The sequence below is a fragment of the Cupressus sempervirens genome, chromosome 10 (genome assembly GCF_028749045.1).
Source record: "Cupressus sempervirens isolate cs-2001-9-10 chromosome 10, ASM2874904v1, whole genome shotgun sequence".
Lineage (NCBI taxonomy): Eukaryota > Viridiplantae > Streptophyta > Pinopsida > Cupressales > Cupressaceae > Cupressus > Cupressus sempervirens.
Genome location: NC_143127.1, coordinates 69,178,999 through 69,251,087, shown reverse-complemented (window position 1 = coordinate 69,251,087; position 72,089 = coordinate 69,178,999). Strand labels below are relative to the sequence as shown.

The 72,089-nt window shown below is 36.5% G+C and overlaps 2 protein-coding genes across 2 annotated transcripts; both read right to left on the bottom strand.

The window, feature by feature from the left end:
* Window positions 1–47,597: 47,597 nt before the first annotated feature.
* Window positions 47,598–48,521, bottom strand: LOC149532618 (uncharacterized). Its single transcript, XM_089805742.1, has 3 exons — window positions 48,408–48,521; window positions 47,773–48,287; window positions 47,598–47,663 (listed from the first exon to the last, which is right to left on the bottom strand). The coding sequence occupies exons 1-3, from the start codon at window positions 48,457–48,459 to the stop codon at window positions 47,598–47,600; spliced, it is 633 nt and encodes a 210-aa protein (XP_089661868.1). The 5' UTR covers window positions 48,460–48,521.
* Window positions 48,522–56,621: 8,100 nt separating this feature from the next.
* Window positions 56,622–59,581, bottom strand: LOC149532617 (uncharacterized). Its single transcript, XM_089805102.1, has 4 exons — window positions 58,775–59,581; window positions 58,281–58,373; window positions 57,364–57,431; window positions 56,622–57,136 (listed from the first exon to the last, which is right to left on the bottom strand). The coding sequence occupies exons 1-4, from the start codon at window positions 59,393–59,395 to the stop codon at window positions 57,013–57,015; spliced, it is 906 nt and encodes a 301-aa protein (XP_089661228.1). The 5' UTR covers window positions 59,396–59,581; the 3' UTR covers window positions 56,622–57,012.
* Between the last annotated feature and the right edge of the window lie 12,508 nt (window positions 59,582–72,089).

Sequence of the window (72,089 nt, the reverse complement as noted above, 5' to 3'; positions counted from 1 at the left end):
CGATAAAACTGGTAGTAGCAAGTTACTCGGCTTGCCGCATCGACTCGCCTGGAGCAGTTTTTCAGAGATTGAATTTGATGGCAGTAATTCAGGTACCTATGGCTGTTGCCATATCTACAATGCAGTTGGGTGCAGGTGTCATTCTGACAGAGGCTTGAGTTTTGATAAAGTTGATGTTTCAGTTGGCTTGAGTTTCGCAGAATGGTTTCTTCTACTGACATCAACAGTTGGTTTTCAGATAATTTCATCAGAAGTGTCAGTTGTTTGGATGTTGAGTACAGTTTCTCAGCTACTGGTATTGGTGATTTCTCCACGGGAGTATGACGAGGATTGGGATGATACACAGATTTACATTTGGGATCCAGGAAGACTGATTGGTTCATGGTTCAGCCATTGCTTGGGGACAAGCAATTTCAGGAAGGGCGGACTGTCATGTCCCCAATTTTCTGGTGACAGTTCGATTTAATTAATTTAATTAATGGTTGTCCAAGGACGACTAATTAGTTATTTTAATTAAATAAATAATTATTAAATAAGTAACTTTATATTTAATAAAGTGACTTGGAGTATTTAATAAAGTCACTTAAGAGATAAGATCAAAAAAGTTCTAGAAGTCTCTGGAGAGGATGGAAAAAAAGAATAAATAGGCACCCCGGGGCTCCATTCGAATAAGGCAGTTGATTATTTCTCTTTGTGTTTTCAGATTGTGATTCAATCACAGGTGCATTGTGGAAACTTAGGGTTTCGGCAATTGTCACAATTGGCCATTGAGAACGATAACTCTCAATTGGTACGCGATTTTGAGGGTGTGAAATATCATCCGAATTATTGCAGATTGGAGGTGACATTTAGTCATTTCATCAGGAACGAAATTTGTGACCTAAGGTCAAATTTGTTGTCCGAAGAAGGAGGTTTACTATTGACAGATTTGGGGGTACTTGAGGCAAGAACGACCACGGTCCTGACTTAATACAGAACCGGTCAGCATCGTTGAAGAGATAACGTTTCATGTGAGCACCTCCAAGCTTGTTTGTGCAGGCACAGGAGCATCTACCAATAAAGGGCCATTCAATTCATTTATAGACAAATCCAACACCTGAAGTGACGGTGGGATTGAGATAATAATGAGAGGACCTTGTAGCTGATTGTTTGACAAGTTCAAACTCATCAGTTCTGATGAGAATTCTCACAGCCATGATGGAAGCTGATCTTCCATAAGATTGGCATCTGATAAGTCCGGACATTTGTCACATTCCACAGTAGGATCAGGCGAGTGCATATCACATGCATTGTTCAAGATCGCTGAAGGTGGATAGTTAGTGCGACCGGCAGAAGCATCAACGCCACCGGCAGAAGCATCAACGCCAATTCATTGGGAGTTATCTCGAACTCATTCCATCCACTGCAGTAGCCAAAGAGCAGATTAATTGTGAATCTGTTTGGGTCACGCGATCACATTGGGCGGAGGTGCATTTGGTCCTTCACACCAATCCGCGGGTTTGGTATCAAATCGCTGTCGAATCCCTAGGAGTATCGAGGACGCGGAATGCGATTAATCTTGCAAAGGGCCGGTAGATGGTTTTAATGGAAAAATCATCATTGGTGCACTTGTTTTCCTATCGGCTTCACCTGGCAACCGACGGTCCCATCTCCGACAGTTTACTTGGATCCAGAGTACTACATGACCCAACAGCTCAGTGAGGAAAGCGATGTGTACAGTTTCGGTATTGTTTTGCTGGAGTTGATTACAGCACGCCTCCCAATTGAAGGAGGGAAATACATAGTTCGACTGGTGAAGGAGGCCTTGGAAAGTGTGGGCAAGGAGCGATTTAATGATCATTGTTAGGTTACAAGCACAATACAAGAAATAAGGAAGCCGCGGCAGAGGAAGAAATGGTCCATTAACCAGCGGGACATGACCACGTATTCTGATCTTTCTTTGGCAGATTATATAGAGGAGAGACGGCACCACATCCTGTCCATTGGGTGATGACTCTGAATCGAATCCTGTTATCCGATTACCAGTGGTATCAGAGCTGAAGTATAAAGAGTTTTTTGGTGATGGAGAAAGCAATAATCTGTCAGGGTTATTTCAGTGGTATCAGAGCTGAAGTATAAAGAGTTTTTTGGTGCTGGAGAAAGCAATAATCTGTCAGGGTTATTTCAAGGACCCCTAGAACCCATGCTTGCAAATATTATCCCACGTAAGACACTTTATGGACCACCAACCACATGGAAAAATTACATTTGGACCAAGAAAAATTATTCCAAACTTGTTTCCACCATGACACCTTAGCATCTCCAAAAAATTATCTAATAATCTCATGGTACCCAAAAAAAAATAAAGTATTTACTGGAGAAGCTACCCCCCAAGCCAAAACATCTCATCCCTCCAACAAGAAATACTTTGGTGTAGGAGCACCTAGTCAAAGCCTCTCTTTCTCAGTTTGATTTCTAGTTGGATTTTTGGCTTGTAATGACTCTGGCCAAGTTAGAAGTGTGAGTGAGTTTGGACCTTTTCAAGCTCATCTCTTTGTTTGAGTTGTTCCAAGGTGAAGTTTCCCTCCTAGATGGTTTTAGTGTGTTTGTGAGTGTATCTTATGTTAGGAGTCATGGGTCTAGGACCATAAAAGCATGAGGAAGGTATGGTTTGTAAATAATCTTCTCCTCCATGATTTTTTTATATAATATTGCATGTATTGGGCATCCTACCATGCCATTTGAAGAATGAAAGGGAGAAGATGTCAAAAAGATGGCAACTGTGGAAAAGTTGTCAATAAGGAAAAAATGGAAAAGATCATGCAAATTGATGTCTTAGAGGCTAAATCATGCCTAGAAATAATTAATGGATCAAAGTAGATAGGTTTGGAAGTTCCCAATAAAAGGAAAGAAAAATTTCTCAAAGATGCAAAAAAGGTTGTCAAAGTTGTGGAAGTTTTGGGAAAGTTGCTTGACAACTTTTTGACAAAAAGTTGAAAAGTGCAAGAAAGAGGTTGGTGGTTAGTCCAACTTTCTGAAACCTCTTTGGGAGCTTATAAAACCTTGAATAAACACATCCCAAGGGTTGTAAAATATAATCAGCAATTTTTCACAAATAGATCCACGATTTCTATTTTAGTTTTAATAGTTTTTCAAATTTTTTTCTTGCTTGTACAGAATAATGGATGAAGATTTCACTCTAGTGTTGGATTTTTTTGTTCATGTTGTCATAGTAAATTTCCATTTAGGTTTTAATTTTGTAGGTATTCACTTAAGAAGGTTTTGAAATTCATTCATAAATTTCCAATGTGTTGATTCAGTTTTGACTCTATTTGCAATAATGGCTCCCCCATGATTTCCTAATGTGAGTTGTTCATGGATTTAGGGGAAATGGGAGTGGATCCTATGTACATAGTGTAAATATTTTTTGGGTCCTTCGAAATTTTGTTAAGAAATTTAAATGTGATGTCCTAGGAAAGTCTTTGATACTTGGTTAGGTGATCACAGTAGAGAAAGGAAGGATTCGAGGTTTAAATTTGGGGAATGCTTCAAAAAAAGTGTTGTAGAAGAAGGAGGGACGAGTGATGTCACTATATGCCAAAGCAGAAGGCTCCATGATAAGTTTTTTTGATGGGATGATCAGGCCCTAGTCATCCCTACCATACATGTTATGAAACCCTTAAATATAGGCATAAAAGTTTATTTTAGGTGTACGGATAGCTTGGAAACCCAAGACCCAAAAAATCCTTTAGTTTTGCCAAAAGGGTACTTGAAACCATATTTTATTTTCCACCTTATTCAAAGAAAATTAGGATTGAAGTCCAAAAACTCAAGTTGTAGGGTTAATTCTAGTAGACCTAGTTTTGGCAGTTTTGGAGTATGCGTAAGGAACTTGAAGGAAACTTGTGAAACTTGTGTTTAGAAGTATAGGAGAAGCCTAATATCACTTTTAAGATCCCCTCACTCTACAATTTTTAGAAAAAGGATCAAGAAAGACTAAGGAAGGAAGTAGTAAGTAGTTATAGGACAGGGTAGAGATCCTTTATAGATTATGGAATAAAAGGAACCCTAATAGGCTAAGATAAATCCTGAGCACTTCCTTGAGAAATTAGGGACTAAAGGAGCATCCTACCCTAGCATTATACCACACTCCCTAGAAGCCAAAATTCTAGAAAACCCCTGGAAATCCTCTATGGATCCCCAAGAGGCTAATGTAAAGAATTCTTCCATTTATAGCCAACAAAAAGACCCAAGTGATAAAAAGTCTTATAATGAGCCATCATATCTCATCCAACATTAAGAAAAAGAATCATAGAGGGTCTAAAGATGAGAGAACATGGATATGATAGGAGGGTTTGCATCCCAAGAATCAATCTAGAACAAAGCCTCCCTTACATATCTAGAAAAGGCCTCTCTTAACGAAATAAGCACCCTTCTTGAGAGTATGTCATACCATAGAGCCCCAACCTTCCAAAGGAAGTGAAAAAATAGAGGAAGTATTAGCACCACTAAAATACTTGTAAGTGATTATGCAGGCCCAAAGTTGATTTTGTCTAGAGAACCATCGCTAATAAAGCTTACTAGCCAAAACTTGGCTACTCAATATAGAAGAGCATGTTGGAATTTACAAGTGGGAAGATTTACTTATGAGAGGTGGGGGGTGTGGGTGGGATGTGAATTAGAAGTAAAAAATTTTAACCTCTAAAACTTTTAACTAAGATTATTCACATGCATCTAACTCATCTAATAAACATGAAAGTAAAGACATGCATGAAAATAGATAACACAAGATTTTGGTCACCCAGAAACTCTCCAAAATGAGAAAGTAAAACTAGAGTGGGGATGACATGTTAGTTTGTGGTGACTAATCAGGAAAGTACTATACATACTTAATAAATTCTTTGGGGTTTGAGGTAGTACCCCAAAAAAAAAAATTGGGTCTGACGTTGTGGCCAACATATGGCTGACATATGGCCGACATGTTGCAACCCTAAAGTGGCATAAAATTACTTGTATAAAAGGGCTTAGGCTTAGGTATTTTCATTATGTTGTGATGTGAAATTGGTTCTTGTGGTGGTATTGAGCTGTAAGGGATTATAGATTGTAATCAGGCTATAATTACTAGATCATAATAATATCAGACTTGATGTTTGGTGGACATAGCCCAGGAATTGATGAACCATGTTAAATCTTGGTGCCTTGTGTTCTTTTTTGTGTAATCTATTATTTTTTGTTATTAGTTATTTTGCATATAATTTTTATTTTCTATCTGTGGTTTAATCCTAACAAGTGGTATCTGAGCGAGGTTGTTTTTCAATCATGCTCTATAGGAAAGTCACACATGGGAGTCTCACGGTTGAGTGGGAGCAATGGAAGATAAGGGTAAGCTAAGGGTTGACAAGTTTAACAGGTAGAACTTTTAGTTATGGAAGATGCAAATGGAAGACTATTTATCAAAAGGATTTATGGAAGCTATTGGAAGGCAAAACCAAGAATCAGGGATCTATGTCAAATGATGAATGGGATCTTTTAGATAGAAAGGCACTCGAAAGTATTTGGTTATGCTCGGTACCATTAGTGGCATTTAATATTACAAAAGTGAAGACAACAGAAGAATTGATGCAAATCCTAGTGAAACTATATGAAAAGCCCTCCGCTTCAAACAAGGTATTTCTCATAAAGCATTTATTTAATATGAAAATGGTAGAAGGTGGATTAGTTGTAGATCATTTAAATGAGTTTAATACTATTACTAGTCAGTTATCTTCTACAAGTGTCAATTTTGATGAAGAAATCAGGGCTCTCTTGATTTTTTGTTCCTTTCTTGAAAGCTGGAATGACTTGGTAATGGCTATGAGTAATTTTGTTCCTCGATCCAGTACCCTAAAATATGATGATGTGATCGGTGTTGTTTTGAGAGAGGAAACTTGTAGGAAAACCTCAGGTGGATCTACATCAGGAAGTGCTTTGAATGCACAAAGAAGCGGTAGAATGACAAAGAGAGGAAGTAACTTTGGAAATTGTGGGATATCAAGAGGAAAGTCAAAGGGGAGGAGGTCTTAATCGAGAGGATCAAATAACTACTAGTACTGTGGGAAATTAGGGCACAAAAAGAAAGATTGTTGGAATTGAAAGAAGAATAAAGGAGATAAACCAGATGGAGACAAGGAGGCAAATGTGGTAAGTGACAAATCCAAAGAGGATACTTTGCTTCTATCTTTACAAAGTGTTAATGATTCATGGGTTTTAGACTCTAGTGCTTCATTTCATGCTATACCTCATAGAGGTTATTTCATTGATTATGTCTAAGGGGATTTTGGACTTGTTTATTTAGGGGATAATAAACCCAGTCAGATTTTTGGAAAGGGAAAAGTTAAGATTAAGTTGTAGAATGGGAATCATTGGCTACTACATGAGGTAACACATGCTCCAAGCCCGAGTACGAATTTAATTTCAGCAGGGCAACTCGATGATGAGGGTTGTGTAGTTACTTTTAATGATAAAAATTGGAAAGTTTCAAAAGCTTCCCTTGTAGTAAATAAAGGTGTGAAATTAGGCACCTTATATCTTTGTAAATGTCATATTGTTCCTTCTACTTTAATTGTTTCAAAGAAAAATGAATGTTCAAGAATAATTGTTGCAGTTGAGCAAGGAAAACAAATAGCTACTGTAAATTCTGATACAGCACTGTGGCACAATAGACTTCGGCACATGAGTGAGAAAGGTATGAAAGTACTTCATTCAAATAAAGTTTTACCAAGTCTAAATGTGTTAATATGGATTTCTGTGAAAGTTGTGTGTATGGAAAACAAAAGAGAGTGAGTTTTGTAAAGACTGGAAAGGAAAACAAAAAGGAGAAATTAGAGCTTGTGCATACCGATGTATGGGGACTGGCTCAGGTATCTTCCCTTGGTGGCTCTCATTATTATGTTACATTTATTGATGATGTAACTAGCAAAGTATGGGTTTATTTCATTAGACAAAAATCTGATGTATTTCAAACTTTTAAGAAATGGAAATGCTTGGTTGAAAATGAGACTGATAAGAAATTAAAATGTCTCAGATCTGATAATGGTGGTAAGTATTGTAGTCATAAATTTGAAGATTATTGATCCACTAATGGTATTCATAGATAGAAAATTGTTCAAAGGACTCCACAGGAAAATGGTGTGGTGGAATGTATGAATAGGACTATAATGGAGCATACAAGGAGCATGAGGTTGCATGCTAGGTTGCCCTTACACATGTGGGTAGAGGTTGTCAATACTATTGTATATTTGATTAATAGAGGTCCCTCTACTCCTTTGGGCTATGGTATTCCAGAGGAAGCATGGATTAGTAAGAAGGCGAGTTATTCTTTTCTCAAAACCTTCGATTGTGAAGCATTTTCTCACATAGATTTTGAAAATGAAACCAAGCTGGAAGCTAAGCCAAAGAAATGTGTATTTGTTGGATATGGCATTAATGAATTTGGTTATAGGCTTTGGGATTTTGCAAATCAAAAAATTATAAGAAGTAGAGATTTCATATTCCATGAGAAAGTGTTGTACAAAGATCTATTGCAGCAACATGAGAAGAAAGAAGATGATTATGTAGTGCTGGATGATACTCCAAAAGCTGATGTTCCAACCATTCCTCATGATGTGCAATAACTGCAACCACAAATACCACACACACCAATGCATGTTAGATGATCAACATAGCACATTAGATCTCCAAAAATATTTTCTCCCTCTTTGTATTTTATTTTATTAACAGATGCTAGTGAACCTGAATGTTATGATGAAGTTGTGCAAGTGGATACTAGGATTCAATGGGAGTTTGCAATGTAAGACGAAATGGACTCTTTGCTAAAGAATTAGACATGGGATTTATGTAAGTTGTTTACAGGTAAAAGAGCTTTACAGAATAAGTGGATTTATAGGTTGAAAGAAGAGGAAGAAGGTAAGAAAATATTTAAAGCCAACTTAGTTGTAAAAGGATTTGCATAGAAAAAGGAATCAATTTTGATGAGATATTTTCTCCTGTTGTTAAGATGACTTATATCTATATTGTTTTAAGTATTGTGGCTACTGAAGATTTGCATTTAGAGAAGCTTGATGTTAAAACAATCTTTTTTCATGGTGATTTGGATGAAGAGATATATATGGTTCAGCCAGAGAGATTTACGGTCAAAGGTAAGGTGAACTTCGTGTGCAAATTAAAGAAAAGTTTATATGGCTTGAAGCAAGCACCTCGGCAATGGTATCTAAATTTTGATAGTTCTATGCATGAGCATGGCTATAACAGGTTTCATTTAGATCATTATGTTTATTTTAAGAGGTTGGATGATGATAGCTACATTATTTTATGTTTATATGTTGAAGATATGCTTGTAGCTAGGTCTAACATGGATCATATTAAGGGGTTGAAATTCTAATTAGCACATGCATTTTCTATGAAGGATTTGAGGGCAAAAAAAAAAATCCTTGGTATGAAGATTTGTAGAGATAGGAAGAACAGAACATTGGCGCTATCTCAATTATGTGGAGAAGGTGTTGCAATGTTTCTCTATGGAGAATGCTAAAGCTATCAGCACACCTTTACCTAGTCATTTGAAGTTGACTAAGGAGATGTGTCCCAAGACGCAAGAAGAGGAGGATAATATGTCCAAGGTACCCTATGCTTCAGCTATAGGAAGCTTGATGTATGCTATGGTATGCACTAGGCTAGATATTGCACATGCAGTGGGAGTCGTTAGCCGGTATATGAGTCATACAGGAATTGAGCATTGGAATGCAGTCAAATGGATTCTCATATATCTAAGAGGAACATCCAATAAGTATTTACACTTTGGAGGTTGTAATATTGATGTAAAAGGCTATGTTGACTTAGATTTGGTAGGGGATATTGATACCAGGAAAAGTACTACAAGTTATGTCTTTACTATTGGTGGGGCAGTCATGAGCTAGGTTTTTATCCACTATAGAGGTAGAGTATGTTGCTCCTACCAAGGTAGCCAAGGAGATGATATGGCTTCAATTCTTCTTGGAAGAATTGGGACATCCTCAAAAGGATAATTATTTGTTCACAGATAGTCAGAGTGCCATTCATCTTGCAAAGAATTTAGCTCTACATTCAAAGACAAAACACATATAGTTGTGAGACCATTTCATTCAATTAGTTTTGGAGGATGGACAGTTAAAGCCAGACAAGATACATATAGATGACAATCTAGCAGATATGTTTACTAAGGTAGCAACAAGGGAGAAGCTTAACTCCTCTTTAGCTTCTTCTAGACTGAACATGAATAAAAGAATAGCAGAGTCCAAGGTGGTTTGATCTAGTGGGAGCCTCATGGCATAGCACCATAGCTACAGGATCATTCTCCAAGTGTGAGATTGTTGTTTAGTGTGGAGTGTAATCATTCCCCATGTGGGAGATTGTTAGTTTGTGGTGACTAATAAGGAAAGTACTGTATGTACTTCATAAATTCTTTGGGGTTCGGGGCATCACCCTAAAAAAATAAATTTTGGGTTGTGGTTGACATTGTGGCCAACATATGGTTGACATGTTGTAACCCTAAAGCAACATAAAATTACTTGTATAAAATGGCTTACAGTTAGGTCTTTTCATTATGTTGTGATGTGAAATTGGTTCTTGTGGTGATATTGAGCTATCAGGGATTATAGATTGTAATCAGGTTGTAATTACTAGATCGCAGTAATATCAGACTTGTTGTTTGGTGGACATAGCCCAGGGATTGGGTGAACCATGTTAAATCTTGGTGTCTTGTGTTCTTTTTTGTGTGATCTATTATATTCTGTTATTGGTTATATTTGCATGTAATTGTTATTTTCTATGTGTGGTTTAATCCTAACTAGACACCCACAAATTATCACTGTAGCAATGTGTAATTGATTAAGGTTACAAAGTTTGACCACTTCCAATGGTCTACCCTATGAAAGACCTACCCTATTAAAGGCTTTTCACCCTATTAAAAGTGACCTAGTTAGAGGATTTACAAACACTCACTTGGAATGTTACCCTATTAAAATTTATCACCTTGTTAAAGGTTTACAACATGGCTTCTAAACCAACGTATCTCCATAGGATTTTCATTCCTAATACAGTGGCTAGAAAGTATTAGAATGTGTTGACCTGATGACTTACAATCTTCAATTGTTGATTCTAGATCCTTGTTCTGCTCAATCGGATTTGATCCTTCCTAATCTAATATGTCTTTGCTCAAAATGTTGATGCTCTATTCTAAACAACTTGATCTTGCAATGTTGTTCTTCCTCTAAGTCTTTATACCCCTCTGAACTTCATTAGCATTCTCCCATACACTCTCTCACACACAAACAAATTATGGGGTATCGACCTCCTTATAAAGGCTTCAAAGACTTAGGGTTAGGTATGAATCTATGATCAATATTCATCCTTTTTTTCCCACTCAAATATTCACACTTTTCCTATTGGTTACATGCTTTCTCCATTTTTCTGATTAGTTGCATCCTAATTACATAGGGAATGTAAAAGATTCAATCTTATCTTTTAGATCCTTTGAGATTCATCTTAAGTCAACTCAAAAATAGTTTACATTTGAGTTTGTGAAGGCAAAAACTCATATGTTGATTTTGTGTTACTTAGCACTTACTGATTGCTGATGCTCGACACATATAGGAATTCTATCTCACTCAACTCCTATACTAACTTTGTCTCGCTTGACATCTATACTTTGCTTGGAACCTATAGTGACTTGGCATCTATAATGACTCAACACTTGAAACTTTCTTGGCACCTAAAATTTACTCAGCACCTATTGAATCTCTGGCTTGGCACATACTATAGCTTGGCATCTATATCATACTTAGCATCAACTTAGGAATTGGTTAAGTGTTTTGACACTCAATTGTCAAAACCAATCTAAGACCAATAGAGTGTAGACCAAGACCACCCTCCTTCTTAGGTCTACAAATAGTCTCCCAACTAATTAAGCTCCATTTTGAATCATGCAAACTACCACTCCATAGGAGTTATCGAGAAAGATTCTCAAGCTCCTTGAGAAAGTAGATAGGAGCTTCCTGAACCATGTTTCTATAAGTAGATAAAGCCTAAATAAAAGATTGAAGAAGAGTGACTAAAGTCACAGTAGAAAGCCATCTATAAGTGTAGAAGAATCATGGATACCTAGAAATAACTATAGGAATGACAAGATATGTCAAAGGGAGTGACCCAATCTGGAAATGCAAAATGTTAGTAATCCTCCATTAAATAGGTTTCAATGTGGTAAGAAAACATATTGTTGATTTATGTTCATTAACTTTTTGTCCTGATGACTCCAATTAGATATCAAGAATATGTAGAAAGGCCATGCCCTCTTGGACTCGAGCAATTCTTGCAAGTTTAGTGTCATCAAAAAATTGAAGATGAGAAAGAAAAAATAACCCATTATCCCAATGTCATCCATAAAATAATCTATAAGATGCCAAAAAATTGATGAATTTTCCCAAACCCTTGTTGAAGTTTATGAAAGATCAACCCCACAGCTCCCAAGAATAATGTACATGCAAACACCTGTCATAGAAAAAGAGAAGAAAAAGCTACAGAGGATGGGATTCCCAGATCCATAGATGAGACATACTTGATGAGAAACAAAATATATTGTTATTATCAAAATTGAAATAATAAATTACAAAGAGATCAATCCTTATAAAAGGAGATCAAAATCCTAACATGAAAACTAACCTAGGTTGCATGATAATAACTAATAAAAGAATTAATTTTATTATATGCCCAAAGTTTATCTTAAGTAAACTAGAGATAATAAGTGACTTAATATTTAAATCAATATGATTTGATTAATAAGAAAACACTTTATTACTCTAACACCCCCTTAAAATAAACTTAGGGAGTAGCTCAAAACCTAGAAACTACTACTGAAAGTAAATTTGGGTCCTGACAACAAAGCCTGGTGAGGTACCGGAGAACAACCAAATCTCTGAAAAGAGGAGAAATAGAGAAAAATACATGGGGAAAACCCTACTCCAAAAAGAGATGGAAAGAAAATGTTCCAGAAGATAGGAACAAAAGGATGATCATGAAGAACACCATTGAAGCAGGAAGCTACAAACACTTCTAAACTGTTGATCTAAAGAACCTCCACTTATAGAACATGACTAGGTAGAGAATACTAAGTTCAAAGATTTGATCAATCAAAGATGGAAGGTATCTTCATGGCCTCCAAAAATAAGAATAAAAGAATGTTTATGGTAAATCATCCATCACACTGAAATGCATAAGTATCCAGCCACTACAATCACCTAGTTCATAGTATCAAATACTGAATAGATAGCTCACTCCATCAAACCAAGAAAGCAATAGAAAAAACATAACCCCCCTCTAATGTTGAAAGGTAAGACATGAACACTAGAAGTAAATGAAATAGAGTGAAAAAGAAGTACAAACACCTATAATGGCATGTTTCATTGACACATCATGACACTAATATCATGGAAGGAACACTCACTTGAAAAAGGAAGATGGAAAATATGGCTAACATGAAACCCCCCAAGACACTTTATAATGTAGTGTGAGTACAACAAAACACAAAGACATGCAAGATCTCGAAATGCAATAAATTGGCACTTTATCTCAATGTATTTGCAAAAAATACTACAAAAGGATGTCAACAAAGATTAAAAGAGATATAAGGCTCATACAAGATATAGTACAACCCATGAAAAATCATCTAAAGTAGCAAAACAATCTTCAAACCTAAATCAACCAAGATATTCACTAGAATGCAAAAAAGCAAAAAATTGAATGGGATATGCCTAGAGCAAAATCTTGAAAATAGAATACCTCAAGATATGTCTCTCAGAGTGCAAAATAGAACCTCTAACATTGAATATGTAAAATGGAAACCAAATAAAATCAAAATTCCAAATAAACTACACCATCATGATGGTCTTGGAACCAACTTTCCAGCAATATTTTGCTTGCAAAAAATGGAGTCCCGATGAGCAAATGACGGCCAAAAAACCATAGGTAGGTCAAAAGAAGGGTTGGAATTGAAAAAAATCATTTCCTTGAGAAGTGTGCCCATTAGCACAAAAAATCATCTTAGGATTTGTGCCAAAAACTATAATTTTCACACCAAAATATCTCAACTTATGTGGAAAAATCTCAATTTGCATGCCAAAAATCTTGATTTGTGTGCAAAAAATCTCACTTTTTCAGCTAAAAAATCTCGATTTGCATGCTAAAAAATCTTGATTTTGAGCTAAAAAATCTCAATTTGTGTGCCAAAAATCAAAAAATCATCACCTCAAGAAAACATTTCCAATATCAATTTTCATGCCAAAAAATCTTGATTTGTGTGAAAAAATCTTGATTTTTGAGCCGAAAAATGTTGATTTACATGTAGAAACTCAAAAAATCATTGCCTCGAGAAATGTGTCCAATCTAGAGGCAATATTAGTTTGCTTCAAAATCTAACTATGCCCATGTTTGACAAATTTTATATGAAAATAGGGGTTTTGGGGCACTCTAAGCTCAACGGTGATGTTTGTTTGTGCTTTAAGTGCACCGAAAATCAATGACCCCTAGATTAATACAAAAATCCTTTGAAAAATGAAACCCTTTGAGAGAAAAAGAAAAAAAACACAGATCTGAAAGCCAAGCCAAATCTCTCATAAACAGAACAGGAGCATGAAGATTTGGAGTTGTGATACCATGTTGAAGTTGATGAAAGATCAACCCCACAACTCCCAAGAATCACTTACATGCAAACACCTGCCACAAAAAGAGAGAAGCAAAAGCTATGTAGGTCAAAATTCCTAGATCCATAGATGAGACATTTTTTATGAGCAAAAAACGAAACCACTATTATCAAAAGTGCATTGATAAATTACAAAGAGATCAATCCTTATAAAAGGAGATCAAAACCCTAATAGGAAACTAACCTAGGTTGCATGATAATAATTAATAAAAGAATTAATTATTATACGTCCAAATTTTAGCTTAAGTAAACTAGAGATAATAAGTGACTTAATAATTAAATCAATATGATTTAATTAATAAGAAAATATTTTATTACTCTAATAACCCTCATCCATAATAATAAAAAGATAGGGGGAGAGAAGATCACCCTGCTAGAGACCCCTAGAGGCCCCAAATAATTGGGAAGGTTGGCCATTAAGGAGAATAGAGACTAAAGTAGAAGTAACACATCTCATAGTCCAGGTCACCCATTCTAGGGTAAATCCAAAGGCAAGAAGAACATTCTAAAGGAAACTTTGTTTGACTCTATCATAGGCCTTTGCCATATCCAACTTAATAAACATAGATTTCTCCCTTAAAGTAGCCATAGAGTGGAGAGCCTCACTAGCAATAACCACCCAATCCAAAAAAAAAACTTCTTGCAACAAAGCCTCCTTGTTCTTCTAAGACAATAGTGGGGAGGCCTAGTTTAAGCCTCCAGGAGTAGTAATTAGCTTAGTAATAATTTTGTAGACTACATTACACAAAGCAATAGGCCTAAACAAATCTAGCTAATTAGCCCCATCTTTTTTTTTGAATAAACACCAAGAAAGTAGAGTTAAAGGCCCTAAGTATCTTCTTACTAGAGTATGATTCTTGAACAACCTCCAACAAATCCTGATTAATAATGTGCCAGAATTCTTGAAAGAATTCAATAGGAAATCCATCAAGGCCAGGAGCTTTTCCCTTACACATACCAAATACCACCTCCTCGTACTCTATTAAAGAAAGTGGTCACATGAGATAATCATTCATTGCCTTGGTGACAAGAGAAGGAATACAAGACAAAATAATGTTCTCTTCATTGTCAATTGGAGGAGAATCCTCATAAAATAGGGAGAAAAGTATCAAGTGGCCTCCTAGAACAAAGTTGGCAAGGAAGAAAGTTGCAGACCCTCTGAATTAATCAAAGAAGAAATATAACTTTGATTTCACAAAGATTGCATAACATTATGAAAAAAGTTATTGTTCTTATCACCTTCATGAAGCCAATCAACTCTATCCTTCTGCTTCCAGTTTATTTCATCTCTAAGTTCCCATTCTTCTAAATCTTTCAAAGCAATGCATTCATCATTTCCAAGAGCCTCGAAGAAGCCAAGATCCTGAATCTATCTAGTAATGGCATCAAGACACTCATGAGCTTATCCCTTCACATGGTGGAGGTTCTGAAAGCATTCTTTGTTCCATTTCTTGAGTTTCCTTTTGAAATATTAAATTTTTTTAGAAAAGGAAAACATAGCAATATTGTAGGTGGGGGCACCATCTCTCCAATAGCACACCATAAGATCAAGAAGATAAGAGTCCCAAAGCCACATCAACTAAAACTTGAATGGAGGATTTTTGGGAGTAAACACCTCAATAGCAGAAGATTTAACTGGCCAATGATCAAAACCCCTCTAGTCTAGAATTTCTGAAGAGAGGGTGAGGAGATCCACTAACTTAGAAGCAGAAAACCAAGAATCTATCCAAATGTTTAGAAATAGCTTCAACTCTAGACCTTCTATTATTCCAAGTAAAGATCCCATTAGCAAGATTAATATTAGACAAATGCAAAAGATCAATATTTTGGTGAAGAAGATCAAACAACAACCCCAACCAAGTCAACCCACCACTCTTCTCCTCAAAACTTAAAATTGAATTGAAATCTCCTACTACAATGCAAGGATGGAGAGGATGACAAATTCTTACATACTGGATGTGTGACCAAAGTCTCATCTTCACCACACAATCCACAAGTGAATATGTGCATTAGTAATCAAGACCATCTCCCTAGAAACCAAAGAAGAGGCCACCATAGTAAGGGTTGAACAAGAAGACACCCAACCAAGAGGAGAAATTTTTTGTGGATCCCAAAAAATAGCTAAATGAATGACACTTCCCATAGCCCCATCACACTAGTATTTTCTATGATGCCAAATACTAGAAGCACTCTAGACCATAGACTCCACTAAAAGCTTAGTCTCTTGGATATAAAAGATATCTAGAGAATTATCAAACACCATCTTGTGAATATATTTTTTTCTGGGGATGCTATTCAACCCCCTAATATTCTATGAGAGAATAATCATCATTGAGTAGAGTGGGAGAGATGACCATCCATGGTTTTTGCATCCCCAAGCTTTAACAACACATCTCCTAGCATTTTGATCTTCTCCTGGTCCTTCTTATGCCCACTCTTCAAAGGAGTAAATGAAGCCCTCTTCAAAGATCTTTGCAGTAAACCCAAAGGTAGGTGATTAGAATATGGTCCATGATGATCCAGAGAAGGCCAACAAAAAAAGAAATGAAAAAATACCAAAATCTATTTTTTTGATATTTTCTATGTTCTGGTACTTTGCATTTTCAAAGGCCTTCGGAGTATTTCTGGGTTTTGAAAAGGACTTTAGACACTAAATGTAGAACTTTAAAAGATATTTCCATAAACTTGATGGTTTGTGATTTCGAACTATGAGTAGAAAGTTATGATTTCTACAAGTAGACATAATTTTTAATGTGGATTTTTGTAGTTTTTTTATAGTTGTTAGAGTTTATTTTATAATTATTTATGTTGTGGACTCTTCATTTTCATTTCCAAGGGATAGTGATGACCCTTAGGATCCATCAAACTTGTATAAACTCTATTTTCAAATTGAATGGATCACTTTTGGCTTGCATACTTGGTTGTATTGAAATTGTGCTATTCAGATTAGAATTAACAATATCGTAGGTTTCACACTAGGTGTTGTAATTTGGAATCATAATTTGGATTAGTAGGGGAGACCCCTTTCCCTTGCCAAAAGCCAACACATCCTTCACCAAGTTTTCCAAAACTATGTCATTATCATGGAGCTCCCTAGGAGTCACCATAGCTCCATACTTAGAAGTAGTAGGACCCTCATTCTGTAGATAAACCACAACGTGGGTAGCCATTCATGATTCATGAGGTGGAGCACCCCCATTTGAGCTAACTAAATCAGAAGACAGGGTTAGCAGGAATACCCTCCTCTAAGGCCATACTATCCAACACCTCAAATTGGTTAAAACCAGAATCAGATTGTTGATCTTTAAAGGGCCTCTTTTGTCCTCGCCCCTTACCACGTGAGTGAGCAACAATAGTGCCATCTTTATCAAGGCCATCATCATCATGCAACTAGGCCTTTCCTTTTCTTGCATTTCCCACATGACTATTACCCTTAGTTGTATTATCCATTGTAGTTTTTCCTTTTCCTGTAGTATTTGTTTGGATACGACAGTTGCCAATAGTAGAATCATCATCCCCCTTAGAAGCTAAAGTCTAGGGGCATTGGCACTATAAATGTCGATAGTCATGACATATTTGGCATCGGAAAGGGAGAGATTCATAATCTAATTGTTGCACCCATGAGAAAGACCCAAGAAAAATTTCCAAAGAGTCTATTAACGGGTTATTCAAATCAATTTCAACACAAATTTGGAAAAAAGAGAGAACCTTTTTTTTTATCTAGGGATCGATGTGCAATCACAGTCGGCTTTCCAAGCAAAGAAACAATTTGACGAAGAATGAATTCTTGCCAAAATTCAAGAGGAAGACATGGCAGGCGAACCCACACCGGCACCCTCGAGGGGAGATCCTCTCTAGAATTAAATCCTGAGTGCCAAGGTTTTATGAATAACCCTACTTGGTTGTAAAAATAAGGGCCCCCTTCAAAAACACGATCTTGATCATACATGCAAGAGAAGACAACAAACAAATAACTATCCCCAGCCAGCATAATCTCCATATCTCCATCCACTTGCTGTGATTGACAAATCCATGCCAGTAAAGATATCCAGATTCCAAAAAATTTGCAAATCAAAGCATGCTTGGTCCAATACTCAATGTCCTCCATCACAACCTCTGGACGAATAACTAGAAGAGACTGATCCTAACTCTATGGAAAACGTCCACTAACTCTTTTTTGCTTGGAGCCATCCCCCAAATAAAATGATTCAGATCTCATTGTCATTTGTCTCTCTTGGGCTTCTAGAGGGTTTTAACAAACATGACAAGACTCATTGCACAAAAGATAGAAAGTTGCCTTTTTTGAGTAAAAGCATCCAATACATATTCTTTATTGCCTCGCTTTGAGCATCACAAAATTTACATAGATGATTCAATATGCATGAATGCCCCAATAATCATATGCTTTTGGTACCACTAAAGTTGTGAACTGGAGTAATTACTATTTTTTCCTCTCCAACATTATGTTCTAATTGATACATCATTTACACAATTATTTTTTTCTTAAATTATTATTATTATTTCTTAATTGACATATCTCATTTTTTTTCGTGTATCCATTGTACACTAAGGTGCAATTTCTAATAATTTGGTCCATTAAATTTTAACACATTAATTTGATTGGTTGGTTGACTAGTCTAATTAGAAAATATAAAACTTAAAAATGAGTGAGCACCTACCAACAAGTAGATAAAGTATTTTATTTATAGATCACCGTTGTGTCATGGTGACGGGCTTTTAAGTCACGCCGAATCCGCTATGACGAGCATCAAAGTTGTGGCTTTCCTGTTAAATCTTTCTGTCATAATCATTTGGATCTTAAGCAATAAAATATGGACTTTTGACGTGTATTATTGTTGTGACGCCATGTTCCTCCATATTGGAATTAATGATTTTTAATATTAATACATGTAAAAACGACCACGTCAATCTCCTCCTGTGCGTCGGTCATGGTTTTACACGATGCCCACTCCTCATAATGCCGGGTATTTTAAAACAGTTATCACCTTCGCCGAATCCCCTTCATCGTCTCTAAATTTCTTACTACTCATTGGGGTCCGTTGCACTCATTTATTTCTATCAGTACCCTGTTAATGTCCAGGAAAATTAAGTTGTTGTTCATTAAATTCAGTGGGGTTTTCAATCGAAGGAAGATGGCCACAGTCTCATTGGGCTGGTCCATTGGCTAGTAAGGATCTTATCATATGATTGACCAATGGATCTAGCATTTTGGGGCTGGGGATGAAAGGGTTGAAGAAATGAAAATGATCTGGATCGTTAATAGAATGTTTAACTTTGGAGTGCATGTGCCTCTTGGAGCTTCAAGATTTTGTCGAAACTACCACATATTAAAAGAATCTTTACAAATTCGTGAAAAAATAATGAGATTCATAACGTTATAGAAAATTGTAGTTGGTGTGAGTTTTATATAGTTATCGTTGTTGTCCAAGTTTACTATAGTTGTTGTTGTCCAAGTTTACTATAGTTGTTCATTTTAATTGTTTTTTTTTTCCAATTGGTGCTTCAAAATATATTTAAAAATCTAATATTGCTTTAAAAAAAGTCAATGATCTATTATCAAGAAGAAACAAGTGTCACGTGATCCATTGTGGGAAAGAAAAGAAGTGTTAGGTGATCTATCACTGAAAAGAAAAGAAGTGTAAAGTGATCCATTGTTGGAAAGAAAAAGATCTATTATCAAGAAGAAACAAGTGTCACGTGATCCATTGTGGGAAAGAAAAGAAGTGTTAGGTGATCTATCACTGAAAAGAAAAGAAGTGTAAAGTGATCCATTGTTGGAAAGAAAAAGATCTATTATCAAGAAGAAACAAGTGTCACATGATCCATTGTGGGAAAGAAAAGAAGTGTTAGGTGATCTATCACTGAAAAGAAAAGAAGTGTAAAGTGATCCATTGTCGGAAAGAAAAAGAGGTCTCAATGTTCCATCACTATAACAAAAGGGCAGGGTGGAAGGGAGGGGGAGGGGGAGCGAAAGTCAAGATCCATCATCATCAAAAATAAGTTAGACATTCATCGTCAAAAAGAGATCTATCAAGAGAGAGAGAGAGAAGTTGATTTAAAAATATATACAATCATGACTAAAACACTATACATCAAAAAGTTTAGTAATATATGATTTATCAAACATTGACAAAAATGCATATACAATCAAAACAAAAAGCAACCTTAGATTGTGCAACAATCTGATTTTTCTTTTGTTGAATTGTTAAAATACTAGTAGATAATTACAAGCTCTTATCTCCCATCATCTTTCCCATTATAATTTAATAAGAACAATGATTCAAATTCATGAACATTGATTTTTGTAGGTTTGATTCATTAACAAAAATTCACTAGAGTTTTCAACCAAATCAACATACCCATAATCTTCTATCACCACACACTTGATTATTTCTCCAAAATCCATGCAGATTTATCATTATAAAATTGTATACAATGTGCTTAATGACATTGACTTATATAAACCTTGTATGATTGAATATTAGAGAGAGATGATTTCGTATCAGGCTCAGTTTCTGGTTGGAATGATCTAATGCCTCTTTAGGAAATAGAGCAAAGATGGAAGAAAACATACTCTTAAGGATCTCATAACATGATTGACCAATGGATCTAGCATTATGAAGTCAGGGATGGATGAGTTAAAGGAAACAAAATGGTGTGGATCGATAATAGAATGATACCATTGGAGAGCATGTGCATCATGGAGCTTGAACATTTTTTCGTTCTTCCCCCAAATAATTTGAACTTCCTATAAGGATCACATGTCAAAAGAATCTTTACCAATTCATGAAAAAATAATGAAAATCATAAAGTTACAGAAATTTTTAGTTGGTGTGAGTTTTTAATACTTGTCATTATTGTCTATTGTAATTGTATGCTCTTCAATTGGTGCTTTAAAACACATTCAATTATCTATCATCATTTTTAAATAGTCAGTAATCCATCACTAAAAACAAAAGAAGTGTCAAGTAATTCATCAAGAGAAAGAAAAGAACTGTCTAAGTGATCCATCATTAGAAAGAAAAAGAAGTGTTAGTGATCCATCATTAAAAAGAAAAATAAGTGACATTGATCCATCACTAAAACAAGGGAGGGGAGAGTTGGAGATCCATTATCATTGAAAAGAGTGGGAGTGTTGGATACAATTGATTAATTGTGTGTTTTCTTTGATGTTACACAAATGTCATAATCATTATCAGTCAATATATGCCGAGCTCACTCAGGTAGTGAAGACAATTCTCAGTGTCTACCAAGTGTTCCTGTGTTTGCCTAGTTTAGAAGGCAATGTCTACCAAGTTCACTCAAGTGTCAAAGGAAAACTTGTAGAAAGCAAGTGTTAACTGAGCTCACTCGGGCAATGAAAAAAAGTTGGATGGAACCAGTGCTAATCGAGCTCACTCGATTGCTAAAGGATTTTCGTCAGTTTGTAGTGTTAACCAATCTTTTGTTGGTTAATGAAGGAAATCATTTCAAAGTTAGTTTTTATTGAGCAGGGTCGGCTAATGAAGGACTTTCTTATTATGTTGTATTAAGCTTAATTGACTTATCTATTGATTCTAGCTAACTAAGATGATGAATATTGATTATTGTAAGTTTTATTTGAGCCAACTTGACAAGTGGAATGTATAAGTATAAGGTCAAGTTGAGATTTCAAAGTGCGTGTGGAAAAGTACAAGTGAATGTGTGAACTGTGAAGATGTGATTGAAGATCTATTGATGAATAGAGGAAGCAAATTTGAAGGATAAGTAGAATATCCTTATGGTGCAACAAAGCCATATTCGATCAGGAAGGATCAAGTACAAGCCAAAACAGAGATCTAAAATTAGCAAATTTGTTGCAATCAAATTAGGTCATCTCATTGTTACTCTCTAACCATTGTAGCAGTGATCTAAATCTCCTAAAAGAGTTGGCTTAACAGCTATTTGCAAATCCTCTAACGAGGTGGAAATTCCATTGAATTGTCTCAAGATCTCTAAATAGGCCACTCCTAATAGGGTGATTAAATTCTTTAACAGGATCACACCTAACAATGTGTTTTGTAACCTTTGACAGGATTGGCTCCTAATAGGGCTCACTTTAAAAGAGTGAAAATCAGTAACTAGTTTCTAGTAGTGGCTTTTCCCAAATTGGGTTTTCACGTTAAATTATAGTGTCAAATGTGTTCATGATATTTTCTTTATATGTTTGAAACTAAGTTAAAGTAATGGTAATCATAGATAACATTTAAAGGTTTATATGTTAATCTTTTAGCGAGCTAATCCAATTATTACTAAGTTACAGCATTCTGTGTGTTTACCAAGCTTCAACAATATTTAGTTATTTGTTTACATTTTGTACTAACATCTAAAGGGTCTGAGATTTATTTTAGTAGTAACTGATTCACCCCTCCCCTCTTAGTTACTCTTATATTTCTAACAATTGGTATCAGAGCTTTTGGTGCTTACAAAGAAGGTTTGAAGGGTCCAAGCTAAAGATTAGGATGTCTTACAAAACAGAGATTCCCAAGCTAAACAGAGAATTTTGCAGCATGGAAAGGACTTATGAGATTACATCTAGCTACCATTAGTGATTTAGGTTGCAAGTACCTTGATGCTAAATATAAGACTCCCACTGGAACATTATCAATTGAAGACATTACTAAAAAGAAGAATCATAATATCATAACGATTGATATTGTATCTACTCTCAGTTATGCTAAATTTGATGAGATAAAAGATTGCAAAACTACTTTTGCAATGTGGAACAAACTGAAAGATATCTATGGAGGAGATGACAATATAAGAAGATCCAAAGCAGAAAGCCTTAGAGGACAATTTGATCAAATGAAAATGAGAGAAGATGAAAACATTGAAAAATATGTGGAAAGAATCAAGGCCAATGTAAGTGCAATCAAAGAATCTGGAGGAGACATCAAGGAGGAAACTGTTGTAAGTAAAGTGCTCAAAAATCTTCTTCCCATTTATGCAATTAGAGTATCTGCTATTCAAGAAATGAGATGTGATCTAAATAATAATATAGGTTTGGATGTTCTAGTCGAAAGATTAACAACTTTTGTAGAAAATTATGATAACTATATTCCCACTTCAAAGAATATTGAATTTGCATTCAAAGCTAAACTCTCACTCAAAGGAAAGGGTAAAAAGTCAAAATCTAATCAATCAAGAAGTGAAGAAGATGGCTCATCAGAAGAAATTTTAGACAATGATCTTGAAGTTGTTGAAGCCTTGCTTGTAAGGAAGTATTCCAAAGGAAGAGGAAAGTACAAAAGTAAGGTTCCTCTGATCTATTTTTCTTGTGAAGAAATTGGTCACATTGCTGCTAGGTGTCCAAACAAGGAAATTAAGGATGAGAAGAAAAGAAATAAGAACAAAGGCAAGAAGGACTCCAAGAACTACAAGAGCTTCAAGGACTAAGGTAAGAAATCTTGTTTCATAGCTAAAGATTCTGATAACAGTGAAGATGAAATAGTATATATTGTTGTGAAAGATGAATCTAATGATGAAGGAGATAAGATGGCACTTATCTCTCATGTTAGCAAAATAATATATGGATTATTGATAATGGTTGCTCACATCATATGACTAGTGACAAAACAAAATTTGAGCATATGAAATATTATGATGGAGGTAGTGTAAAATTTGGAAACAATGAACCTTGTAACATAAAAGGAAAAGGATGTATCTTGTTGACTAAAGAACTTGTGTGTGATAATGCTTATTGGGTTGAAGAACTAAAGCATAATCTACTGAGTGTGGCACAACTGAATAACATTGGATTCAAGGTAGAATTCATGAATGGGAAGGCCAAACTGCTGGATGGGAAAGAAAATTTGGTAGGTTCTAGCAAGAAAACAAAAGGTAATCTATTTTATCTTGATCTAAGTGATTGTTCATGTTTTATTGCTCAAGTAGAGGACAACTAGTTATGGCACAAAAGGCTATGAAATGTAAATTTTGATAATCTGGTTAAGATAAGCAAACATAAAAGAGTAGGAGGTATTCCTAGTTTGAAGAAACCTAACATGGGTCTATGCAAGAATTGCCAAATTGGTAACATGGGAAAGACAAGCTTCAAAAGAAAAGACTATCAGTCAAAAGAAGTCTTGGAAATTGTTCATACAGATTTATGTGGACCTATTGGAATAGAGAGTTATAGTGGAGAAAAAAAATTCATTCTCTTTGTTGATGACTACTCTAGAATGATGATAGTAATTTACCTAAAAGAAAAATTAGAAGTCTTTCAAAAATGTAAGTGGTATCTGACAAGAGTAGAAAAAGAAATTGGAAAGAAGTTGAAATGTCTAAGATCAAACAAAGGTGGTGAACTCATCTTCCATGAATTCAATAATTTCTACATTGAAAGAGGAATCAAAAGATAGGTATCTACCCCTGGTACACCACAACATAATGGTATAGGAAAACGAAGAAACAGATCTATTATGGACTGTGCAAAAACCCTGATGATTGAAAAGAATGTTGCTCTCAAATACTAGAAGGAAGCTATCAACACTACAATTCATACCTTGAACAAAGTTTAGTTTAAGAAAGATTCAAACAAGACACCTTATCAGCTATTGGTATGGCTACAAACCTAATTTAAGTTACTTGAAAATATTTGGTAGCAAATGTTACATATTGAAAGAATCTAGAAAAGAAAAATTTGATGTAAAAGGTGATGAAGACATATTTCTAGGATACTCCTATAGAAGTAAAGCATACAAATGTTTGAATTTTTCTACTCACAAAATTATAGAGAGTGCACATGTCAGAATTGATGAATATGCAAAAAAGAGTGAAGAAGAAAGTAACAAGGAACCTAAAGACTACAAACTATTTGTATACTACGAAACTAATATTTTGCCAAATCTATTTGAGAGAAAAGAAGCTTCAACTCTTGAGTCCCTAGAAACTCCAATAGTTATCGAGTTGCAAGCAATGCAACCCAAGCAGTAAGGACCTAAGTCACAATCAGAGGATATCGAGCTAGTTCAAATTGAGCCTAATGGACCTGAGTCATAGACAGAAGGACCTAAGCTTGAAACTGAAATTCAAGAAGAAGATGGTGGAACTCATTCGAAGATTAAGGAGCCAATGTTAGCAAGATATGTCAGAAGACATCATCTACCTGATCAAATCATTAGAGACAAATTTGATGGAACAATGACAAGAAGAAAATAAAAAGGTACATGTTTACTTGCTGAATTTGAACCTAGAAGTGTTAAAGATGCTCTAAAAAATTAAAGTCGAATTGAAGCAACGAATGAAGAGATAGAACAAATAGAAAAGAACAAAACTTGGAATCTTGTTCCTAAACCCAAGGATAAAAATGTAATTGGTACAAAATGGATATTTAGAAATAAGCTAAATGAAGATGGAAATGTATCAAGAAACAAAGCAAGATTGGTATGCAAAGGTTATTCTCAAGAAGAAGGTATTGACTATGGTGAGACTTTTGCTCCTATGGCAAGACTTGAAGGTGTTAGAACTTTACTAGACTATGTCGAACATAGAGGATTTAAAGTATATCAAATGGATGTTAAATCTATATTCTTAAATGGAATTCTTGATGAGAAAGTCAACATTGAACAACCAGAAGGTTTTGTAGATCCTAGCAAAGGAGACATGGTTTGCAAACTATACAAAGCATTATATGGTCTTAAGAAAGCTCCTAGAGCTTGGTATGAAAGATTCCATAATTACTTGGTACAAGTTGGTTTTCAAAGGACTAATGATAACAATAGTCTATATATAAAGGAAGGATTAGATAAGAAGATTACATTAGCAGAAATATTTGTTGATGATACTCTATTTACAGGAAATGATGATTTATGCAATGCATTCTCAAACGAAATGAGTAAAGAATTTGAGATGTCCATGTTTGATGAAATAAAATTCTTTGTTGGATTGCATATACAATAGAACAAGAATGGCATCTACATCACTCAATCTAAGTATATCAAGGAGATACTAAAGAAATTTGGAATGGAAGATTCAATACTAGTTGGAATACCTATGTCTACTAGACATAAGCATTCCAAAATGATGATTCCAAAGAAGTAGATAAGACCACTTATAGATCAATGATTGGAAAATTGCACTATGTAGTACACACGACACTTGATATTGCTCTAGCAGTTGGAATAGTGGAAAGATTCTCAGCAAATCCTAAAGAAAATCATATGATGGCAATCAAGAGAATCACAATATATCTGAAAGGTACTGAAGACTATGGTTTATGGTACAAACTTGGAGGCAATTTGGACTTAAAATTATTTACTGATGTTGATTGGGTAGGAAGTCTTGATGACAGAAAAAGCACTAGTGTTGGAGCATTCTTTCTTGTTAAAAGACTAGTATCTTGGACAAGCAAGAAGAAAAATTGTACATATCAATCCACAGTAGAGGCAGAATATGTAGCAACAGTAGTCAATTGCTCTAACATTGTTTGGTTCAAAAAACTATTGGAAAGAATGAAGGTAGAGATCAAAGATCTAATTTTCATATATTGTGATAACACTAGTACAATCAACATATCAAAGAATCCATTGATGCATTCCAAAATAAAGTATATTGCTATAAAATATCACTTCTTAAGAGAGTTGGTGCAAGATAAAGAAGTCAGATTGGAATATGTGAATACAAAGGAATGGATTGTAGACATATTCACCAAGCCATTACCTTAGGATGCATTTATGTATCTAAGAAGTAAGCTAGGGTTCATTCCCCTATCTAAAATTAAATAAATGAAGTTTAGTGAATGCATCAATCAAAACCTATTGAAGATCAATCAATTGGTACAGAATTGGCAAGGGCATACTATGGATGAATTAGTACTTAAGGTACATTGCTATTTACAGAGTTATTGTCTTTAGCATGTGTTGTCAAAGAGGGAGAATTTTACTGTCATATTGCTAAGAAATTTTTGGAACCAAAATAAAGTCAAAAACTAGAGAGGGAGAATTCTTCCAAAGAAGAAGTAAGCTGAAAGAGGGAGGATGTTTTGAATGAACTTCGTAACAGTTGTTGTTGGCAGAATTCAGTGAAAGGAAGAGCTCATACTGATAGAGGAAGTTCTCAAATCTAAAATTCAAAATTTCATTGTGCTATGACATGTTGTGTTTCCATCAATGCCAAAGAGGGAGATTGTTGGATGCAATTAATTAATTGTGTTGTCTTTGATGTTACACAAATGTCATAATCATTATCAATTTGTATATGTCGCTCTCACTTAGGTAGTGAAGACAAATCTCAATGTCTACCAAGCATTCCTATGTTTTCCTAGTTTAGAAGGCAGTGTCTACCAAGTTCACTTGGGTCTCGAAGGAAAAGTTGTAGAAAGCGAGTGTTAACCGAGCTCACTTGGACAGCGAAGGAAAGTTGGATGGAACCAATGCTAACTGAGCTCACTCAATTTCCAAAGGATTTTTGTAAGTTTGTAGTGTTAACCAAGCTTCTATTGGTTAACAAAGGAAATTATTTCAGAGTTAGTTTCTACCAAGCAGGGTCAGCTAATGAAGGACTTTCTTATTTTGTTGTATTAAGCTTTATTGACTTATCTATTGATCCCAACTGACTAAGGTGATGAATATTGATTATTGTAAGTTGAATTTGAGCCAACTTGGCAAGTTGAATGTATAAGTATAAGGTCAAGTTGAGATTTCAAAGTATGTGTGGAAAAGTGCAAGTGAATGTGTGAATTGTGAAGATGTGATTGAAGATCTATTGATGAATACAGGAAGCAAATTTGAAGGATAAGTAGAATATCCTTGTGGTGTAGCAAAGCCATATTCGATCAAGAATGATCAAGTACAAATCAGAATAGAGATCTCAAATCAAAAAATTAGTTGCAATCAAATCAGGTCATCTCATTGTTACTCTCTAACCATTGTAGCAGTGATCTAAATCTCTTAACAGAGTTGGCTTAACAGCTATTTGCAAATCCTCTAACAATGTGGTAATTCCATTGAATTGTTCTCAAGACCTCTAACCAGGCCACTCCTAATAGGGTGATTAAATCCTTTAACAAGGTCACACCTGACAGTGTTTTTTGTAACCTTTAACAAGGTTGGCTCCTAATAGGGCTCACTTCAAAAGAGTAAAAAGCAATAACTAATTCCTATTGATGGGTTTTCCCAAATTGGGTTTTCACATCCTAAGTCAAATGTGTTCATGCTATTTTCTTTATATGTTTGTAACTAAGTTAAAGTAATGGTAATCACAAATAACATCTAAAGGTTTATATGTTGATCTTTTACTGAGCTAATCTAGTTATTACAAAGTTACAACATTTTGTGTGTTTACCGAGCTTCAACACTATTAGTTATATGTGTTTACCGAGCTTTAGCACTATTCAGTTATCTACTTACATTTTGCACTGACATCTAAGGGATCTAGGATTTATTTTAGAAGTAATTGATTCACCCCCCCCCTCTTAGTTACGCCTCTTATATTTCCAATGGAGAGAGCCAATGATCCATCATCATCAAAAATAAGCTAGAGAGAGATCCATCATTAAAAAAAAGATATCTATCATCAGAGAGAGAGAGAGCACCAAAGAGATAGATATCCCTCACAAAAAAGAGAGATAAAAAAATTCATTTTAAAATATATAAAATTAGAACTAAACAACTATACATCACCCAACTATAATCACCCAAAAATGGTTATTTAGACTATAAGCTCACTTTCTAGAAATTTTTCATAATTTATCCATTGTTTATTCTTGATCAAATCATCACTTTGCTATTATTTGATTATAACCTATGGTTTGACCATTTTATCCTAAGTATTTTATTTAATTGAAGTGATTTTGTCCATTTTAATTTAATAAAGTCCCAAAAATACCACTTATCCTAAGTGAGTACATGAAAATCATTACTCCTATTTTAAAAATAAAAGAAAAATCTTTTTTGTCTCACATGAGGTGCACACTTTCCAAGGTGGGTGGAATCTTTATTCTCCTCAATACATCTTTTTCCTCTTAGACATGTCCATTGATCTTGCATACATGAGATTCTTGTCCATATGGATCACTCAAGATCATTCTCCACCCTTGATTTGGCCTCTTATTCTCTACCATTGATTTCTCTTTGAAAAGAATGCTCTATCCTTATCCTCTAATATTAGATCTCTTGCACACTTATGATATTATTATGTTGCATGTCTTCTTGGTGATTTTGGAGCACTCATCTTGCACTTTCACTCCGTCACTCATATTTAGCTTAGTTTTTCTTTTATGCATATCTTAGCCTACATAGCTTAACTAGGTGGTTCCTCTCACTCTTTGTTAGCTTGCATCTCATTATGTTTTAGCTTGCATTTTCATTACACTTTTCTCTTGATTCTTGGATATGGGTATTCTTGCCTCTACTCTTTGAATCTTTCATGCTATGGTGCACCTTGCAAGGGTTGCTTAATCTAGGCTCATTTGAGAGCTACAATCTCATAGCTCTTGTAAGTCATAGATAGGAAGCTATAATCCACTTCTTGAGACTACCTCTTCCTTGGGTTCTTTCAAGTGTAATGGCTTATAGAAGTGTACCCTATTTTTGGTATACAACAACTATTTGTAGGAAGCATTATTGTCACAAAAAATTTCACCCTTGCCTAAAGTTTTTATCTAAAGGCTACCTTGTGAAACATGCAAATAATCTCTAAGTTGTGGGACTTGAACAACAAGATTGAGTCTCTAGAGAAGGCCAAGTTCCTCACTATTAGGGTGCACCTAACTACTCTTGAGATTAAAAGGGAGAAAGAGTTTCATGGAAATCAAACTACCTAATCTAATCTAAAGGGGTGATACACCAAAATAGCTTGTTCAATCTTATCTCTTCTTGGAAACACATAGCTCATCAACACAACCTCAAAGTATATAGATTCAATCCTTGTTTATCTGAACAACTACATGGGTAAGTGCACCAAGTTGTGGTGCCAAAAGGGGGGTATAAGTGGACACCTTTTTCCTGAAATCAGCAAATTCTGGACTTCAACAAGAATTTGAAGATAGTTATGCTCAAAATTTTAAGATTTGACAAAAAAAAAAGTCGTAGTCCTTTGAATCTAGTTTCTAAACTACTAATTTTTTTTCAAAATGGTTTAGTTTTAGGTCCTCAAAAAAGGGGGCCACAAAAAGTGGTACTGTTTATTCCAAAAAAACATAACATAGTACAAAGTGTGGCCCCCCTAAAATTTTAACTTTTTTTTTGAAATTCTTTAATCGCTTTAGTCAAAAGTTACCTAACACTATGTAGTTTATCCCAGATTTTTCGGGTAATTTTATAATGTGTATTTTTTTTTAATGAATTTTTTAATTAGACCCATCCCAAAAACGTGAAATATCTGTGTGCTCCCCCTAGAAATGATTGAAAACTAATCTAAAATCAAAACTTCCTTTTTTCAAAGTGTGTAGAATGGAGTCTAGTTTCTAAAAAACTAAGTTGTTACAAAATTCGATGAATGAGCTAAAATCTACAGCCCAATTAGTACATGGTGGTTTTTGACAAAAAAAGAACATACATTCAAAAGAAATTATAGATGAAAGACTTAAAATCGTTCAAATTAAAAATAAATTATATGGTTAGATAGCTAACACAAAGACCTATAATGTTATGTAACCTGATCTTATCAATACCCAACCACGAGGAATCTTGAAGGGGAGCACACAAGAAAAATCAATCATTTTTTGTATGTTTGCTGGAAAACATGTCTCAGACCTGTTTATAAACTCCAAACCTTTGGGTTGGATCTCCAAGGCAAAACCAAGCCTTAGGCTTGGTTTTAATGCAAATCTTTTAATAGCGTGTGCGCCCTATAGCGCGCACGTGCTATTAAGATGCTTTTGAATTCGAAGTAGTGCACACGCGCTATAGTGCACACGCACTATTGAGACCTAAATTGCAAACCAAAACCAAGAGAGAGCTAGGGGGGGTGGGGCGAGGGAATGGCTATTTGTGTGTGTGAGAGAGATAGAGAGAAAGTAGGGGATGGGAGAAGGGAGAGAGGAAGTGAGAAAGAGTAGGGGTGGCAAAGAGAGTATAGGATGGGAGATAGAGGAAATGTGAGAGAGTAGGGGTGGCAAAGAGAATACAGGATGCAAGAGAGAGGAAGTGTGAGAGAGAGTACGGGATGGGGGAGAGAGATTGAAAGTAGGGGATGGGAGAGAGAGGAAGTGTGAGAGAGAGTACAAGTTGGGAGAGAGAGAGATTGAGAGTAGGGGATGGGGGAGAGAGAGAGTAGGTGGTGGGAGACGGAGTGGGAGAGGAAGAGCGAGAGAGAGGAGGATGGGAGTGCATGTGTGTGAAAGAGAGAGAGTAGGGAATGGGAGAGGGGGAAGATAGAGTAGCTTGAGAGAGAGTAGGGGATGGAAGAGAGAGTAGGCGATGGGAGAGGGAGTGGGAGAGGGACAGAGAGAGGGGGGATGGAAATGTGTGTAAGAGAGAAAGAGAGAGAGTGTGAAAATGTGAGAGAGGGTAGGGGGTAGCATAGAGAGAGTAGAGAGGGAGAGAGTGAGAGTGAGAGAGAGAGTGAGAGTAGGCAGTGGGAGAGGGAGAGTGAGTGAGAGAAAAAGTAGAGGATGGGAGAGGAGAGAGGGGGGATGGGTGTGTGTGAAAGAGAGAGAGTAGGGAATGAGAGAGGGGAGAGAGAGATAGAGAGAGTAGGGGATGGGATAGAAAGAGAGTAGGCAATGGCAGAGGGAGTGGGAGAGGGAGAGAGAGGGTGGATGGAAGAGAAAGAGATTAGGCAATGGCAGAGGGAGTGGGAGAGGGAGAGAGAGGGGGGATGGAAGTGTGTGTAAGAGAGAAAGTAGGGGATGGGAGAGAGTGTGAGAGTGTGAGAGAGAGTAGGGGTGGTAGAGAGAGAGGGTGAGAGTAGGGGATGGGAGAGAGAGGGAGAGAGTGAGAGAGAGAGAGAGAGAGAGATAGTAGGCAATGGGAGAGGGAGTGGGAGGGAGAGAGAGGGGGGGAATGGAAGTGTGTAAGAGAGATAGAGTTGGGTATGGGAGAGAGTAGGCAATGGGAGAGGGAGTATGAGAGAGAGAGAGAGAGGGGGGGGGATGGGAATGTGTATAAGAGAGATAGAGTAGGGGATGGGAGAGAGTGTGAGAGTTTGATAGAGAGTAGGGGGTGGTAGAGAGAGCTTGTACAGGATGGGGGTGAGAGAGAGAGAGAGTAGGGGATGGGAGAGAGTGTGAGAGAGAGTAGGGGATGGAAGAGAGAGAGTGAGAGTAGGGGATGGGAGAGAGAAAGTAAAGAGGGAAAGAGAGTACTTGAGAGAGAGAGATAGTAGGTGGTGCAAGAGGGAGTGGGAGAGGGAGAGAGGGGGGATGGGAGTGTGTGTGACAAATCTAGAGAGTAGGGGATGGGAGAGGAGAGAGAGAGGGGGGGGATGGGAGTGTGTGTCTATGAAAGAGAGAGAGTAGGGGATGGGAGAGGGGAGAGAGAGAATAGGGGATGGGGGAGAGAAAGTAGGCAGTGGGAGAGGGAGTGGGAGAGGGAGAGGGAGAGAGGGGGAATGGGAATGTGTGTAAGAGAGATAGAGTAGGGGATGGGAGAGAGTGTGAGAGTGTGAGAGAGAGTAGGTGGTGGCGGAGAGAGCTCGTACGGGATGGGAGAGAGAGAGTGTGAGATTAGGGGATGGGAGTGTGAGAGAGAGTAGGGGATGGGAGAGAGAGAGAGTGAGAGTAAGGGATGGGATGGGAGAGAGAGAGAGAGAGGGAGAGAGAGAACTTGAGAGAGAGATCTAGTAGGCAGTAGGAGAGGGAGAGGGAGAGAGATAGGGGGGATGGGAGTGTGCGTGACAGATGTAGAGAGTAGGGGATGGGAGAGAAGAGAGTGGGGGGATAAGAGTGTGTGTGTCTGTGAAAGAGAGAGAGTAGGGGATGGGAGAGAGTGTGAGAGTGTGAGAGAGAGTAGGGAGTGGCAGAGAGAGAGAGTACGGGATGGGAGAGACAGAGTGAAAGGATGGGAGAGAGTATGAGAGACAGTAGGGGATGGGAGAGAGTGTGAGAGAGAGTTGGGAATGGGAGAGAGAGAGTAAGAGTAGGGGATGGGAGAGAGAGTAGAGAGAGAGAGAGAACTTGAGAGAGAGAGATAGTAGGTGACCTGGGAGAGGGAGTGGGAGAGGAGGAGAGAGAGGGATGAGAGTGCGTGTGAGAGATCTAGAGAGTAAGGGATGGGAGAGGGGAGAGAGAAAGGGGGGTGGGAGTGTGTATCTGCAAAAGAGAGAGTTTAGGGGATGGGAGAGGGGAGAGAGAGAGAGTAGCCCAAGAGAGAGAGAGAGTAGCAGATGGGAGAGAGGGGCGGATGGGAGTGTGTGTAAGAGAGAGTAGGGGATGGGAGAGAGTGTGAGAGAGAGTAGGAGGTGGTAGAGAGACAGAATGGGATGGGATGGGAGAGAGAGAGAGAGAGAGAGAGTAGGGGATGGGAGAGAGTGTGAGAGAGAGAGTAGGGGATGGGAGAGAGTGTGAGAGAGTAGGGAGAGGGAGATAGAGAGAGGGGGATGGGAGTGTGTGTGACAAATCTAGAGAGTAGGGGATGGGAGAGAAGAGAGAGGGGGGATGGGAGTGTGTGTGTGTGTGTGTGTGTGTGTGTTTGTGTGTGTGTGTGTGTGTGTGTGTGTGTGTGTGTGTGTGTGTGTGTGTGTGTGTGTGTGAAAGAGAGAGAGTAGGGGATAGGAGAGAGTGTGAGAGTGTGAGAGAGAGTAGGGGGTGGCAAAGAGAGAGTACGAGATGGGAGAGACAGAGTGAAAGGATGGGAAAGAGTGTGAGAGAGAGTAGGAGGTGGCGGAGAGAGAGAGAGTAGGGGATGAGAGAGACAGAGTGAAAGGATGAGAGAGAGTAGGGGATGGGAGAGAGTGTGAGAGAGAGTTGGGGATTGGAGAGAGAGAGAGAGAGTAAGAGTAGGGGATGGGAGAGAGAGAGAGAGAGTAGAGAGGGAGAGAGAACTTGAGAGAGAGATAGTAGGTGGTGGGAGAGGGAGTGGGAGAGGAGGAGAGAGAGGGATGGGAGTGTGTGTGAGTGATCTAGAGAGTAAGGGATGGGAGAGGGGAGAGAGAGAGGGGGATGGGAGTGTGTGTCTGCAAAAGAGAGAGTTTAGGGGATGGGAGAGGGGAGAGAGAGAGTAGCCCAAGAGAGAGAGAGAGAGAGAGTAGCGGATGGGAGAGAGGGGCGGATGGGAGCGTGTGTAACAGAGAGTAGGGGATGGGAGAAGTGTGAGAGAGAGTAGGAGGTGGCAGAGAGAGAGAATGGGATGGGGGAGAGAGAGAGAGTGAGAGTAGGGGATGGGAGAGAGTGAGAGAGAGAGAGTAGGGGATGGGAGAGAGTGTGAGAGAGTAGGGAGAGGGAGATAGAGAGATGGGGATAGGAGTGCGTGTGACAAATCTAGAGAGTAGGGGATGGGAGAGAAGAGAGGGTGTGTGTGTGTGTGTGTGTGTGTGTGTGTGTGTGTGTGTGTGTATGTGTGTGTGTGTGTGTGTGTGTCTATGAAAGAGAGAGAGTAGGGGATGGGAGAGAGTGTGAGAGTGTGAGAGAGAGTAGGGGGTGGCAAAGAGAGAGTACGAGATGGGAGAGATAGAGTGAAAGGATGGGAAACAGTGTGAGAGAGAGTAGGAGGTGGCACAGAGAGAGAGAGTACGAGATGAGAGAGACAAAGTGAAAGGATGAGAGAGAGTGTGAGAGAGAGTTGGGGATGGGAGAGAGTGTGAGAGAGAGTTGGGGATTGGAGAGAGAGAGAGTAAGAGTAGGGGATGGGAGAGAGAGAGTAGAGAGGGAGAGAGAGAACTTGAGAGAGAGAGAGAGATAGTAGGTGGTGGGAGAGGGGAGAGAGAGAGAGAGAGTAGCGGATGGGAGAGAGGGGCGAATGGGAGTGTGTGTAAGAGAGAGTAGGGGATGGGAGAGAGTGTGAGAGAGAGTAGGAGGTGGCAGAGAGAGAGAATGGGATGGGAGAGAGAGAGTGAGAGTAGGGGATGGGAGAGAGTGTGTGAGAGAGTAGGGGATGGGAGAGAGAGAGAGAGTAGAGAGTAGGGGATGGGAGAGGAGAGAGAGAGGGGGATGGGAGTGTGTATCTGTAAAAGAGAGAGTTTAGGGGATGAGAGAGAGAGAGTAGCAGATGTGAGAGTGTGAGAGAGAGTAGGGGGATGGGGGAGAGAGAGAGAGAGTAAGAAGTGGGAGAGGGAGGATGGGAGTGTGTGTGAGAGATCTAAAGAGTAGGGGATGGGAGAGGAGAGAGGGTGAGAGAGATAGAGAGAGTAGGCGGTGGGAGAGGGAGAGCGAGAGAGAGTAAAGGATGGGAGAGGTGAGAGAGAGAGTGTGTAGGGGATGGGAGAGGGGAGAGAGAGTAGGAAGAGAGAGAGAGTAGGGAGGGTGGAGAGTGATGTGTTCTCACATAGTGCATACGCGCTATAGTGCGTACACACTATAGCGCGTACGCACTATGTGAAATCACCTAAAAATGGTCAAAAAGAAACTTTGGGGCCCGTTTCATTCATTCTCTACTTTTGGTCTGTTCTACACTCTGTTATCTTGACAGAAATCACAGGTTTCAACACAGCAAACAGTCTTTCAAGGTGGCAAACACTATTTCAAGCTAACAAACACTATTTAAAGGTGGCAAACACTTTTGGAAGCTAGCAAACACCAAATTCAATCATTGGATACACGATTTGAAGACTTTTTGAATATTCCTTGAATAGAAAAGGTTAGTGCAATCTATTTTAAATATTGTTTGTTGATATATAGATACAAATTTGATTATAATTTGACATGTTGTTTAATATATAGTGAATTCATTGAAATTTGTATGTTTCAATGAAATGTTATTTCGAAATGGTTAGAAATTTGACAAGTCGTTATATATATATATTGTGTATTCATTCAAATAATTATAATTTTTATATGTATTTGAATAATTTGTAATTTACACATTTTAAGTAATTCAAATGTTTGAATAATTTGACATGTAGAAATCATCATCATGCCAAGGAAGAAACCAAAAAATCAAACAAATGAAGATAGGGAGAGAGATTTGGCAATTAAAAGAGATAAAATGAAATTACTACGTGAGCAAAAAAAATTGCAAAGCAATAATGAAGAATTGACTTTCGAAGAGGATCAAGAACCACCGGTACCAAGAAACAAAGAGGAAAAATTGGAAAGACAAAGAGAATGAATGAGACTGTTATGCTCAAGAAGACAATTGAATTGTGAAGCTACACCATCTTCTAATGTTGGATTCATATCGTCCGCTACACCATCTTCCAATGTTGAAGTCATATCGTCCTCTCATGTTGAAGAGACATCGATTTGTAGATTCGACGATATACACACTCCATCATGTCATGTTGAAGGCACAACATCAACACATCAAGTAGGTGATATTCCATCTTTTGCATCTTATTGCCAAGGCACATCATCTTCGATTCAAGGTACGCAATACACTCAACCTTATGTTGATGTTCAAAATGTTGAGAGAATTGAAGAGATTATAACACCTTCTAGAATTCATTTTAGAAGACCAAAATATTTGATTGATATTGATAGTAACATTTTGAAATCAATGCTTGACAAGATTAGCAAGCGTACTTGTCAAAGAAAAGTTAATCGTATGTGGAGATTATTTTTTGATGAATTAAGTATTATAGGTCAATGCCAATTATTTGTTGAAATGATGAGGAATTTAAAATTTAGGCCTATCATGAAGATTCTTGGGCTAAGAATGATGGATGATTCAAATGAAAAAAACATTGTAAAGAATCTAATGAATGCTTATGACAAAGTGGGTTCTAAATCACGCACCAAAGATAGTAATATCGCAAGACGAGTACTTACATCGACAATAGTAAGTAGCCAAATGAAGAAAGCTCGACTCATGAGAAAGACAAGCAAAACATTAAAAATTGGTAGAGGTACTCTAAGGAGAGCCATGCTAAGGCGTGAGAGATTGGAAGCTCCGAAAAAAAATGAGTTATGGACATTTAGCGGTAGACTACCACGAAAGGATAAAGAAATTAGTGAAGCCTTGAAATAATTGATCGAAGATTTTTGGAAAAATAACACACATGTTTCCCCTAATCAGAGAGATGTTGTAAGAAGGAGGATTGGTAGCCAAAATCACGAACCACATGCGAAACATTTTTTGGACACAACTCAGACACAATTTTTTGCAAAATTTATTGGTATGTATCCTCAAATTCGAATAAGTCAAAGATTTTTTGAGATGGGTAAACCTTTTTATGTGAAGATAAATCACACATTCACAACTTGTTGTTGTAGGATACATATTTAATTTTCTAACCATTTTGATGTTTTTAGGCATATATGTGTAATTTTGCATTCTCAACTTGTTTTGCAGGATTGTGACATAAATGAGCCACCAAGATCTTCAAGGGAATTCATATCCAACATTTTATGTGAAATAGGGGATGGCCAACAATTTTACAAGACATCATGCTTGGATGGTACGTGCTTATTTTGTGGTTCTTTGCAACTTTTATCAACTTGTCAACATATGGATAGTACACATGCAATTGGAAATGAAATAGTAGATTACGGAAAATTTAAGATAGTGACATATGCTCTAAAAGATGGGAAACATGGTAAAAGATGTGATTTAGTCATTGAAAAGATTCCAGTGTATGAGTTCATGAAGATTTTTCGTGAAAACATTATTTACGAGTATGCAAGGCATACCCATACAGCTCAATGGCTGGATTTGCAATTCAAGTTGTGCAAGGATACGTTTCCACTAGATACCATTGTTTTGGTTGTAGATTTCACAGAGAACTACACACTACAACCACAAAATGAGGTGCAAGCAAAGTATTATACTTCTCAACAGGTTTCCATATTTGTTCACATAACATTCATGCATTCACCTACAAGTACAGAGGATGACAGGAAGATTTTGAGGGAGTACCATTTTTACATCAGCGATGATCGATCACATTCTATGGAGTTCTTACATGGTTGTTTTCAACTATTTTATGGAGATTTGGCTAATAGGGGCATCACATATCGTCAGCACATTATTTGGTCAGACAATTGTGCAGAATTCAATACATGTGGAATTTCACAGAGGCTGGTCATGGAAAGGGAGAGCACGATGGTGCAGGCGCATGCATCAAAAGAGCCTTAGCTCGTGAAGAACTAAAGTAAAAAGATGGAGCAATATTGACAAATGCAAAATCCATCGTCTAGTGGTGTAACGCTACAATGGGTCCAGGTAAGGAAGGTGAGTCTGCGGTTCATAGATTTTTTTGGTTGATAGATAATACTAACATTGCACCATATCAGGATTGTTGCACACTAATAGGATCCAGTGAGTTGCACTCTTTTAGAAGCTCTGATGTAGGTTCATGGAGTATCCACACACGAAAAATGGCATGCTATTGTCCATCATGTGCAAAGGAAAATTGGGATGATTGTGAGTCGACTGAATGGGTGGACAAATGGGATATACGGGTTTTGGACGCAATTGACACCTATCGTCCCCCACAAGCACTGGAAATGGTACAGATGGAATCGTCTATTGACTTTGACCACTTGTCTGATCTAGTGCAACCTGGTAATATATATATTTATATATCTTTGTAATTTCAATATGTAACTTTATAACTTTTACCCAAGTATTTTCTGAATTAATGACCGCATTTTGTACATTTGTCACTGCAGGCCATGTTTTTGCTGTTATTGCACCTGAAGACAATGAAGAAGGGACAGATTATTATTTGTGTCGTTGTGTTCAATCCAAACAAAAATTGGATCACTCGGTTATAGATGGTGAAGGTTTAGAGTACCATGTCGGTGCGGTGGTTGTAACCGACACATGGCTTAGACGATATTCTATGAAGAACCCTAACTTGTAGTTATTCGAGGATTGGCAAACAGAGAAGAAGATTCTTCATTATTCAAATCTTGTTGTTGCATCAAATGTCCACTTGATAAAATATGGTGGAAAACCACATAATAAGAATCTTTGGAAAGTTCGCGAGTCAGACCATGAGGCAATACTTAAGACATTAAAATGTCGAGCAGATCCAGTTGGCTCATTAGATTGAATACAGAGAGAGGGAGAGAGAGAAAGAGTGATCAACTAGATCCAAATACATTGTTGCAACCTCTTCCCCAAGACTGTCCACATGACTAAGGTGGACCGTATTGTTATGATGCGTAAGTGATGAGATTTAGTTTAAATCATAGATTTTATGTTTTGATTTGTTTAGAATCTAGATTTTATGTTTTGATGTCTCCAATTTTTTTAAAGCTAGAACAATATTTTTCTTTCATTGCATGTTCTCTTGGATGACAGGAGGGAGAGAAGAAAAATAAGTAGATTTCCAAATAGCCAGCCACCCTTCTTCATGTAATTTATTCATTTAAAGTAAAAGTCCCATTTCCTTTGTTTGGCTTTGGTATTTGGTTATTTAAAGTCATTATTCTAGTTGGACCTTCGTATGTTTGAATTTGGGATTGTTTAGTGTCTATTTGTTATGATTTTACTAAATTATTAATTCTATGATGTTTCTATTATTTAATTATTTAAAATAAATTAAAAATTTTTGTATAAAATTATTATTTTTTATTTCTATCTATTTGTTATGATTATTTCTATTATTTAAAATAAATTAATTCTATAATATTTCTATGATGAACTATTTATATTTCTAAACTTTACATATTTTAAATTAGATATCTCTCGACTTAATTTACCAAAAAAATTAATTAAAATTTTAGGTATGCTAGTAGTACACCATGACCAACAATCAAACTATTATAACAATACAAATACATTTAAATAGTAATGTAAGAATGGTTTAGTTCACGTAAAAAATAAGTCTATCTTAGATATTCTAAATACATCACAAAACTTTATCGCTTCAAAAAAATTGGAATTTCTCCCATCTACTTGAGTTCCCATCAATTGTCCATAAAATTGGGAAAGGGAATAGGTGTTATGCTCCCAATCCCAACATCCTCCTATCCACTACTAGGAGATGTGTGTAATGTAGGATTCAACTCCATCAACTTAGTCATTTTTTTCACTAGTTGATTGGGACTCTCACCATTTGTTGCCAACTACGGTGACAATGCTTGGGGTTACACTTATTAAGTAAGAATATTTCCTAATCTAGGGATTAGAGCATTGAACATATTTTGTCCATAACTCCTCAACAAAGTGTTAATTGGTTCATCTAATAAGCCATTGATTTTTAGGAAGGATTCAATAGTGATTTCCTCCCCCTCGCTTTACAACTCATCAATATTTGCATCATCTACAGTAGTTGCATCATCATTTTCAAACTCACTAGGTGCTCTTGCACCATTCTCCCCATGTGACAAAGAACTCATGGTGGATAAATCTGAAGGAATTTCGTAGGAATACCTTTCTTTCCAAAATCACTCTCATCTATCCATGTTACTTCAGATTCTGGTTGATCCTTCCATTTGATAAGATGCTCCATATAGGTGCCATGACAAGTCTTCTTCTTGATTCTTGAATCCATAACCTTTTCATCTTTTGGCTGAGATTATAATGGGATAGTGACTTCTTCAACCTTTGATTTTGTTTGTCCTTCTATGAATGTAGGCCCTTTATAATTAACTTAGTCCTTGACATTAAAGATAAGGTAAATTTCCAAGTTTGGTGGGAGTTCTATTTTGTCGGCATTAGAACCATAATTTGCAAGTACCTTACAAGGTCTTATCCTATGCATTTGTAGCTTGGTTGGAACACCCTATGCAAGTACCAAAACTCATCCTTGGCATCATACCATGGCCTCAACACCTTGGATCATCTCAAAACATCTCATCTAACATGTTCCAACTCCTTGCACACTCTCAACAACTCATCTCTTACACTTTCTCAATTTTGCCTCTTCTAGGCTTGTTCCAACTAGCCCTTGCCAGTCACTAATTTGCTGTTTTCTCCAAAATTTTCCATAGAACTTCCTAAACTATTGGGTGATTAAAATACCCTTTTCCTCACTCTAAAATATACTCCAAAACTAACTACACTTGTTTTGTAAAATATCACTCAAAACTGGCTATTTCAGTCTGCCAACTAGGCCTAGTTTGAGGCCATTTACAAAGAAACTCACAATCCCTTGACTTTTGGAACTCCCATGACCAAAAAAAGTCTTAATACATGACTCAAATGCAAGGATTCTTCTATTTTTTTGGTCTCATGATCAACTTTACAATGGTTTTTACAAAACCCTCCTTTCTAGCCCCTTTACCCTAGGGCTTTCTAGAACTCTTACTTTGCAACGTCTCTAGAACCCAAAAATGGTCCAAACACCTTCACTTTGGTTATATTAGATGACTTCAAACATAAAATGCAACTCTTGTTTGGAGAAAACACTAAATCCACCTTTGGAGCAATCACATACCCCTTTTTATGCACTCAAATTTTAGGGAAAACTATGCAAATACTTCTTAAATGGTTTCAACACTCAAATTTTCAGATGGAAATGGTTATTATAGACTCAAACCAACAAGAAAAATCCCAAACTTGAGGTTTCTCAACACTCAACAATCAAATTTCAAAACTGTTACCAGCACTTACTACTAGGACAATTTCTCGTTTTAACGGTCAAACTCCCAAACCATACAAAGGACCCCCCGCTGTTTTTTGAATTTTTAAACACTCTTTTTGGAGACCTACAATAACCTCTCTCTCTTTTTGGAGATCACACTCCGTTTTCATTTTACGACGCCATCTCGGGTGATGTTGAAACTTGCAATGTCGACTAGTACAAAGTTGCCAACTGCCAAATCTCTCTCACCTTTCGTCGTGGGATCGAACTGTCTGCTCTATTAGCTCCGGGTGGCTGGGTAAACCTTATCCCCAACCTCTTCCTATCCCCTTCAGTGCTTGAACGTTCTTAGGCACGCCAATTTGGAATGTCCCTAAGGGTCACTAAATGCCATAGGGCTGCGATCTTTGACAGGGCATATCTCAGAGCTCGTGCGAGGTATGGATGCGATTCTAGTTCCTACAGGACCGTGTTGCGGAGACCTACAATAACCTCTCTCACTTTTTGGAGATCACACTCCATTTTTGTTTTACAATGCCATCTCGGGTGATGCTGAAACTTGCAGTGTCGGCTAGTACAAAGTTGCCAACTGCCAAATCTCTCTCACCTTTCGTCATGGGATCGAACTATCTGCTCTATTAGCTCCGAGTGGCCAGTTAAACCCTATCCCCAACCTTTTCCTATCCCCTTCAATGCTGGAACGTTCTCAAGCACGCCAATCTAGAATGTCCCTAAGGGTCAGTAAATGCCATAGGGCTGCGATCTTTGACGGGTCATATCTCAGAGCTCGTGCAAGGTATGGATGTGATTCTAGTTCCTACAAGACCATGTTGCAGAGACCTACAATAACCTCTCTCACTTTTTGGATATCACACTCCATTTTTGTTTTACAACGTCATCTCGGGTGATGCTGAAACTTGCAGTGTCAGCTAGTACAAAGTTGCCAACTGCCAAATCTCTCTCACCTTTCGTCATGGGATCGAACTGTCTGCTCCGTTAGCTCTGGGTGGTCAGGTAAACCCTATCCCCAACCTCATCCTATCCCATTCAGTGCTGGAACGTTCTCAGGCACGCCAATCCAAAATGTCCCTAAGGGTCATTAAATGCCATAGGGCTGCAATCTTTGACGAGGCATATCTCGGAGCTCGTGCAAGGTATGGATGTGATTCTAGTTCCTACAGGACTGTGTTGCGGAGACCTACAATAATATCTCTCACTTTTTGGAGATCACACTCCATTTTTGTTTTACAATGCCATCTCAAGTGATGTTGAAACTTGCAGTGTCGGCCAGTACAAAGTTGCCAACTGCCAAATCTCTCTCACCTTTCATCATGGGATCGAACTGCCTGCTCCGTTAGCTTCGAGTGGCCGGGTAAACCCTATCCCAAACCTCATCCTATCCCCTTCAATGCTCGAATGTTCTCAGGCACGCCAATCTGAAATGTCCCTAAGGGTCACTAAATGCCATAGGGTTGCGATCTTTGACAGGGCATATCTCAGGCATGCCAATTCAGAGGGAAGTGACCATCTTACACTTATCCAAATGTTGTGGCTTATTTGTATCCATGAGAGGTTAATGGAGTTAAGCTTGTGAGCATTTGTGAAGGAGACAAATATGTTCACTAACAAATTTTTGGCAGCTTTTTTGGGGATTCAAAAACAAAGATCAGTGTAGGATTAGATATCCTTAGCTATCCTTTATTCATGCGAAATTGGTGACTCTGTATTTTATCTTGTATAATATTTGAATAGAGGGTTTCATTATATACAATGGATTTGGTTGCGAGAGAACCATGGGAAGCTCATATTGGGCCCTTTGCTTTGTCTAGTATTCATCTTTGCCCAAGGGTCAAGAGAAATCATCCCAACACTTGATGGAGGAAAAATACAAGATCTAGATGACCACATCAAAGAAGTTACAATTGCTTGTGGAATTCTTGGCATGCAAGAAGAGGATGTCTTCATCAGATTATTTTCTCGTGGCTTTATTGAGAGTGTTGCTAAATGGTTTTAGAATTTGTAGGATGGTTGTGTCACTTGTTGGAATGATCTCAAGGTAAGATTTATTTAGATATTTAAGCCTACAGCTGATGTTGGCAAGTTATTAATAGATTTCTTTCAAATTCAAATGAGGAAGAGTGAAATTATGAGGGATTTTGTATATAGATTCAATAGATGTACTAGAAAAATTCCTCCATCCTATTAACCAACTGAAAATAAGCAATTGTGTATCTTTAGAAATTGAAATTAAATTCTAGTTAAAGCTCCAAGAAATGCATAATTTGGAAGATGCTAAAAAAGAAGTTGCAAAGATAGATGATGCTATGCTGATTAGTAGAATGAAATATAAAAATTCAAGCTATGTGAAGGCAACACAATCTGAAAATTATCATAATCTTTATCCCAAAAAGATGTCTTTACAAAATAAAGTTGAAAAGAAAGAAGAAAAACCTTCATCCCCCTTTCTTTTTCATTATAAAAATTTAATGATTTTCAATCAAAGAGACTTTCAAACACCTCATGTTGTTGAAGGGAGATTTTCTAACAGTGCAGGAGCTTATCATTTGCATGTTGAATATGACAATGAACACATCTCTTAGCCAATTGATTTGGTGACTTTCTTAGCTGTTCCTCCTATTGAGAAGGAACTTGTTGATAATAAAATTAATGAAAGTTTGTCAATGGATGCCCCTTTTCTAGAATTTGATTCTTTTATATTTGAAGCTTCTAATATTATTCCAACCATTGATGTTAATCCAAGAAACTTGATAGATCAACACAAGCAAGAAGGGATTGATGGAGAGAAGATAAAAGATATTCCTCACCCTAACAGACAGATAGAATATGAGGCTTTCTCATTTGATTATACACCACATCAAGAAGAAAGGTTGCTACTAGAAGCATTGGAGGATCATGAAGACATTCAAAAGAAATATGAAGAAGGTTTATACATTTTTATGCCATCCCATAACAGGATTAATGGAATTATTCCAAGTGGAATACGTGGATGAAGTGCTTAGTACTTATTTGGTGTTGGAGATATTTATCTTTGAAGAAGAACTTGGAAGTGTATTCATTGTAGATGAAATTTTAGTGAGCCTATATTTAGACTACAAAGATAACACTCTAAACACGTCTTTCCCCAACCATTCTCTTGTCAAAGGCGTAACTAATTTTTTTGAGATGGTGGATCTTGGTGTTGGCAATACGAACTAGCTCATTCCAAATGATGCCAAAATGTTGCAACCATAAGTTTATAATGCAAAATGGCTCTTTGGGCTTGGTATATTTTTGAAGAAACTTAAGCAATGTGTTGTTATTGAGTCTTTTCTTATGATTGCTAATAATGATATATCTTGCATATAAAGTTACAGCTCCCTCAAAGGATATTCAATGAATAACATTGATGGTATGCCTTTAATCGGAAGGCACAGAAGGCAAGCCATCATCTATCCATAGACATGAGGTAGATGAGAGAATTTACAAATAAGAAAATACAAACTAAGAACTCAAAGATTCTAAATTAAATATTCACAATCAACAAATCAAGGGGAAAGATCAAAATGATTTATTTTAGATTGTGTGATACGCAAAACTCAAAGTTTTCCTTATATGCACAAACACAATTTACTCTATAAAGTTTATCAGAGATAACCAAACTGGTAGAAAGAACAACACATCTCAAATGAATATATTTAAATACAAAGATTTGAAATATATTGCATCTCCTCTCTGATAAAAGATAACAATTCACAAACTATCGTTCTTATTCACGCAGAAAGCCCAATCTAAAAATGAAAAAAATGTTTATAATTTTCCCTCTACCATTATTACAAAACTAAAAAAAAGAATCCCTCTTCCTCTTTTTTTGTATCTACTGAAGATTTGTGGGTTTGGAAACCTTAGAAACATATTGGTTGAAGTTGTTTAAGGTGTGTAGAGGTGGAGGAAACAATTGGTGAAGGTAAATCCAAGTTTGGAGTCTTTGGTGGCATTGTGTGCATTTGGGAACACCATTTTGGAAAATATTAGAGATCCTTCACGCTGCCCCTGTTTCCAACAATGTAAGAATAATAACAACTATTTATTAAACTTTTATTTTTACCTTAATCTAGTTACTATAGAATAATAACAACGCATTCCAACCAACTGGTGATTATGTTACAATCATTAATGTATGAAAACACAGAAAACTATCAGTGATTATGTTACATTTATGATATTTAAAATGACTTTTTTTGCAAATAATCCATCTTTTCTCTACTATCTCTGACATTTTTTAATTGATGATAAAGAATGGTGGTTATGTATTGAAGCTTAACAAATGGAGAGCTTCTCAAGCTACTGATTTCTTTCATGGAGTTCCTAATAAATCTCAAGGTTCTCATTTAGGTGACCAATTGCCTGGAGGTCCACGAATATTGCCTGATAAAGTTTATTGCCAAGAGGTCCTAATTGATCTTGACTGATAAAGTTTATTGCTAATCAATATTGTATCAAAAATTCAAACTAATTAGGTATTGAATTAAACTTGATAAACAAATGATAGAGAAGGAAAACTTTAAGCATGAACAAGATCATAAATCATATGACGATGACATATTGCAAATGATTAACTTATGCTTAAACAGTGATAAATTTTATTGTTACTCAATATTCTATCAAAGTTTTGAACATATTAGGTATTGAATTTAATGTCATACATAAACATATCTAATTTAATGTCATACATGCACATATCTAATATAATGTCATACACGAACATATCTTATTTAATGTCATACATGAACAAACATATAATATAAAATGATAACCAATAATGTCATGTACATTAACAAACACATAATATATTATGATAACCAATAATGTCGCATATGAACAAACATATCATATATTAACCAATAATGTCATAAGTCGAATACTGTCATACATCAAATGTGTATCGAATATGTCCACTGATGCCTATATATATATATATATATATATATATATATATATATATATATATATATATATATATATATATATATATATATATATATATATATATATATATATATATATATATATATATATATATATATATATATATATATATATATATATATATGTGTGTGTGTGTCTAGATCAACTATATCTTTTCCTTCCCACGAGGGGAAGGAAACAAATCTCTCGACATCTTTTGTCGTCCTGTCGAGGGAGATGGTGGAGATGATAGGGTCCTCCTGACACGCTCGCTCGTCCTCTTGTTGAGGCTCTTCTCCAACTCGAGCTGATACAAAAAAAGTAGATATGAATCAGTATTTATTATACGTTGAAATCAAATATATGTACACACAAAATCAATTATTTTCTTACCGCCATCAAATAGTCACTCTGTACGTCCACCTCGAAGGCTCGTGGACGATCAGGCGTGACGAGACCCTACAACAATTCAATAAATATAATCACTTATAAATAACATTAGAAAATTTGAGACTAACTATTATAAACAACAACTAAAATGAAGAAAATTCTTTCATACCTCAGTCAATGGCTGTGAGCTAGCCATAGCTGCGGCCACTCCATGATCAACAGACTGTCAGAGATGAGGAGGTGTGTCCGACGTCATGAGCTGCATGTCATACAATACACGTTACATGTAACATGAAACATGAAACAAATATAATCAAATGAATTAAATTAACATGAAACAACTGTACCTGTACGAAGCTCGTACAATGTCTATGCTCTGAGTCCATACTAAAGGTTGAGGGTCCTGTGGAGAACTGATGCACATGCATAATTTTTTTTGTCAATCCTTAATATGATAACTTAATAAATATATGTATTAATTTAAATGATTAAATCGATACATACCTCTGGACTCGTGGAGGGGACAAAAAATGGGGTCGGAGCATCACTACTAGGCTCGGCAACACTCTGACCCTGAATTTTGAACAATGTCAATAGATGCTAATTAATTAATCATTCACTATACATATGAAATGTGATCAAATTAGTAAATTATAATTGTAATTTACTTGTGTGTCAATGCCAAATGTTTCGTTCAAGAACTGATCAGTGACGAGCCCATCATCCGCAACATCTCTAGCATGATTGCCAAATGTGCATAGGGATCTGCATGAAGTGCACATGTGACCACGAGGCACAGAAGGCTCCCCCTCAACTAATGGGCCCGTGGAATGGATGAGGGTCTGCGTCAAAGCATTAATGGTCCCTAGAGTGCTGGCCTCTACATGTTCCTTCACAACTGAAGGAATAGTCACATGCTCACGCTGTGGCTTGACCACAGGTGCCCTAACTACATTAGGGTCACGACGTGCTCCCGGCCTCTCGAATGATGACCACCCACCTCTACCCTGGGAGTCTAATAGATCAAAATAATTGGGGATCTCCCCAAGGACAAACTCACAATACAATTTCTTCAAAACATACATTGGGACCTCGTGATTGTTGCAAGGAGGGGCATCAAAAACCATCCACCATCTATCCCAAAAATGATTTCTCATAGAATCATGTATACACCAATGGATGGGGAACCGTTTAGTACCCTCTCTAACAGTATTTTGCTCACCGAGTTTTCTAAATAATGCACATATTGAACCTTTTGGTATTTCTTTTTTTTTAACATCTTCATATGACAATTTATTTGCATAAAATCTTTTTTGTTCTTCCCTCTTAACCCGCCAAACATCTAACTGACCAGTAACTGAGGCTATCTGGGTCTTAATGTATTCGAGGGATGACGCCAATTGAGCCCTCATTGGATTGGTTTGTCCAGCTTGTTTCAACCGACCAATGAGTCCTTCTAATTCAATTTTGCCTATCTCAATTTCATTTAATATATTTTCTTGTGTGCCTGGTGGAGGTCTTGGAATTGGTTCGGGTTGTGGAATTTGTTGTTCTTCAGGAGGGTTTTGTGGATTTTGGTTTTGAGGTTCTTCAGGTTCTTGAGGGTTTTGTGGATTTGCCGGTTGATTATGGACATTTCCTGATAAAGAATCAATTGAAATCCAAATGAATAAACAAATCTAAATAAAAATTGTAAAAACCCTATAAAATAATATGAAAAACATATAAAATAATGCAAAGTCAATTTTAGATTACATACGGCGTCGGCGTCGGCGTGTTGGTGATCTTGGATTTTGTCGGCGAGGAGGCATATTGGCAAGGGATGTTGAAAATGAATTTTTTTCCAACTCACGTGCGCGTTGCCCTTATAAACAGTAAAAATCACTGTTAATATGATGGGCCGCGGGTGTGCAGCACATCATTTATAAAAATAAAAAAATTTTAATAGCGCGTACGCGCTATTGTGCGTACGCACTATAGCACGTACGCGCTATTGAAAAATGAAAAAAAAAAAAAAGGCTTGTCACCTTTTTGGCACCACAACTCGGTGCATATGCCCACATACAGATCAAAAACCAGAAGAATGCTATAAGGAAGAAACTTCACTCTATATCATTCAAAGGCCAAATAGATACAATCATATAGTTGAAGAATAAAGACAATACATTAACACAAGGCAAGAAGGTATTGCACAGTATATTACTGGAAGAAAGAGATACAATAAAGAATTATATCAAGTTAGAGGCAAAGGAAATTATAGTAGCAGAGCAAATAATACAATGCTAAAGAGTCAGAGAAAAGACCGACCCTAAGAAGGGTTACAAAATTTTCTTTTATAGTTCAAGCATAACTGAGATAGCTTCTACCCTAACATAGAGCACAACTACTACCATTAAAGTTTGTAGAGAACAATCACTACAAATCTGGGCAAGATTTGATCATGGTACACATCCAGATGTAGGAAATCATATCTTTCATGCAATATTTCAGCCTTGAGAAGATAGAAACGATGACCATTACCATTCTAACTAGGTAGATGGATAAGCCAAGCGATGGGAAGCATATCATTTACATTTAAACAGGCATGGAGATCATTGAAGGTGGTTCTAGATGATCAAGAAGATCTAATTCTCCATTAAAGATTTTTCTCTTCATTCTCGACATGCCAAGATTAGATATATCATCAAGTCAAACATTTTCAACCTTCACCCTATACCTTTCTTGAAATTTCATTGGTCGAAGACCCTTTGTCATGTTTTCCAGCTTAGATAAGTTGAAAACTCTTATCATGGTCAACCTATGATCTTACGATCGCCAAACGAGGTCAAAACCCTCATATCATCTTTAGCTTGGAGACTCAGGCTTTATGATCTTACGATCACCCTTATGTCTCATGGTTGAAGGTACCCTTTATAATCCTTATGATCTTACAATCATGACCTTGCTTTACAATCTCATGAACACATGAACACACAACAACACCTTTGGCATATGGTCATGGGACCATCAATTTTCCCTTGAGATCTTACGATCTGCTATTTATCCTATGATCATGAGACCCTTTAAATTTCCTTGCAATGTTATAGGCACAATTAATTGACCTTACAATCTTACAATCACAATCTATCGTAACATCGATAGCAACAACTATTACCCTCACAATCCTACGATCATAGTCAATTTTTAACCTTTATCATGGCCTAGATGGTCTCACTATTTACATCTATGATCTCACGTACAACAATTTATCATGAGATCAGAACCCTGAATTGATTACCTCTATTGATGGAAACTTCGATTGAACCTTTGCCTCTTCATTCGATGAATGACTGCTCTGAAACTAGCCCTTTACCTTTTTATGCCTCCATGATCTTATGATCATATGATAGCATGAAAACCTTACTCTTCCTAGCTTTGGAAGCCCAAAAATTCATCCTTGTGATTTTACGATCATTGAACACTCGTAGCATCAGAACACTTTATCACCTAATTCATGATCTAACAATCCTTTTGATCCTACAACTATGCAACGCTGTGACAACACCATACTGTAGCATTAGAGACCCTTTCATTTACCCTCATGATCTCATGAACATGGGGTATTATAAGATTGGAAGACCTCCTTTCTATTCTTTTACGAGAATGCATGTTGATTGAATGTTCTCATCCTTATCCAATGCACTGACCTTTGAAAATGACACGCATGATGCTACGACAACAAGAGCTGAAGAGATCAAACCGACCTAGATATGTGGTAGCTTGTTGTTATGTCTCTATGACTAATGACCTTGTAACTTTGGATAGAAAAATAATGACAACCATAAATCCTCCAGATCTGATGATCACAATAATAAAGCTGAGGTACTTGCATATTCTAATAGCTTTGACCAATCAGGGTTGGCCACATGTTCACCTCTTACACAAATGACCTACGATCTTACAATTGCTACTATTTCATAACTTTGGGGGCTTGACAATTCAGCTCTATGATCTCACGATCACTATGATATTATAACCATCATATCATCTCACCTTTTCCATGCTTACCTGATGATCCTATGATGTAACTGTCATCATAGCATCAAAACCATTTCTTTCTACACCTTGGATCACAAGATCTTACGATAACTTCCTTATCGTAGCATCATCAACTGGAATATTTTCCCTTGCAATCTCATGATAAAAAAATGTATCGTAACATTGAAAATTTTCCTCATCCCTTCTATGATCATCCAACCTCATGATCCATTGACAACCCAACACTAAAACAACACAGTATATAGTTACATCATAGGTCTGCCCATTTGGTCTAATAATCTTATGGTCCATTGTATATCATAAGATCGTACCCATAGCCTCTTGTTGCAACATCAAAACTCTTCATTGTTTGTAGCTGAAAAGACAACTATGATGCTACAATAAAAAACGTTAACATATTGACAATTGTGAGATCACAACTTGAAGAGCTCTCCTAGGGGATATAACATGCAAATATAATAGTTTAAAAACTTAGGGATACAAGGGTAAGACTAAAGTTTTTTTACATATCCCTATGCATGCATGGAAAATTTGAATTTGAAAAGGTCAATTGACCATTAGACATGTTGCCACCCTAAGGATTCAAATTTTGGTGAGGGGACAAAAATGGCTCACAAGCACCTATTTAGCCACACAGTTGTGAAAAATCATGTCACTTTGCTACTTAGAGAACAGATAACACTCAAAGAAGACGGATAATCTAATTTTCTTGGAATCCTTGTCAATATGGTTATATTTTTTCAGTAGCATTTCAGTCAAGAGGATTTTATTGATTATTTTAACCTTTGGTGCCTTATCATCCTACATCTAGTTAAGGATGTCTTAGATGAAGAATTCACATATAACCACTACATGTGTAGGGTGCCTATCAATAATTTAGGTATGTTTCTTCCCCTGACAAGTTCGCCAAAGGGGTTTCAAAAATTCATGTGAAGAATCTGTGCTAGAGAGTCTTCAAACAAAAATACTTTTGAGAAATTGATATAGTCTTGATAGTGTGGATGTAGAACGGAAGATACCAGTGGCACATCAATTTTATCTTAACTCAAAGAGGGGTTATGAAAAAGATGTGACGAAGTTCCCTCTCGTGTTCTTCATTGAAATGAGAATAAAAAAAATTGTTTGGGGAGTCTGGATAGGAACTTGATGTTCCTGCAGATGGGGGCCTCTTTACTTCCAACCCCCTTTGTGGAATGGTTCCAAGGTTTCCATGACTATGAAGTCTTTGGGTCTCCCTACTTTTACAAGAGACCTGGAGGAAATTGTTTAATGTCTTGCACACAGGAGATGCAAAGGGGACTATGTCATTAAGGCTCAAGCTGCACATGCCAAGGTGATGAAGTTGTTAGGAAAAATGATTCTTGCAAAGAAATGGGAGGTTCTCTTTAGAGATATATGGGGGCCAAAGCCAAAAAAAAGCCCTAGGTTATGGTTGGGCTTGACAAGTGATTAATGGTGCATTGGGTCTTTCTCAGTCCTCTCAGGTCCTTGGTTTTTTCTTTAATATTTTCATACTCTAGACTTGTCTCTTGGTCCTCTCTTGTTCTTGGTTTTGTCTCTAATATTTTCATACTCTAGACTTATCTCTGATAATTTTGGTACAAAGTCTGGTGTATATATAGGTTGCCAGACATGTTAATAGTCAAGTAAGTTAAATTTTGGACTATTTTTATTTTGATTCCTTAGGTTTTCTCTAGTTTTTATGTGGGGTAGCATTATGGTTTGTCTAATTTCTAAATTGGTGCCTCTGTTGCCACAAATATTTGACATTATCATGTAATTCTCTTTTTCCAAAGTAATACAATAGGAACTAGCCCCTTCTAGCTACTGATTTATATATTAAAAAATACACACAATAAAACAAATTGAAAATATATTTGTAATATTATTATTATTATCTTATAATGGAATAATTCAATATCATATTTTATTTTATTGTAGAATTTTACATTTCCTTATATTGAAGAGCTAAGCTTCCAAGAGAATGCACCATAAAACAAGAGACACAATGTGTAAAAGTTCTTGTCAATAATTGGAAAAGAAGGAAAATAGAGATTTATAGATAGAAAGGAATGATATGAAGAGAGAGCTGAAAGAGAGAATGAGATGTTATTATAAGGACAAGTAAAGGTATAATGATAAGGAAATTTTTAAAATATTAATAATTATATTATTTTAAGAAATATATAAATAGCAATAAAAACAAGAGCTCTTGAGGAGCTAGAGTCCTTGCCTTTTGTGGGAAATGATATAAATTTATCTTCTGTACAAAATTGAAGATGTTTGTAGTTTTCTGATTTGCATTAGGATATGGTTGTGTTGATTTGGAGACCATTTAATCTTGTTATTTTGATTTGAAAGTCATGTTAGGCAATTTTAAAGTGGTCATTTTTCCTTGTCTATAGATGTACCTAACTATTTTCATGATGGAATGGAGATTTATAAATAGGTTTGAAAGATATGGAAGACAAGTGGTAAAGAATTTTTAAAAATATCAAATACTAGAAAATTATCAAAAATGAATATTTAAAGCTTTTTTCAAATTATTTAAAGAACTCTTGCCTTGTATTCTACCAATTTATATTTTGAAAATAAAATGAAAAATAGATTAGCAAATAATTGTTATAAAATAGAGAGTGAATTAGTTTTCCCTTCAATATATTAATTTCAATTTGAAGTTTAAATATAATGATAAAAAAAACTAGTTGATAATAGGAACTTTTATTTTAAATACAATGATAAACAAATTAATTAGAATCATATTTATGATTTATGGAAACTTCATCTCCAATATGAATACTCTACTTAATTTAAATATTTTATATTTATTGATTATCAATTTTAAAAACCATCTAATTTAATTACATAATTCTCACACATTATTGATTTAGAATAAAAAGATAATAGCCTAATTTAATTATTTAAACTTAGATGTAGAATAGTTGGTATTCGACTTGCACGATGTCTTCAAGTGAAGTAAACTAATTATTAATGTTAGATTGCCTTTTTTTTCCATCATACAATCTCCCAATATTCTAATTCACATTTTACTCATAGTATCAATTAAGTTTAATATACAAACTGTAATTAACCTAGAGAATTTGTGAATGTCTGGCAATTTTATTTTTGCCTAGCATGATGAAAGTGTGGAGTTGGGATTTCATACAAACTCACCCTTATAATGTGTAGAAACAAAGGCGGATTTCCTTAAACTTTTGACTCCCTACACCATTTGTTCTTGTCAATGATTACAGCTTGAAGATTACAACCATAATTGTTATTGTAACTCATCCTCATTTTTCACAAATTTTCAAGTCTGGGGATCCTAACTCTTGAGAGGCATTCATACAAAATATTTCTTTCTAAAATTTGGAACTAAATTTTTTGTATGAGAGAAGTTTTTGCGGAGGAGAGTATATGGAAATAATTTTTTGAAAACCCTAAATATTGTTTTTTTTGTTTACAACATCTCCAATTCTTAGTCAATCCAATCATTAGGGGCTAACAAATACAAGCTTTTCAAAGACTTACTATGGTTTGTTACACTGCAACTAGATCTATCACACCATGAGTATCCAAGTAGGTCAACACTTCTCAACAACTCTGTGGCAAGTCACAAAAAAACAACTTGCTCGACAGAAGCTCCTCTATCAAACTGGTCATGGGGACATTGTGATGGTCAGTATGGGTTCGCCCTAGATAGGCTATCGACTAGATTATTGATTTCAATTATGGACTACAATGTAAGCTTTTGGGCCATCTAATTGATTTGAAAGTTCCCTTTAGGTCACTTATCGAAACTTCTAGAACATCTTTAAAATTCAAATTTTTAAAAATTTGGTTAAATGAAAAGTCGAGCTTGATCTGCAAGACATCTTGCCATTGGATGGAGAAAATCAAATAGAGGAACAAATGAAGAATGAGCCCTGAGTAGATTTTTCATGTGAAATTCACAAATCTAGTCTACAATCAACAACAAAAACAAAATGTCTGAGATAGATCACATTCAGACCAAACACTATCCACATGAACACTATGTTTGGTGCAGCTGGGCAACAACTTTGCCATTTCTTTCTCCCAGAATTAACACAGAGGTAAACGACACATCATAAGCCGTAGGTAAAAATTCCCCTTTGATACACAGAAATTGGTAGACCATTCGCCATAGATCTGTGAAGGCCTTTTCACAATTATACCAAAGCCAAATCCAATCTCATTAAAAACACATAGGAACCTAAATTCCCCAGTCTCCATAAACTATAACGGTGTACTTCTATCTGTCTCCTTAGAACTATGAAAATTTTGTTGAGTGTAAAGTTAAAAACGTGCAGTGGCAGATAGTTGAAGATTTTACAATAACAGTGACGTGATTATGGTGTTCGTGCAAAATCTAGAAAAATCTGAAGTTGCTGCAAGTGGGGCCATGGAAGATTCTAGAAGTTAATTTTCCTAATTTTTAGAGTCACAGAAATCAATTTTATCCCCAGCAAAATTGTTGGTAACCAATCAAAAAATTGAACTTGCTAATTATAAATTAATTAAAAAATAAAATAGGTTTTGAACTTTATAGTGTGTTTATAAGTTCCCTGATTTTGATCATAAAAATTAATTGTAAAGAGCATTCGGGAACATTAGTTCCCTACCTATATATTATAAGTTGAAATATTTAATTTAAAAAAATAAATTGTTGATAACTTAATTCAAACTACCAAAAGATCTAGTAAGTTTGAGTGGTAGTATTAGTTTTATGATTGTCAAAAAAAACATCAATGTAAAACTAATAAATATATTTAAAATAAGAAATATACGAATATATTGTGATAATTCATATTGATTAGACATTATTTTTGTCCAAAGTTGTGTGAGGTGGAAGATAAAATTATTACTTTTTTGAAAAATCTAATCAACTTGTTACAAATGTGAAAAAGATAAAGTTGTAATTAATGTATTCATTAATGCATGGTAGAGTTGTTAGAAAATATTTATATTTTTGTTGAAGAAAATTGAATTTTCTCCATACCAAAAATAGTATGGTCCAATAGTATGAATGAAAAATGTGATTTATAAAATAATAAAAAATTACAAAAAGATACAAACATTTGAAGTTTCTTTTAATCTTTTAAATTCTATAAGTTGATTGGTCAATTGAATTCAATGAATGAGAGGAACTAATAACAAGTGCCACGTAGTGACTTGTATCTGCCGAAAGTTGTAATAGTTTAAGATTAAAATTTTAATAGTTAGAAAATAGTGAATTGAGGTAAGTTATAATAGTTTAAGAATAAAAATTTAATAGCCAACTGTAATGATGTTAATTTAATATAATTTAATCAATATTTATTTAAGATTAAAAAAATATCTTCATGCATATTTAAATATTTGAAAATAATAATTTTTTTTTAAAGTATAATTAAAAAAATTAAGTGTAATGTTAGAATTCACTTATTCTATTTAAATTATTAAGATTAAAATTAATTATTATTCAAACTACATATATTTCTAACATAAAATATTTTTAAATTTATAATATGTAACTATTATATTTATAAAAAATTGATAATTTTATGAGTTTGATATAAGTCTTATGTGTTTTATATTTTATATATTTTGCATCCTTAAATATAGGGTAGTGGTTCTTAGAAATCCGCTCCTATAAGACTCAAATAATATGAGCCAATCAAACTAAAGTAAAATATTTTTAATTATTTTAGAAATTAAAATTTGACATATAAACATTATAAAAAATTAAAGAATTAAATTAATTATAAAAATACTTATATTTCATTAGTTGAAGTAGGAAAAATTAATCACTTGTTATGCTATTAGTATGTGCCTCCCACAAATACAATAACACAAGATAAAACAAATGTTTAATTTACATTTTAAATACTAATAATCTTACTTTTAGAGGAGTCAACACCAACCAATAAATCAATTGATGAATAAGGTAAATATTTATTGATCGCCCTTACGTCACCGTGACGAGCCTTCTATGTCACGCGAAAACCACTCTGATTAGCATCAAAGTTGTACCTTTCCTATCATATCTTTCTCTCATCATTTGAAGTTAAACAAATATTATAAAGCGGTTTGACCTCCTACAACTCAAATACACGCATGCCTTTACACAATTTCGCCTGTATTACTGTAACGCCATGTTCCTTCAAATTAAAATATAAGCTTTCTAATACATACAAGAACGACCAAGTCATGATCTTCCACGATGCCCACTACTCCTAATGCCGGTTATTTAAAATAAATTATCACCTTCACCATCTCCAAAATTCTTACTAGTCATTGGGGTCCGTTTGAATCATTTATTTCCATCAAGACCTTTCAATGTCCAGCAAAAAGAAGAGTAGTTGTTCATTCAATTCAGTGGGTTTCTCAATCGAAGGAACATGCCCACAATCTTCTATCACCACAAGCTTTGCTTTTTCTCCAATATGCCTGCAAATTCATCATTTTATATTGTATGTAAAGTGATTAATGTAAATATGTAAACCTTGTATGATTGAGTGTAAGAGGGAGATGATTTGGTACTGAGCTCAGCTTCTGGTTGGACTGGTCCAATGGAAGAAAACATACTTTTAAGCATCTCATAACATTCTTGACCAAATTTGGGGATGGAGGGATTGAAAAAAACAAAATGGGGTGGATGGAGAAAAGAATGTTACCTTTGGAGAGCATGTGCCTCTTGGAGCTTGAAGATTTTGTCATTCTTCCCCCATATAATCAGAACTTCCTGCAAGGACCACCACATGTTAAAAGATTTTTTTTAAGTCAAAAGCAATTTGTAGTTGGTTTGGGTTTTTATACTTATGTTTTTGGTCCATTTTAACTATTGAAATTTCAAAACACATTCAATCATGAGAAAGATGGGGTAAAGAGTGTGAATGATCCATCATCATTGGATAGAGTTAATTCGAGAGGGACGTGTCAATGATCCATCATCATTGGAAAGAGGGTGGAGGAAGGGAGAGATCATGGGCAAGGGAGACTACCAAAGAGTAGGATATCTCTTACCAAGAGAGATCAGAAAAGCTGATTTAAAAATAGGTTATATAACTATCAAAAGATTATTTGTCAAAAAAAATAGTCATATGTGATCTATTAGAAACATTAATAGAAAAACATGTACAGTCGAAGAGGTTTTAGACACATGTGAGTGGTCCGTATCGAATACCTACCTAAAATTTGTTTGTGGATGACTTCCATTAAAAAACATGTTACTGTGTTTAATATTCTTTCCCATTAGAATATAATTTAAGACTTGAGTGATTCAAATTCATGTAAGCTGATGTTTGTGGACTTATTGAAAGTTAGATTTGGATATACGATTACGAATGAGTAAATTTTAACTCTAAGCTGACAATTGATGAGTCACAATCACACTTCGTGATACTACATCAGGAAATGTATAATTATGTTATGAAACCTTACCACGGAATAAAGATTCCAATAGACTTTCTCTTCTTTAAAGTCTCCATATGAAAACAAGCTATCTTCCGGTATAAGTACACATCATACCTAGGCAGTAAGTAAAAATATATGTATAGAGAGGAGATGAGAGAGAAAGAAATAGAGTGCCTACCTGTACCAATGTTGGGAGTGGGTGAGCATTTTTGGAGCCAATGACAACGGCATCTAACAACTCTATTCTCTCACTTCTCCTTCCGCCCTTACTCTTCATTACATTCAAACCCACAAAACTCGTGTGTAAGTAAAAGCATAAAAAGTCTCTTCAATATGTCAAAGAAACATCTAGAAGACAGAGAAACTGTTGTGTAAAGAACCCCATTAATAATCTCAACAATATGTGAAAGAAACATCCATATCACAAAGTATGGTATTCTTATTGTTGTTTAGAGAAAACCAGTTTACAATTTCCACGAATTACAATTACAGTGCATCTATAAAACAATTGCAATCTTCCCAATTATTATTTTTAGAATCATAACAACTATCACTAAAAATAGAGAATATAAGGGAAAAATTAGAAACAATCTTTTAAAATTTGATTTTCTTCCTTGTATTATATAAATACCAGGAACATAAAAGCTGTATTATATAAATAGCAATGAGTACCTCCATGAAGTCCTTGTATATGAAAGTAGGAAGCCAGGGCATCTTGTAAATGGTATGATTGATGCATTTCTTGAACTCCTTCACATTCTGCGGAAGCAGAACATCCCTAATATCGGAGGCGCCCAGTTCCTTGAGCAGATCATCGTTGCTGGAGGGCGTCATACAAACACCGGAGCTCACAATTACCAAGCAACGCACGAGCTCGGGAAATCTGTGGGCCATCCAAAACCCCACAAAACCGCCATAGCTATGCCCGACAACCATGGCGCTCTTCACTTGGAGGCAATCCAGCATTCCCTTCACGCACTCCGCCTGAAATAGCTCCGACCTCTCGGAGCTCCGGGTACTCGACTCGCCGAAGAACAAGAGGTCCGGAATGAAGAGGTCAAAGTGCTTGCCGAGAGCCCCGATTTGCTTCTCCCAGCCGCTCAATCCATCGGCTCCGAAGCCGTGAATGAGCACCACAGCCGGCTTAGGCGCCTCCTGAGAACCGCTTGATGTCTTAATCAAACAGTGCATTGTGGTTCCATTGCTCAGCTCAATTCGCCTCGATTTGAGCCCCTGCGAGGCCCAGTAGGCCCGCTTCACGCTCTCCACCAATTCCACAACGCTGAACCTCATTCTTCTTCACTCTCACAGACTCCTCACAACAGGTACCTTGTGTTCTGGCCCATATGGCTATAAATAACGTTTTACACGGCACGAGAATCGATGTGACGTGGAGTATTTTAATCTCCCATACCTGGCGGTCATTATGGAACAGTCGCTGGCAAGGCAAGTTTTGGGGTTAATAAGAATGCCAAATGCCAATTTATCATTGACTTGAAAGGTGTCTTAAAAGCCATCTCAATTTATGCCCCCGCAGAAGGTGGGTCAGCACACGTTCTGCTGTGGGTGTCAACTTCATGCGGGGAATGTTGGGGACCCACAGTAACCTCCGGCTTATTGCGGTAGGGCCAAACACACCGACCGACACAGTGTTTGATGTTGACAGGCGAGCAAATTTCAACGATGACGGCAACTGGCGATTAAGTGTTTAGGTAGCGGGAGTGATGTTCATGAGACATATCTACCTTGGCCACACTCGGGACGGATCCGATCGGTACTTGCTTATATTAATTTCAAAGGTAAGTTGTGAACAGATGTAGTTATGCGCGTAAATTTTAGCAATTGTGAACTGTGTATTTTAATGATAATAGATGGATTAAATGTGGTTTGATTTTTCTAGTTTTCAGATCATTATATAGTATTATTCTGTTCATTTGTGAGGACTGTTAAATTTGATTTTTATAGTTTTCAGTTTTTATTTGTTCACTCATTAGTATTTTAGTTATTGTATTTGGAGTGGGCTACTAGTCACTATTCTATTCATTTGTGTGAGCTATTAAATTTGATTGCTGTAGTTTTTTTCAGTGTCTATTTGTTCATTATATACTATTTTAGTTATTGTATTTGGAATAGGTATTATTCTATTTATTTATTCAAATTATTGAATTAATTTGAATAAATTGAAATGCTTTATTTATTTTTATTTAATTTTGATTATAATTTTTATAAACTTTTAATTTGTATTTTTCAATTTTTTTGAATAAAAATATTATTTATTTCAAATGTGATTGGTTCACACAAATTTGTGGTGTAGAGGTGCTTTTCTTGAAGCGTCTTCCAGATTGCACTATTTTTGTCTACATTTTAGTGCATTCTAATGTTTAACAAAATTATTTTTCCTCTTTCATTACATTCTCTAGAACAGTCTCCAATTGAAAGGTCGCCACAAAAGACAATGATGCAAAAAGAGGGGTAAAAATTTATTAAGACAGAAAGGAATACAACAAGGAGAGCTCAACAAGGAGCTCGATCCTGAGCAACAAGATCATCAAATTCTTGCACCATCTCAAAGGACAGTTGCCCCCTATCCCTAACATTCCAACCCGGATCATGACTAGAAGCCCATTTGGCTAAACAATCAGCAGGTCTATTCCATTCTCGCGGAATATACGTGAACCTAATGAACTGAAAAGAGGAAGAGAAGAAAAGAATCTGCTTAACAACAGTGGCCAGCTGCCAACTAACATCCTCAAGCTCTTGCGAAGACAGCATGTTCACCACCACCTGGGAATCAGACTCACAAATAATCTTACTCCATCCCCACAAGCAACACTGTTCCACAGCATATAAAATAGCTTGAGCTTCCATGAGATTGTTAGTATAATCACCCTTATGAATTGAGAAGAAAAATTTAACATTCCCAGAACTACAACGAGCCACTCTGCCAATACCAGCCGGACCAGGATTCCCATGAGAAGAACCATCAGTGTTAATTTTCAGAACTCCACAGGGAGGAGGAGTCCAATGCCCATCCCGGTTAACCTGACCCTTCCTCTGATGGTGAAGCTGCCTGGACATAGAAGGAAACCTATGAGCCGCAACCCCATCCTGCAGATGAAAATTGAGGCGATTACAGATAGCAAGATCAACCAGATCCATACCCCCATCAAGCTCACACTTCACAAGAATAGTTTCCTGGAGATAATGTGATATTTTCCACCAAAGATGCAAAACACCAAGCCGAACATCTTGGAATATGCGACGATTCCTCTCCAACCAGATATGCCAAAGCATGAAAGATGGGCCAGCAATCCAAGCAGCATGGAGAGAAGAAGACTTGGAGGGAGCACTACCCAAGCGAGCCCAGAACTCAGGCAAAGAGGAAGCATGCCGACAAGAGCAACCCCAAGTGCTCCACCAAAGGTGCCATATCTGAGTAGAATAGGAGCAATGGAAGAACAGATGGGAGACAGACTCCTCTCCATTACCACACAAAACACAATAAGAGGGGCCCTGAAATCCATGTTTACAAAGATTATCCCAGGTAAGACAACGGTTATGAGCCACTAGCCACATGAAAAAATTGCACTTGGACCAAGAAACTTTATTCCAGACTTGCTTCCACCAAGGGACCTCAGCATCCCCAAATAATTGTCTAGTTATCTCCTCATACCCAGCAGAGACATGATATTTACCAGACAAGGTACCGCCCCAAGCCAATACATCTGGACCAAGCAAAGAGGAACACTCTCTAGAGGCCAGAATTTGAGAAAGCTCCTGACGATCCATGTCTGTACCTCCAGGAGGCCAATCAGAGGAATGCTTCCATCTATAACCAACAACAGGTCCCAATTGATAAGGAGTCTTGTAATGAGCGACTTTATCCCATCCAGCGGCAAGAAAAGAGTCACAAAGAGGCTGAAGATGAGGGTATATGGATAAAATGGAAGGGAATCCATCCCAAGCATCAGACCAAAACAAAGCCTGAGAACCTCCTTTACATATCTAGAACAGACCCCTCTTCACCAACATCGCACCTGTCTTCAAAGTATGCCAAACCATTGAACCACAACCTTCAAGAGGAAGTGCAGAAACAGAGCAAGGATCAACACCATGAAAATATTTATAAGTGATAATACGAGCCCAAAGTTGATGCTGTCCAGAGCACCATCGCCAATAAAGTTTAGCAGCCAAAGCTTGTCTACTCAATAGAGCAGAACGAAGACCAAGACCACCCTCCTTTTTAGGCCTACAAACAGTTGCCCAATTAACCAAGCTCCATTTAGTACTATGCAAATTACCACTCCAAAGGAATTGTCGAGAAAGAGCATCAAACTCCTTGAGAAAGTAAATAGGTGCAGCATGAACCATGCTTCTATAAGTAGGAAGAGCTTGGATAACAGCTTGAAGAAGAGTAACCCGGGCAGCAGTAGAAAGCCATCTATGAGTCCAATGATTTACCTTATCCTGAAGCTTGGTAATCAAATTTTGCCAGAAGAGACGTGGCTGCCTGGAAATAGCAATAGGAATGCCAAGATAAGTCAGAGGAAGTGAACCTATCTGAAACCGTAGGATACCAACAATCCTGTGCTGAATAGAATCAGGAGTGTTAAAAAAGTAAATGAAAGATTTGTGCTCATTAACTTTCTGGCCTGAAGCTGCCAAATAAATGTCCAAAGCATGTCGAAAGGCTTCAGCTTCCTTGATCCTCGCAAGATCGGCAAGAGCAGAATCATCAACAAATTGAAGATGGGAAAGAGAAGGTAAGCCATTACCCCACCGCCAGCCTTGAATAGAATTCTGGGACACCTGATGCTTAATGAATCTACCCAAGCCTTCATCCATGATGATGAATAGATATGGGGAGAGAGGGTCACCCTGGCGGAGGCCTCTAGAAGCACCAAATAGTTGTGAAGGTTGACCATTAATACGAATAGAAAAAGAGGCAAAAGTAACGCAACTCATAATCCAACTCACCCAATCAGAGCTAAATCCAAAAGAAAGAAGAATACTCCTTAGGAAGCTCCATTTAACTCTATCATAGGCCTTAGCCATATCCAGCTTAACAAACATGGCTCTCTCCCTTGAAGTAGCCATAGAGTGAATAGCCTCAGTAGCAATAACCACCCCATCCAAAATTTGTCTTCCAACAACAAACCACCTTGTTCTTTTGAGATAATAATGCGAAGCCACCTTTTCAGTCTCTCAGCAATCAGCTTAGTAATAACTTTGTAGACCACATTACATAAGGCAATTGGTCTAAAAAACTCCAATTGATTAGCACCCTCTCTCTTAGGAATAAGAGTCAAGAATGTAGAGTTCAAAGCTCGAAGCATCTGCTTGCTAGCATAGGATTCTTTAACCACCTCCAACAAATCATGATTAATGATGTCCCAAAATTCCTGAAAGAATTCAACTGGAAAACCATCAGGACCAGGAGCCTTCCCCTTAGGCATGCCAAAGACCACCGCCTCCAGCTCTTCCAAAGAGATAGGATGCATGAGATAATCATTCATTTCCTGAGTGATAAGGGAAGGAATACAGGACAAAATAATATTTTCTTCATTATCAGCAGGAGGAGAGTCCTCGGAGAAGAGGGTAGAGAAGTACGAAATAGCCTCCTGGAACAAAGCTGGCAAGGAATTCAGTTGGATACCTTGAGAATTAACCAAAGAAGAGATAGTGCTCTGATTCAGGCGAGATTGCACTGTTTTATGGAAAAAGGAAGTGTTTCAATCACCTTCTTGGAGCCAATCAACTCGAGCCATTTGCTTCCAAAAATTTTCCTCTCGAAGTTCCCATTCTTCTAGAGCTCTAGAAGCAAGGGATTCAGCCTGGCCAAGATCCTCCGAGAAACCTCGATCTCTAATCTCCCTTGTGATGACATCAAGATTTTCTTGAGCAAGCCTCTTCATAAAGTGAAGATTCCCAAAGCATTCCCTATTCCATATCTTGAGCTGCCTTTTAACATATTGAAGCCTTTTAGAAAATGAGAACATTGCAGTACCATATGCAGGGGCACCATCTTTCCACCAACAAAAAACAAAATCATGAAGAGAGGAGTCACGAAGCCACATCAACTGGAACTTAAAAGGAGGATGCTTCAGAACATAAGCCCCTATAGCGGAAAATTTGATTGGCCAATGATTTGAACCCCTCCAATCAAGGATTTCTGAAGAGATAGTAAGGGTGCCACTAAGCCAGAAGCAAGAAATCTATCCAGGCGTTCTAAGATAGCAGCAGCACCAGTCCTGCAATTATTCCAGGTATAGAGGCCATTAGAAGGCTTAACATCAGAGAGATGCAAAAGAGATATGTGTTGCCGAAGAAGAGCAGAAGAAGGCCCCAATCTAGCCAAACCATCATGCTTCTCTTCCAAACTTAAAACTGAATTGAAGTCCCCTGCTAACACCCAAGGATGATAAGGATGACAATTTCTAACATATTGAATATGTTCCCAAAGTTCCTCCTTTCCCACAAGATCAACAGGTGCATACACATTTGTAACCATGATTACCTCTCCTGAGTCTAGAGCAGAAGCTACCATAGAGAGAGCTGAGCGAGAAGACATCTAGCCAAGAGGAGAAATTTTTTGAGGATCCCAAAATATAGCTAAACCACCAGCACTGCCTGTTGCCCCAACACACTAGCATTGGCCACGAGACCAAATACTAGAGGCATGTTGGACCATAGACTCCACAGAGAGCTTAGTCTCTTGGATACAAAAAAATTAGGACTATGATCAACCACCAAGTTATGAATAGCCTTTTGTCTAGGGATGCTATTCAACCCCCTTACATTCCATGAGAGAATAATCATCATTGGGTAGATTTGGGAAAATGAGAATCCAAAGGTTTCACTAAACCAGACTTAATCAATATATCTCCTGTGAGTTTAATCTTCTCTTGGTCTGTTTTGCGCCCACTCCTTAGAGGGGGAGAAGAAGAAGCCCACTTAAAGGGTCGAGGCAACAACCCCAAGGGGAGAGGAGATCCCTTGCCCTTACCTGATGGTAGCACATCCTTAACCAAGTCAGCCAAAACAACATCATCATCTTCCAACACTGTAGGAGTCACCAGAGCCGCTGTCACAGGAGCTACAGGAACCTCACAATTCTGATATACTACAACTTGAGATGCCCCACAAGCATCATTAGGAATAGATCTCTCATCTAGGCAAGCTGGATCAGAAGAGATAGGAGGAGGAATACCCTCCTCTAGAACCATACTATCCAGCACCTCAAAACGGTTAAAACCTGAATCAGATAATCTTTCTTTCAAAGGCCTCTTTTGACCACGTCCCTTAGCTCGAGGACGAACAGGGGTAAATCCATCCTTATCCTGCATTGGAGCCCTACCCTTACCTGTAGCATCTTGTGGATTCATCCCCTTGGTAGAATTAACCATTTGAGATTGTCCTTTCCGTGTAGTATCTGCCAAACCACCAGCATTTCCAGCTATAGACCGATCCACTCCTTTTAAACTCAAGTTACGGGAGCACTGCCGCAGTAAATGACCATACTCATGACAAATCCGGCAACGGAAAGGGAGGGATTCATAATCTAACTGCTGCACCCAAGAAGAATCCCCCAGACAAATTTCCAAAGAATCTGGTAATGGGTTAATCAAATTAATTTCAACACAAATTCTAGCAAACGAAATAACCTTTTTATTGAGGGTTTGATGTGCGATCGCAGCTGGCTTCCCCAACAAAGCAGCAATTTGTCGAAGGATGTCTTCATGCCAAAATTCCAAGGGAAGACGAGGCAAGTGAACCCAAACTGGCACTGTTGAAGGGAGATCCTCAGCAGAATTAAAACCTGAATGCCAAGGTTTGACAAATAACCCCACATTGTTGTAGAAATAAGGGCCTCCTTCAAAAACATGATCACAATCAGACATGCAAGAGAATAAAACAAAAAAATAACTATTCCCTGCCAACATAATCTCCATATCGCCTTCCACCTACCAAGAGCGGCGGATCCATGCCTCAAGAGCAGATAGGGAAATCTGGATTCCAAGAAATTTGCATATCAAAGCATGCTTGGTCCAATAATCAATGTCCTCCATTACAGCCGTTGGAGGAATAACCAGAATAGGGCGATCATGGCTACGCGGAAGACAACCATTAACTTTTTTCAGCTTGGAGCTCTCCCCTGAATAAAACGATTCAGATCGCATTGCATGCATAGTTGGAGAAGAACCATCTGTTCTCACCAACGGAGAAGAAATCCCAAGCCTTGCCATGCAAACAATAAAACCCCCAATCCAAAATTGACTGCAGAAGATCTCCAAAAACACTGACACAAATTATGTCCAGTAGCTAACAATCCAAACAGAACAGAAAAATAGTAAAGATCAAACACCAAGAACAGGCTAGGGGAAAAACCCTAGCCCAACCGGCAGCCAACGCTTCTCAGAGACTCCATCCCCGGACGGGATAAAGGTATGTTACAACAAAGATATTCAACAACTTAGTTACCAAAAATATGACAGGAAGACACTATTTCACGTTCTGACAACCAAAACTGGTTTCTTCGTTGCCAATGTTTGTTTCCAACTGTCCAAATTGTTTCTCATGCAAAAAGTCATGAGATAACATGTGTGATTTATTTCCCTCCAATTACATCCCAACTACTAAAAGTAATTAATGACTAAACTAGACTAGGCAAATTCACAGAACATAGGTACAAATGATCAGCTCATTAACTAATCAAATGGAAAATTATTGGCATGCAATATAATTAAAATCCTACACATATCTATCCTTTCTTCTAATATATCTCAATTTAAATATAACTATCTTGATTATATCTTCCTCTCCCGATCATAAAAATGACTTACATATTAATTAATTATTTTTTATAGTAGTTTAAAAAGTCGTTAATTTGTGTTAAAATAATATTACAAATTGACATATATATATGCAAATTATTTACAACTTAATTGATAATATAGATTATATTTTGATAACTAGTTTTGCATTGTTATTTTATACATATATAATTTTAAAATAACTTTGATTAAACGTTTTGATAAAAGTTAAAATGCATTATTAAATCATTATAATAAATATTATTTCTTAAATTGGAATGAATTTAAATATTTACAAGAATAAAATTTTGTATATGTCTTAGTTCATATATTTTTAATAAATGTAAAATAAATTATACATATCTTGCTAGTGTGTTTTTCCAAAGTAAGTTTTTCATTTTCACCCTAGTGCTCTTCTGTTTATGTTATAATACCTATGATTTTCCTTCTATTGAATAAACCCTAATTACAAGGCTTTTAGGTAGAAACCATATGTCAAATTAAGAAAAACCCTTAATCCTTTTTTTTTCTTCATTACCTTTTTGTTTCACTTAAGGAAGGTGTTTCCATCATGGTTTTGTGTTCTAAAGCCTAGGTGTTATCTTTTTAAGTTGTGACCTCGCGACCTTTCCCTTTTAGTATGTATGCACAACTTAAAGCACTTAACCAAGGGTTGTTTCTTTGTGGAGGGATCCCTATGTGCATACCCTAAGCATTAATATTTGTCACCCAAGGTCATTGATTCTTGTGAGTGATGCATTAATATTTTTTGTAAGGTAGTTGCATTTACCTTTTATCCCACATTGGTTGTGCTTTTAATATCTTGGGTAGTAAGTGCCTATATAACAAAGGCATATTAGCATTTGTAATCAAGCTTTGAAGGTGTAATGTTTTTTTATAGAAGCTTTGGAGGTGAAAGATCTTAGTGTGAAGATCTTTGGATGAAGACTCTTCTTGGTGAATTTCTTCAAGTGGAAGCTCTTTAATTGTAAGCTCTTCTTATAAAGAAGCTCCTATTGTACAAGCTAGTTGGAAGCTCCTACTGTAGAAGCTCTCTTATATTGTAAGAAGTTGGAGTTCTCTTATTTGGAGAATATTGTAATGAATTTCAAGTATTAATGGATACTTTATGAATCATTTTGTCTTCTCTTTGTCTCTATATTGTTCTATTTTTGTGGTGAGTTTGTAAGATTAGAGTGTATCTTCATCGGTGGTATCAAAGTGTACCTTCATCAATCATCTTTTAATCAAAAGATGAAACTTTGGCTTGAATTATTTTTATTAGTCTCGAGCATGTGAAATGTTGGGATCACGAATCAATGACTTATGTCTCTTCTCCAAGCCTAAATCTTATTTTAGTGAGAAAGTGTGATAATGCCACATAGAGATGGCGGGATGGGATACTTCTCTTTTTAAGCTAGCAATTGAGACAGATCAACAACCTATTAGCCCCTCTTAGGAGTTTCTTCTTTTTCAAAGTTTAGATTTGAAATCTTAATTGCAACAGTCTCATTTTCAAAATTTTACCACAAGAGATTATTGTCAAAAACCCTAAATAACAAAGGAATAAATTTATCCTTATTTCATTTTTGAACCTTTCTTTTAGGGTTTTATTTTGATATAGAGTGGTCTTATTAAAATTACTATAACCTAAGTTTCTCAAGTTTTATTTTATCCCTTTATCATGAGAGTTAATTAAATTGTATCCTTTCACATCTCAAAGTCGAGATAATTTTTACCTATGGTGGACCCTTGATGCATATTGTTTTAAATGACCATTGGATCTAAGTTGAATTAAGGGTCATCGCATTGTCGTGAAAGAAAGTGCACATTTTTTAAGCTTAACAACAATGTGACGTGAAGCCATGTATCCAGTGGGGCCATTAAAATACAATAGTCAAAGGTAAATGAGAGCCATTAGATCTCAATTAGATCAAGGGTTGTCGCTTTATCACTATGAAAAGGTACAAGTTATTTACCTAATGTGACTATGTGATAGTATGACACATGTATATAGTGGGACCCTAGGCATTGATGGACTTTAGAAAGAAGATGTCACTAATAGACACCTACCATGATTTGATTTGATCACAGCTAGAACTAAGAATGTTTTAAAGATTTGATTAAACCATTGATTTGGTTTGGGATCAATGGATATCACTTTGTCGCAATGAAAAGGTGCTCAGTGTTTAAACAATGCAACAAAGTGAGAACACAACACGTATCCTAGGTGGGTCATACACTGTAGTTAAGGTGTTGTTTTTCATACCATTGGTCTTGCTTAGATAATGATTATCACATTATCACCATAAAAATATACATACTTGTTTGAAGGGTTAATGGGAAACAAGATACTGAGAGGGGGGGTGAATCAAGGTCTTAAACTTTAACTTCAAAATTAAATTACTCAATTCATACCTAATTCATCTCACACCTCATATCTACTATTAAAATTGTAATGTTAAAACATAAATGAAATTCATATCCATGAAAGATTCAACATATAAAATAATGATTTGGTAACCCATAAACACTTCAATGAGAAGGTAAAACTAGGGTGGGATGAAACCCAGAAATCTTCACTATTATAACAATAAAGTAACTTGTTAGGGTTACAATGTTTGATCATAAGATATGATCTACCTTGTGAGGGGTTTTCCTTGTTAAAATCTTTAGATATTATTAGGTCTCACCTTGTTAAAGGATTTTACACTTACAAAAAAGTAAGGACTCTGTTGGGAGGTTTACATAGATATGTTAAGACCACTCTGTTAAGAGATTTACCTTGATTCAATTAACTATAATTGATTTAGTACCTAACCCTTAGTTTTTCTATAAGTTGGTCTTGGGTCTCCTCTTTGCAATGTCTCTAATCTAATCTCCTAATATGATATCTTTGTTTAGTCCTTCACTACTCTGATTGTCCTTTGTTTGATATGCTAGATCAAACTTAGTCTTTTCTCTTCACATGCACATACTGACAGTCATTTGTTCATTCATGCATACTAATTTTAGGATTAGAATCCTCTTTGAATATATTTCTTGTGAAAGTTATAGATCTTGATTGACGGTTTACAATTCATCATGTTTTATAATTTCTATCTATATCGTCTTAAAATGGTAGCACTTCCATGTTAAGAGTGTCTAGCCCTCTGAATAAGTGGTCTAGGGTCATGTCAAGTGCCTTGAATAGGTCTTTGCATGGATCTAGATTTTTCCCTTGTTCTTCTTGTCTCTCTCTATTTCCAACCTCTTTCTAACAACTTTCTTTGTGAAATTGAGGACTTTGACTTTCTAGGTTAAGGATGACCTAAACGGTCAAGGTCGACCTCTGTTGACATTCCAATCATGTTTGTTATTAGTGACATACACTTATTCATATTGTGAGTTCATATCAAGCATATTATACAGTTAACAGTGTAAACCAAGCATTTCAGTTGCTACCAAGTCTTATGGACAAATTTTAGTTTGAACCGAGCAGTTACTACAGAGTTGATGAACAACAATGTAAACCAAGCATTTTAGTGTATGCCAAGTTTACCAGTGCAACCTAAGTTGTGCAGTGTTTACCGAGTTCACAATTGATGTGATGCGAGTCTAGTTAACCAAGCTACGTGGTGTTAACCAAGAGAATCAGTTTATACCAAGCTCAAGGTGATAGTGTTTATCGAGCTATGCAGTGTAAATCAAGTGATTCAAATTATATTCTGAGTTTCATAGTATTTGTCGAGTCACCAGTGCAAACTAAGTTTAAGACTACTTGGAAGTGATCAGTATGGACTGAGCTTCTACATCTATCGAGTGCATGACAATGCCAAACATTGATAATGGAAGTTGAGTATCAGAACCTCACCAAGTCATTCTTTAAAGCCCAAGTTTCTACTTTAGCTGACTTTGTAACATTTGTGTAAACTTGTATTGTGGTCGACTTTGTAATTATGTAATTGGATTAATATATATGTAATGTATTGTATCGCATCCAAATGAATGTATGGAAGTAATGAAATCATCATAGAAGAGTAGAAGAGCGAATTACAAAGGCTTTGGTAGTATAAGGAGCAACAAAGATTCATCTATCATAGTAACATGATTTGTACACTCAGAGGAATCCCATTCAGCAAACCAAGTTGTAGGTTAGAAATCAGCTACCATTTCATTCTAATAGGTGGATCAATCAAATCCTTTAACATGATAGACGTAACAGTCTTATATAAATCTCTTTAATAAGTGCATACTTCATTGTATGTTTGTAAATCCTTTTGCAAGGTGGACCTAGCAGTCCTTATTGCTCCTAATAGGGTTGATCATTAGAAGTGATCATTGTAAGCCTTAACAAGCCAACTTTATACTGCAGTACTAAAGCTTGTGGCTATCATCCCCACACCAGTTTTTCTTTCCATTTGGAAGGTTTTTGGGTCACCAAATCCTGTGTTAAAGTGTTGTGTATGCTTTCATATTTTTTAGTTTCTCATGCATGAAGTTAGGTCATAATTCATATAAAGGATTAAATGCTAATTGGAATAAAAATTTTAGAAGTTACTGATTCACCCCTCCCCTCTCAGTAACTTAGCTTGTTATAATATTTCCAACAATTGGTATTAGAGCATTGTGGTTCCCAGTGAAAATTTTAACAAGCTTGAGCAAAGATCAAAGGCAATGGAGGTATTCAGACTTGATAAAGCTATTGACAATGAGAAGCTAGATTTGAAATTAGCCATTGGACAACTCAAGAAAGCAAAAGAGCAACTCTCCCAATCCTTGAAAAGAAGAAAAGATCTTGCAATCCAGATGAATGATTCACTCTACATTGAAGAAAGAATTGAAGACATCTATTCAAGCAATTCAGATGAAGCTGATGAAGCAATCAAAGAACTATTGGAAAAGAATAATACTCTTCAAGAAGAAATAAGAAAACTAAGAAGAGAGCAAGAAATTTAGTCAGTGAGATTGTGTGAAGTCATGGAAGAGAAAAACGAGATAAGAGAAGAGATAGAAGGAAAGACCAATGAAATTCAACACCTATCCCTTCGGCAAGCAAACTTCATTGATCAATTCACCAATTCAAATGAAGAAATCATGAACCTAAGATCAGAGAATGAAAGATTGCAGAGTGATATAAACATTGAAAGGCAAACCAATGAAATAATGTTGAAATCCCAAGCAGACAAGAATCA

What these genes read in the sequence shown, in the direction of transcription:
- LOC149532618 (XM_089805742.1), bottom strand. Translation starts at nt 48,459, where the DNA reads ATGCCTCCTCGCCGACAAAATCCAAGATCACCAACACGCCGACGCCGA. An exon ending in AACACGCCGACGCCGACGCC is followed by an intron (nt 48,288 to 48,407) that starts GTATGTAATCTA and finishes ATTCTTTATCAG; the next exon opens with GAAATGTCCATAATCAACCG. An exon ending in TTTGGGATAGATGGTGGATG is followed by an intron (nt 47,664 to 47,772) that starts GTTTTTGATGCC and finishes TTGATCTATTAG; the next exon opens with ACTCCCAGGGTAGAGGTGGG.
- LOC149532617 (XM_089805102.1), bottom strand. Translation starts at nt 59,395, where the DNA reads ATGAGGTTCAGCGTTGTGGAATTGGTGGAGAGCGTGAAGCGGGCCTAC. An exon ending in CACTCCCAACATTGGTACAG is followed by an intron (nt 57,432 to 58,280) that starts GTAGGCACTCTA and finishes TGGTCCTTGCAG; the next exon opens with GAAGTTCTGATTATATGGGG. An exon ending in GAGGCACATGCTCTCCAAAG is followed by an intron (nt 57,137 to 57,363) that starts GTAACATTCTTT and finishes ATGAATTTGCAG; the next exon opens with GCATATTGGAGAAAAAGCAA.